Raw genomic sequence first — 71,694 nt, 5'->3', positions numbered from 1 at the left:
CCCCTCATTATCAAAACACATCTGTTACTGAACACCTCCACGTACAAGGTTCTGGGCTGTATGCTGTGAGGTATGGAAAGGTGAGAAATGCAGGATCAGCGCTTTCTGTGGGCTCATAAGTTAGCTTGATAATGTGCATCCATGAAGAAAAACGCTCAGAAGGCGGAGTGCCCGATTCCTGACATACATCATCCGTGCGCTTGTTTCCTCAGCTAAATCTTACTGTGTTTAATCCTCATACCGGGCTAAGCACTAGGGATGAAGAGATGAATGATACAATGCACCATCCCTGGGAGATGCCTAGAAATCACTTCCGGCTGAGGAAATGTCTCCCAGAGCTGGACCTAGATGGGCTGGTAGGATGTGATAGGTGTCTGAGGAGGAAGCGGGTACACCTGTGGCAAGATCGGCACCTGGGACTGATGGCCTGTGGAACACCCAGGTGAGCGGGGGGCGGGGGCCGGGGGTAGGGGAGGTGGGCAGAGAGCGGGCCAGTCTGAAAAGAAGATGCAAGTGAGGGCAGAGAGGCAGATGAGGCTGGACAGGACAGCTGGGTGCAGATGACAGAGTGTTCTGCACTCTGGACTTTGGACTGTGGGAACCCGGAGTTAGTGAGGATTTCTGATCTGCTGTGAGGCCCTACTGTGCCCACCAAGCTCCTGCCACCTCCAAAGTGAGTGGTAGATGGGGCTGAGCAGGGCTGGGGTTTTTTATAAATTTATTTATTTATTTATTTATTTATTTATTTATTTTTGGCTGTGTTGGGTCTTCGTTTCTGTGCCAGGGCTTTCTCTAGTTGCAGCAAGCGGGGGCCACTCTTCATCGGTGCACGGGTCTCTCACTATCGCGGCCTCTCTTGTTGCGGAGCACAGGCTCCAGACGCGCAGGCTCAGTAGTTGTGGCTCACGGGCCTAGTTGCTCCAGTGCATGTGGGATCTTCCCAGACCAGGGCTTGAACCCGTGTCCCCTGCATTGGCAGGCGGATTCTCAACCACTGTGCCACCAGGGAAGCCCAGGGCTGGGTTTTTTAACATGAGGAATGTGCCCAGCAAAGATCATCTGTGGCCCACTTAGCTAGTGCCCATCCCCGAGTAACTTCTCTCCCGGGGCGCCTGCCAGCCCCGGACATTCCCCAGAACCCACGGGAGCCCTCAGCCTCTCCAGCCTGACCCGGAGGCCTGGAGGGCCCACGTGCTCTTGAGGAGCTGAGCTCCAGCCTTCCTTGTTCCTCCCACTCAGACAGCAGGGAGTCCCTGTCGCATCAACCTCTGCCCCCCATCGCCAGCTCAAAGGGGAGGGGGAGGAAGCCCTGAGGCTTACAGCAAAACCTCAGGGTGCCCCTGAGTCCCAGGAGTGCTCAGATGGAGTCTGGGCCAGCCAAGCCTGCTGGGCCATCAACTTGGACGCAGGATACACAGAATGTACCTTCGCCTCCTCCGGCAGGTAAGGGTGTGTGTGTGTGTGTGTGTGTGAGTGTGCACCCGCGCGTGCACGTGAGCGCACGCACATGAGCGCACGTGGGGCTCCCGGGCACAGGGTGTTGGGTAACCTACACCTAATGTCCCAGCCCAACACGCAGCCAAAGGACTGGGACAGGCTTTGCCTTTGAGGATGCCGACAAGCGAATCTCCTTGTGAGAAGATCATTGTCCCCGCGAACCCTGACATCACAAACCCATTGCACCATGTCCTCCCTCTTCTCATGGATAGTTGTGTCCAGTGGAAAGCAAGCACCAAGGAACCCTCAACTTTAAGCTGTGTGCCTAAGTTTTCACCAACACCTAGGGATGCAATAAGTGTGTGCTGATTTGATGGTAAAGGGGTCACAGAAAGACCAACCCCGTGGGGTTTTAGCATATGGAAGTGAAGAGGGCTTTTCTATCCCTTTCCTTTAGGGTGGTGGGGATGGAGACAGAGGTGATGGGATTGATGGGGAAGGAGAGAAGCTACGGATTTGCTACAGCAGAATCTCTGGGGCATTAGTAATCATGCATTAATATTTCCTAAAGCTCCCCAGATGAAGAAAAAGATTGAGAACCACCTGCCCCAAGGAGAGAGGTATGAAGAGGAGCCTTCTTTCAGATTGAATCGTGTGCCCAGAATAAATCAGTCCACCACTGCTGTCGAATCTACCTGCTGGGCCCTCACTGTGACCCAGATTCTTGTCTCATTCCATCAGCCCCCTTCCACGTCTCCCCCGCCCCCACCCCCAGCCTTATTCCAGTTCAGCCCCTTTAATATCCCTGCTACCCATTGACTGCCATTCCCTTAGGACTTCCTTCCAGCCCCAGTTAAGAAAGACATATGATCACCAGCTTCCAGACCCCACCGCTTCCATTCTGCACACTCCAGGACCCTCTCCCAGACTGGAAGAAGTAAGAAGAGTTTGGGGTCTTTTCTCCCCCCAAGCAAGTGGGCATCCAGATATGGGCAAAATCAGAGCGTACTCAGCATGTGACCTCCGGGTGTTGGGATGAACGTGCAGGCCAGGCTGCAGCCCTGCCAGGGTGCCCGGCACTTGGAATCTTTAAATGCAAATTTCCCTTGTGGCAGCCCTGGCCTCTTCTGCAGGGGTGGCAGCTGCCCTGGGAGGAAAGACGAGATTTAAATTGGTAATCAAGCACTGTACCAAACCAGACTTTGACCTTGTTCAGAATTCCACTGGCCCGTGTTCCCTGACCCGCCACCACCCTTTCTGCCCAGTTGTTCCCTTGAGTAGCTGCCTGCTATCTAAGGCAGTAAGGCAGGCTGTCACCAGCTGCTGCTTCCCCGGCTGCCTTCCACCTGGCTGGATCGGAAGGCCTTGGAAATCAAAGAGCTTTGCCTTTCCAGCCACTGTGCTACCTCTGCTCCTGGAGCGAGACAAGAGTGGTCTGGATGAGGTCTCTGGTCCTGGCTGTGCCTGCTGGTAGGGCATGGGAGAGGTGAAGGCAGCCCCGGCAAGCTTCTTTTATGCACTCTTGGTTACCAAAGCGATTCCCAGACAAGGCCTGGAATGGCCAGTGTGGGCCCACACGCCTGCTATGTTCACAGAAGCAGCATGGATCCAGCTTCCATCCTCTCCAGCTCCTTCCACTGCCCCAGAACACCCTCTGCTTGCTGCAAAACACCACGTGTTTGCTCATTTCTTCTGCCGAGAAGGTCTTCCACATTCTCTTCTACGTGTCTGAATTCTGCCCTTCCTTCCATGGCCTGGGGAGCTACTCTCCACCGTAGAGTGCCTACTCACTCCCCTGCAACCCCACCATGCTTTTTCTCTGACCTCCTCAATTCATGACTCAAACCAAATATCTGGGGCATTTAGTCACTTGCTGATTTGCTGTGTTGTCTCATTGTTTCAAGTGTTATCTCCCCAACAAGATGGTAGGCTCCCAGGGACTATGCATTACCTAGAATTGGCACTTAGTAGGTCTACTGGGAATCAGTGAATGTGAAAGGACAAATGAATGGATATAGGCATTGCTTTATTCAGAGCTCTGTTTCCTTTACACACCTAGAATTCTTCCCAACAAGAGAGCTCTTCTTTCCATTGGCTGTCGTCACAACGAAGCTGCTGGTGGAAACTTTGCTTCCCATGCCTCCCAGAGCACAGGGAAACCAGGAATGTTTCACCAGGAGGAGTCAGTTGCCAGAACAGTTGGATTTCCACCAGCGTGCAGGGCACTAGTGGCTGCTGGGAGCAGATGTCCTGCCCTCTTTGATCTAATTGGGATGCTAGAATGTGCCCACACGAAGCTTTGTTTGCGTTAATGCACACAGTATGTAAGGGCTAAGAATGACCGGGTGCAGAAAGCACCCAGTCTAGGCTGTCCTAATCAGAGAGCATGTGAAGGTGGCAGAAAATAGGGCCATTGAATGGAGGCAGGGGGGAGGCTGGGTGTCCAAGGGAGGCGTGAAAGAGTGCCCCTACTCCCTCTTCCCCGGCCAGACTCCATCTATCCGTGTCTGCTCCCCCACCCAGGTGAGCAAGAGCCAAAGATGGGGCCAGGACAAGGGACAAGATTGGGAGTGGGGTGGAGGATGGGTAGTTAACTCAGGGGGTTCATCTGAGAGGCAACACCTTGGGAATGCAAGGCAGCTCCCACACATGCGCTATCCATCCGAAGGGGACACATAGAGGGAGGCTCAAAAAGCCAGCAGAAGACCAGACAGGAAAGAAAGAAGATCTAGAAAGACAGGTGAAGTGTGAGATGTCACATCTTTGTACACAGAGGGCCCAAGGGTTGGGGTAGCGGGTCGTTGATGAGCTCTGTCCATGGGGCTTCCACCTACTGTCTCAGGAGGAAGTCAGGAGCCGAGGGCCAAGCATGGAGCAGCCTATGTGTGGCTCCTGTGTGCCATCGTGCTCCTGTGTCCTTCGCTGTGGTTAGGGCAGAGAGACTCTCTGACAAAAAGACATAGCGTGCTTGTCTTCTGGGCAGAGGAGAGGCTCAGAGACAAGCACATGAGTGAAGGGGAGATGGCAGCATCCGACCTACAGGCAAGCGGACCGAGTGTGGTGGGGTGAGCCTGGGTGTCGAGGAGACATTCTGGGGCTCCCCAAGGAGCGGAAATGCCCACACGAGGTTTCCCAGCAGCGCCCTCCCCCAGGCCCTTCCCCTCTGGCCTCGGGCCTCTTGCCCGTCTGTGCATGCAGTCCCATCACCGATGACAGTGAGCAGAGTTTGCCAATTCCATTCCTCTTATTACTCATGCCTTTCCCAGGGAAAGGAACAGCCTCGAAGGAGAAGGCAGCTGCCATGGACTGGCACTTGCTGACGTACCTCTCAGCTAACTCGGCCCCTTTCTTTCAAGAGGAATTTTACACAGCCCATTTTATGGGTACCTACTGACATCAAAACTGTTAGTCACGGGGCAGACATCCAGGTCAGAGAACGCCCCACTCCTGGGGCGTATTTCCTCCTTCTGCTCCACAATGTCCCCCAGGACCATGGGAGGAAAGGCAGGCAAAAAAGGAGAAGATTTCAAACGCCCAGGTGTGTGTGCAGGGGAACTTTCTCTCCCACTCTAACCAGAGGCATAGAATTTAATAAATCCTCAGAACTGGGGAGGCAGGGGTGTGTGAGAATGTCTTTCATTGTGGGGAGGGTGGGTCAAACACCTAGAGCGTCTGATAACCACGTGCTCTTGAGAGCATGCCCACACACATGGTGTACTGCTGAGGCCCAGAAACAGAGGGAAGAGAAAGGGGGCCAATCTGGAAGCCAGTGCTCCATCTCCAGTCACTCCACACTGGTTAGGACTCTGGTTCCCATACCTGGATGGATGGCAAGCTCACCTGGCAAGCTCAGTGAACGTGCAGATTCTTGGGGCCCCACTGCAGTCCCACCAAGTCAGAACCACGTCGGGTGGGGAAATTGGGGTATGCGTGTGTACAACAAGCTCCCCTGGGATTCTCATACCACATCCCCCTTCCTGAGTTTAGAGTTGCCGGATCCACATGGGGTTCCTTGCAAATTGGTGCTGCTCTTGTTCAAGGCCACAGGCAGACCTCCAAAGACAGACCCCGGACCCAGCACATGGAATGGGAGAGCCAGATCTACTCCCAGAGAAGCACCTTGCAGCCTGAGTATCCTGCTGGCACACTCAGCCGCTGCAGGTGATCACCTGGGACGCATTGATTTCCGTTATCCCATAGGACCTCTTTTGTAGCATTTTGTTGTTTGTTTTCACAAAATCAGCTATTACAGATATTTGATGATGGATTTGAATGCTATTCTTCTCCCTGTTTAACATGTTTGCCAACCAACGTTACCTGCCAAAGGTAATGTGGAAACCCATCACCCACTGGCTTGTTCAAGATGAGCTCAGGGTCACTAAACCATTATCCTATTTTCTTTGGAGCTTCCGTTTGCCTGAACAACAGGCTGCAAAGTGATTTGGAAAATCAAGGTTAGACCCATACCCCTGGGCAAAATGCCTGAGAAGAAAAGACAGTTTCTTATCTTTTTTTTTTACCTACTTTTTTTTTCCGACCTAAGGTATATATAAGGTCACAGAAAAAAGAGCGTTGATTCCACGTGGCTGGAGCTGAACCCTTGCAATTTAACAATGACGTCTTGCTCACTCATGAGTTTTCCTGGGTCTGAGTCACACACAGTGAGGCTTTTCAGCAGAGCAAGAAAATTCCTGAAATGAATGAGTTACATTCTGGCCCGGGAGGCAATACCACAGAAGCACTCACTCTCTCCCACACAATGGGCCTGAGAGCTGATGGAAATTTGTGGGAAAGGTTGTGAAGTTGGGGATTACAGAAACAAAGTCTAAGGCAGTGGAAGGAATTCTCCTGGCAGACTGCCTTTGAACTTGAACTCTTCCTTGTGTTACCAGCCTGCTGGCCTGCCCTGCAGATTTTGGACTCGCCAGTCTCTGCGATCACATGAGCCAACTCCTTAAAATAAATCTCTCTTTATATGTGCACATCCTATTGACAAATGCACAGTCCAAGAGACAAGAACTCCCACACACACCCACAACCAGCCCAGCAGGGAGATCTTTAGTCCCTACAATGGGCCAGACTGTTACAATAACAAAATCAACACTGACGTAGACTGCAGTTTCTACGTGGCTTCTGTCAAGGACACAAAGGTGTATATGGGACAGAGTCCCTGTCCTCCAGTGACTTTCCAACTCGTCACCAAGTTAAAGAACCTCAACACTGAAAGGGGCCCCAGTAAACCTCACCTAGTCCAACCCCTCTGTTTTATGGACAGGGAAACTGAGATTCTGAGAGGGGACAGGACCTGGCCCAGGCAGCACAGCCTGACGGTGGAAAAATCAGGACGAGATCCCAAGGGAAACATTCCAGACAAGAAGAGCGTGAGTATGAGTGATTGTGTGTGCGTGTGACACACACACTGAAGAAGGTGGGAAGGTGCGCAGCTGGAGCAGGGTAATTATGGGCTGCAGACAAGGTGGAAATGGGGGAAGGTGACCGTGGAGAGTGTCAGACACCTGAGTGTGAAGTTTAGAATGGGTCCACTGGATTGGAGAAGCTTCCAAACACTTTGGGTGTGGGGAGTGACATGATGAAAGAGTTCTTACAAGAGTGCTGCTGTTACAGGAATATTGTAAAAGAGAAAAAGGTTGAAGAAAACCTTCTTCTTTTTTTTTTTTTTTTTTTGCTGCACCACACGTCTTGTGGGATCTTAGTTCTCTGACCAGGGATTGAACCTGTGTCCCCCGCAGTGGAAGCACAGAGTCCTAACAACTGGACCGCCAGGGAATTCCCGAAGAAAACCTCCTTAAAGCCAAACCTTATGACAGATATCTGTCTCTTGAGAGATTAGGAGGCCCGATACAGGTTAGAACTGGAGTAGAAGAATTACCCAGTTAGAAGAATGTCAAGGGAAAAGCAGAAGGAGACAGAATGAACTAGAAGGGACTTCCCTGGTGATGCAGTGGTTAAGAATCCACCTGCTAATGCAGGGGACACGGGTTCGATCCCTGGTCCGGGAAGATCCCACATGCTGTGGAGCAGCTAAGCCCGTGCACCACAACTACTGAGCCTGCACTCTAGAGCCCACGAGCCACAACTACTGAACCCACGTGCCACAACTACTGATGCCCACATGCCTAGAGCCCGTGCTCCACAACAAGAGAAGCCACCGCAATGAGAAGCCCACGCACCGCAACGAAGAGTAGCCCCCACTCGCTGCAACTAGAGAAAGCCCGTGCGCAGCAATGAAGACCCAACACAGCCAAAAATAAATAAAAATTAAATAAATAAAATTTAAAAAAAGAATGAACCAGAAGAGTAGAGCTCATGAGCCAATCTTCCAAGGAGCTATCCTGGCTGTTCAAAACCAAGAACAGCAGGGAGATGTTGGGCTTTTTGCTCAGAGCCTGTGAGGAGGTACAAGAACCTCTCCACCAAAAGCTGGACGGTTGAGCCCCACCAAAGGCTCATGCACACCCTTGGCCTCTGGTCTCCCCACCGGAGGTGAGGAGGGCTGGCTCGTATCATCTTCGGAGCCTCCCTGCTGTCTCTTCCTCCCATAATGGGCCCCCCACCCTCCCAGGCCTCCAGGGTCTGTTTGCCTGAAGCTGAGTCCCTGGGAGATGGTGGGCATCCCATCTTCCCTCCAGTGACGCCGGGCTCCTTCACCAGCGCTCAGCAGCCCCTCCCTGGTTGTAACGTCAGGAGGGTGGCACCGTCTGCACGTCCAGCCTTTCCTCCCTACCCCCCACCAGCCCTCTCTTAGTCACCGCTTCTTGTCTGGGGACTTCAGCTTTTGGATCAATGCTCTGCTGAGGTGCCTGACCCAGACCTAAGCTCAAGGAAAGAGCAGGACTATTTTCTTGTTTGGGTTCATCCTCAAGGGCATTCTCTGAGGTGTCCTCTGATGAGGAATCTGCCAGAATCCTGCATTGACAACTTTTCACCATTAACATGCTGTAAACATGGATAAAACATGTCACAGATGCTCAGCCTTAGAAAAGAGATCATACGCTATCTCCTGCCTCTATCTCTCTCTCTCACCATCTCCTCCATCCCCACCTTCTCTCTCTCTCTCCTTCCAGAACCTACTTTCCTGGGGTGGTGGGAGAAACTGTGGGCTCAAGGGAAATGTTCATGTACTCACCATTCACCCCACACCTTACTCACAAAGCCAGGTTTCTGACTGAGTAACAGAGTTACTAACCATGTTGCTCGCTGAAGCACAGCACAGGGGGGGAGCCGGCTCACGTACTCACTGTGGGTGTCCAGAGACATCAAAGCAGCGCTCAGGAAATCTGTCTAGGCCGGAATCTGAGACAGGTGGTGGATTTTGCCTTGTATAACCGGATGAAATAGGTGAGGGTGAGTGTAAAAAGAGAGAAAGAGAAGAGAGCTCAGGACACAAGAACAGAAACTGGTGAGAGGAGATGGAGCAGGAGAAAGTGGAGACCCAGGAAAAGCAGGAACGTGTGTGGTGTCAGAGAATTTAAGGGAAGAGTGGGGGTTTTTCTCTTGCTAGGAAAAAAAAGGTCAAAAGAATCAAATCTGCTGAGAAAATGCACACTGGCTCTACAGATGGGCCTTTGGTACCACACTGAGAGCAGTGTTGGCCCAGTGGTAGATGGACAAGCCAGAGAGCAGTGAGTTCAGGCGTGAACACGAGGCGGGAAAGTGGTGGAGAGGGCAAGTATAGAAAACACCTTCCAGACGGTGTGAGAAACAGAGTGGCAGGGCATGTGAAGACAGGAGGGAGGCTTTTATTTTTTTGAATGAATGAGACTTGATTGTGTTAAATGCAGGTGGAAGGCAGACTAGCCCAGGGAGAAGGGATAAAGACCTGGGAGAGAGGAGACATTTAAGGAGATCAGTACGTTGTGAAATTGGGGGTGCTGGTGTAGGAGGTGGACAAGAGGAGATCACAGACACAACTTCCACTGTGACCCAGAGAAGGATCAAAGGGTGCAAACAAATAAAGGAAAGTTTGGTGACCAGGAAGGGGAAGAGGCTGCTTCTGATGGTTTCTATTTTTCTTTTCTTTTTTTTTTATAAATTTATTTATTTTTGGCTGTGCTGGGTCTTCGTTTCTGTGCGAGGGCTTTCTCTACTTGCAGTGAGCGGGGGCCACTCTTCATCTCAATGCGCGGGCCTCTCACTATCGCGGCCTCTCTTGTTGTGGAGCACAGGCTCCAGACGCGCAGGCTCAGTAGTTGTGGCTCACGGGCCTAGTTGCTCCGCAGCATGTGGGATCTTCCCAGACCAGGGCTCGAACCCGTGTCCCCTGCATTGGCAGGCAGATTCTCAACCACTGCGCCACCAGGGAAGCCCTATTTTTCTTTTCTTTTTCTAAATAGGAGGGCCCTCATCTTTGGGACACAGGCTAGTTCAAGTCAGAGGAGGTATCGTAGGGTGACAGGCTTAGAGTCCCTGGGCAACTGTCTTCCAGGGCAGGTAGTCATCCCTGGGCACGCATCTGATATGGCCTATGAAATAGCTACTTGTTTGCCTCAGAAGAGACTGGCTTCAAACCCAGACTGATGAAATGATGCTCTCAGGCTACCAGCTCATGGTGGCCAAAATGTGAGGCTCTGTGGAGACACATGGCCATGGGTGTGGTTGTGCGGCTACCCACCAACCATCAGACTCCTGGGACTCTCCCGACAATACCTGTCTTGGTCCATTTGGACTGCTATAGTGCAATGCCAGAGACTGGATAGCTTATAAACAACAGACATTTATTTCTCAAGGTTCTGAAGGCTGAACGTCCAAATCAGGGTGCCAGCATGGTCGGGTGAGGGCCCTTTTCTGGTTTTCTCATTGTATCCTCGCATAGTAGAAGGGGCTGGGGAGCTCTCTGAGATCTCTTTTATAAGGGCACTAATCTCGTTCATGAGGGCTCCACCCTCATGACATTAGGGGCCACCTCCCAAAGGCCCCATCTACTAGTACCATCACATTGAGGATTAGGCTTCAACATAGGAATTTTGGGGGACACACATTAAGACTATAGCAAAACTCTAAATCCCTCTTCACACAGGGTTGGTACCTCCCTAGTAGTGGTCGTCACAGTCCCCCCGGGTCATAACCGTATGTGCCTATATTCAATATCCTTTCCTGTAGGTTCCTGAAGAGTCGGAATCCTAAGTTATTGATCCTTGCTTCCCTATTCAAAATTGCTCTCTGCATGAAACTGATCTGTTTCTGGCTAAATTCCACAGTCCTGATGCCGACATTTTGGCTCAGCCACCACTCAGAGATGGTCCCCAGAAAGCCCCTCTTCTGGCACTGGCCTGCTTCATATAAGAGAGTTTTAACAAGATGATGCCCAGAGACTTACAAGCCCCCTGCCCCACTCCCAGCAGCCAGATCAGAAAGAATTCCAGATCTTCAACCCTTCCTAGCACAGCTGCCTCCCGACAAAAGGAGAATTGCTGGGAGTGTGTAAAGTCCCAGGCTCACAGCTTTCATTGTCCAGCACATGATTCCTTCTCCTTCCCCCTTATTAATTTGACACCGGCGAGTACTACAAAGACATGGGCTGAATTCCAACCATGTTATCACTGGGGAAACAATAAAATGCCTGACTGACTATAAAGGGTCTAACTGTCACAGAGATAAACACCAGTCTCCGATCTTCTCCAGCAAGGCGGGGCTCGAAGTACAGCCCGGGAAAGCTTGGTTTGCTCGTGGCAGAAACCGTAAAAACATTTCCTGCTTTGAAGCCCTCACTGGCTCTTCTGTAGGACAAAATGAGCAAGAGACACAAGGCAGCAGACTGTGCTGCCAGCTGGAGGACCCCGAATTGGGCTGAAAGAGCCCCACATCCACATATACCCATGTGGACCACACCCTGTGGGCCCATGTGTTCTGATTTAGCGAATATCTGGAGGAGGGAAAGTCCAGCTGATTTGTAAGCAAAAGTACCATCCCTTACCGCAAGGGCTCTTTCACATTTTTAGCTCATTTGATCCTCAAAACTAGCCCGTGAGGGCCTAAGACAGGTACTCTTATTCCCAATTTAGAGACGAGAAAACTGACACCCAGGTTGTGAAGGGTTCTTGGCTCTTAAGTGGCAGAATCACTCAGGTCTTCTGACTCCTAGTTCACGTTTTTTTCCTGTGAAAGCGCGCTACCTCCCCTTTTTAGAGAGTGGTTATGGCACTGAAAGTTAAAAACAGACTCTGAAGATCCTGTAATTTCTTCATCCTCTCAAGCCCACTTGGCAACAAAGCATCAGGGATGGTCTCCTCAATTTCAGATGTAATAACCACTCCTTAGAGCGAGCTCTGACCGACTCACAGCATACGCTCTCACTGCCTGATCAGAACCAGAGGGTAAAGAAAGCTCTCACAGAATCTCTGCTGTGTCCACCAACTGAGACTCCAAATCAGGTCTTCGTCGGGTAACATCTTCATGGCATCAAGGGCAGACAGAGGTTCCTTCAGTGCTTTCTCTCTAGAACAGGGAGATTGCCTTTCCTCCCAATGGGCTGGGTCTGCTCTGGCCCTGGATTACCTTGAGAGGTTGGTTACAGCACAGGACAGAATTAGAGGCTGTCCAGGCCAGAGCAGATCCAATGAGCAGATCCCAGAAAGAATGGTCCCAGGAGTTCTGAGACCACCTCATGGGCCTTTGGGTTACTTTCAGGGCAGGTCTGAACAGATATGGTCTGAATTTCCACTTCCCATTGGAGCCCACGTATATGACTTCACATGAACTTGCCATCACCAAGAACATGCTCTGATTGTTAGGCTATCTCATGGCTGTGGTCATCCTGACTCCTCAGTTGCATGGGAAGTGACGTGAGGGCAGAGAGGTGGGCAAGTGTTTCCCAGAGCCGTAACCTCCCATTTCTCAGTCCCTCACCCTCCACAGAAGCCCTTCTTCCCTCTCAGGTATGTAACATCCTTCCAGGCTCTTCCTATCAAAACCTAATCTCAAGAAAGGATCTAAAAATTAAGCAGAATCCAAGCCAACTGGAGCTGGAATGATGCCTTGACTTTCCAGATGAGGAGAGTGAGGTTACGGCAGCACTTAAGGTACAGCTCACACCCTCAGAGACCAAGAGAATTCCAGGATCAGTGAGGAGGGAACATCATCTGAGAGTGGTCAGAGCCTTTCTGTTTTTGTAAACAGAGCCCCTGTTTACAAAATCATCACTGATGACTCTGCTTCCTTTGAAGACTGCGTGACCTAGTAGGGATAAGACTTAGCACACCCTTGGCACCCACAGACTACAGTTCCAGGAACACAGGTGAGCCACTCTGGGTCCACATACCTGATATGCACATGCTTGAACTTGTACTTAGACATTTATTCCCAAGGCATTGGCTCCGGGTTGACAAGCAGGGACATCTCAGAGCCCTCAGCTCTTCACCATTTTTCTCGATCACACGAGAGTCACCAGATGCTTTGTGGCTCCAACACCAGGACGATCACAGTTCACTCCACTTGGGTCTCCCTAGGTAGGCAGTGGCTGGAAGGAAGAGCCCTCATCCGCCATCTCATTCACACAAGCTGGTTCAAGGCACATTTTTTGAGCACCTACTTTGTGCCAGGCACTGGGATAGGTGCTGGGAACCCCTACCTACATGGGCTCAGTTCTTGTGCTCCTCAGGGTCAAGAGGAGGACACGGGGCTTCCCTGGTGGTGCAGTGATTTAGAATCCGCCTGCCAATGCAGGGGACACAGGTTTGAGCCCTGGTCCGGGAAGATCCCACATGCTGTGAAGCAACTAAGCCCGTGCGCCACAACTACTGAGCCTGCGCTCTAGAGCCTGTGAGCCACAACTACTGAGCCTACATGCCACAACTACTGAAGCCCGCATGCCTAGAGCCCGTGCTCCGCAACAAGAGAAGCCACCGCAATGAGAAGCCTGCTCACCCCAACAAAGAATGGCCCCCGCTCGCGAAACTAGAGAAAGCCCGCACGCAGCAACAAAGACCCAACGCAGCCAAAAATAAATAAAATAAATTTATAAAAAAAAAAAAGAGGAAGACATGTAAGAAACTGACAACCCAGTTCACCTCCTGTGTGCTTTGCCAGAGCTCTTCACAGGGCTGGGGCTCTGGGAGAGGAGCAGCCCCTAACCCAGGCTGGGATGCATGGGATGCTGGGGTGGTCAGAGAGGCAGGCATCCACCTGCACAGATAATTTCAGTAAAACTGGGAAAGTGAAAGGGTAGAGATACATACAAAATCTGTCTTAAAAAGAAGTCTTGCCTACCCCTGCTCCCCTTTTGCTTCATTTTATTTCCCACCCTTCAAAGCAAAGTTTTTTGAAAGTATCTTCCACTCATTCCCCGCTCCACTGAAACTGCTCTAAAATCACCAGTAACCTCATGATTGATAATCCAACACGCCCATCTTCATCTCATAAACCCCTGTGGTATCTGGTCTCTCGGTCCCTGCCTCCTCCTTTCTCAGTCTCCCTGATCCCACCCTCCTGATGTCTCCCTAGTCCCCCATTCCAGGTCATTCCCCCCCAAGTCTGCCCTCTGCACTGTGGTCCTCTCTTTCTAAAACTCTGACCACACTACCCTTTTATTCAAATCCTTCACTGGTTGCACAGTGCCCTCAAGTCAACCTCCAAACTCTTTGGCTTGGAAGGTAAAACCTTTGAGGACCCAGCCACCTGCCTCTCCAGTTTGCCTCTGCCCCTCTCACAGGTGGTCCACGGCCGAGCCACCTCAGCCACCCATGACCCCAGAAAAGCCCAAAACTCTGTCCCACCAGGTGACTTTGTACATGCTTTTTCCTCTGTCTGTAACCCCTATGTGGTAAACCCTACTCATCCTTAATCTTGTTCAAATGTCACCTCTTCCAGGAAGCCCTCCATTGCTCCTCCTTTCACTCCTTCCCAGGCACATTTCTGTACCCCCTCTTCAATCTTCCCAGAGCATCCTCTATTCACCACTGGCGTGTAACTGATCACTTGGCTATGTACCCCTGCACCCCTAACTAAGTTGCACAGGCCTCATTGCAGATGGTGCCTTACTAATCTTTGCACGGTGCTTGGCAAAAAAGGTTTCTTTAACAAACATTGATTAATTGCTTGGTTGATTCATTAATTAAGTATAAAACAAGGTCCCCTGTGAAGAAACCACAGTCCAGATGGGAAGGAAAGCCAATCATGGGTGAGGTGATGGAAGATACTCATGCCAAGAGTAAGCGTATTTTCCTGACCACAGAGGACTGTGGAAACTTGGAGGAGGAAGATACTGAGAGAGCTTGAAGGACTGGAGCAGCAGGAGGTTTCCTGGATGGGAAGCAGGTTAATCAATGCACAAGCCTGGGCTGTGGCTTCACTTACACCTGGTTCATTTCCAGCGGCAGCAACATTGCAGCAAGGATCTGAATGGGCACCCAGGGTGCCGTCCACGTAATTAACATGTCTCTGGGGGAGGCCTGAATCCCACAGTCTGGAATGTAGACAAAGAGGATCTGTTCCAGTTATGCTAATTGCTGCCTCTCTCCCACAGAGGATGGGGCGGTGAGAGATTCCAGGAGGCAGCTGAGCAGAGGGGGAATTCCTCAGCTCCTGCAGCCTGGCCCAAACCCAGGGAAGGGCCCCGCCAGCCCTCATAGGGGAAAGCTGGAGGCAGAGCCGCATTCATCTGCCCCATAGGCTGTCTCTGAGAGGTGTGATTTGAAGACCAGGCAGCTTCCTAGCCAGGCACCCTAAACCTTAAAACTGCACTTAAGAAACATTGCTTTCCCCTGAAAGCCACTTTTTAAATGCAAATGACCCAGGAAGAAGTAGCACATTAAGTTCCTAACACCTTCCATATAAATGGGTGGGTGTGCAGCTTTCCCAAGGGGTCTGGGGACCTGGGAAGGCAGGTGCCTGAGCTGTAGAAGGGACACAGTGAAGACAGGAGGCCCTGGGTCACAGATTCATTTCTGCCACGAATGTACCCCCCACCCCTGACCGTTGTTCCCCCACGGCCGGGCTCTGTGTTGGCCTTTCCTTCTGCCACCATCCTGGGCTGAAGACCTCATTAGTCCTCAGGGGTGCCCACCACCCCACTCCAACACCTCCTTCTCTACGGCTTCTTTTGCTCAGAATCAGTGGCCCCCTGAGGCCACTGGCACCTCTGAGTTTACAGCCCTCAGCTCCCTTATTGGGACGCTGGTCCAGGCTTTTGTGCGAGGCATTTCTGGGGGGTAAGAGCACTTGCTGTGCACCTGCAGTGGTTCTCTGACCCCAGCCTGCAGCAGAATTACTGCGAGGGCTTGTTGAAACAGATCAGCTACAGAGCTTCTGTACGTCTGAGGTAGAGCCTGAGAATCTGCATCTCTAGTGAGTTCCCAGGTGATGCTAATGCCGGTCCAGAGAACCCACTCTGAGAACCACAGCTTTATAACCTTGCGACTCAAACTGTGGTCTGCAGACCAGGATCCCTGGCATCATCTGAGAGCTGGTTAGAAACGCTGAACCAGAAGCTGCATTTTAACAAGGTCCTGGGTGACTTGTGTGCACATTAACTTGTGAGATCCCTTCCCCAAAGCAGTGTTTCTCAAAGTGTGGTGCAGACCACCTGCCTCAGCATCACCAGGGAGCTTGTTAATAACAAAGACTCCCCTATGTTCATAGCAGCACTATTTACAATAGCCAAGACATGGATACTACCTAAATGTCCATTGACAGACGAATGGGTAAAGAAGATGGAATACTACTCAGCCATAAAAAAGAATGAAATAATGCCATTTGCAGCAACATGGATGGACCTGGAGATGATCATACTAAGTGAAGTCAGAAGAGAAAGACAAATACCATATGATATCACTTATATGTGGAATCTAAAATATGACACAAATGAACTTTTCTATGAAACAAAAACAGACTCACAGACATAGAGAACAGACTTGCGGTTGCCAAGGGGAAGAAGAGGTGGAGGAGGGAGGGATTGGGAGTCTGGGATTAGCAGATGCAAACTATTATATAGAGAATGGATAAACAAGATCCTACTGTATAGCACAGGGAAATATGTTCAATATCCTGTGATAAACCATGATGGAAAAGAGTATAAAAAAGAATGTATATATATGTATAACTGAATAACTTTGCTGTACAGCAGAAATTAACACATTATAAATGAACTATACTTCAATAAAATAAATTTTTTTAAGAAGTTCCCAGAGTCCCCTTCCTCCTCCAGGCCTTCCAGTGATCACTGTGACCCTAATGTTTAGGAACTTGTGCTTCACAGTCTCCACTTGGGCTGCCTGTTAGAATTCCCTGAGGAGCTTGTCCAAGCTGCACCCCCAGAACAATCAAATCAGGTTTGGGGAGTGGGGACCCAGACATGGGCATTTTTAAAGTTCCCCAGGTCATGGCAATGTGCATTTAAAGCTGAGAACTTCAGTTTAACACCATCCTCTTCTCGATAGCAAATGTTGGAGCACGTACCCCAGGTTACCTTACACCGAGGTTCTCAAACTTGGCTGCAAATCAGAATCCCCAGAAAGCTTTTAACCTTTTATTTTTGAGATGAAAGTCACATAACATAAAATACATCATTTGACCATTTTCAAGTGGACAATTCAATGGCTTTTAGAACATTTTAGAACATTTTTCACAATGTTGTGCAACTATCACTACCGTCTAGTTCCAAAACATTACCATCACCCTGAAAAGAAAGCCCATGCCTCCCAATTCCTCCCTTCCCTAGCCCCTAGCAATCACTAGTCTACTTTCTGTCTCTATGGATTTGCCCATTCTGGACATTTTATGTAAATGGAATCATACAATATGTGGCCTTTACCTTTTTTCACTTAGCACAATGTTTTTGAAGTTCATCTATGCATGTATCAGTACTTCATTCCTCTTTATGGCAAATGATATTTCATTGTATGGATATACCACATTTTATTTATTTATTCATCCATTGATGGACATTTGGGTCATTTCCACTTTGGGGCTAATGTGAATAATGCTGTTAGGTCCATTAATGTACAAGTTTTTGTGAGAACATATGTCTTCAGTTCTCTTGGGGACATACCTGGGAATGAAATTGCTGGATCATATGGTAACTCCATATTTAACTTTTTGAGGAACTGCCAAACTGTTTTCCAAAGCAACTGCACCATTTTAGATTCCCATCAGCAGTGTATACATGTTCTGATTTCTCCACATCCTCACCAACACTTCTTTTCTTTTTTTCTTTTTTACTTTTTATTATAGCTACCTTATCAGGTGTGAAGTTGTATCTTGAGGCTTTGATTTGCCTTTCCCTAATGACTAATGATTTTGCACATCTCTTCATGTACATATTGGCCATTTGTATGTCTTCTTTGGAGAAATATCTCTCCAAATCTTTTGCCCATTTTTCAGTTGGTTTATTTGTCTTTTTATTGTTGAGTTGTAAGACCCTGGAAGGCTTCTAAAATCATCCCTACATAAGCCCCAGAATAGCTCAATTGAATCAAAGCACTGGAGTGTACCTGGGCATTGATTATTTCTTAAATTCCCCTAATCTGCAGTTAGAGTTGAAAAACACTGGTTTACACCACATGGCCAAGCAGGAACAGAGATACCATGTAAGAGCTCTCAGAGTTCATGACCTTATCTGACCACCTTCAGGGCTGTGTCTGCTCATCAAGATGAAAATGGAGGTGAGTAAGACACAGCTACTGCTGTGTGAGAGCTCTCAGTGTAACAGAGATGCTGGCCCCTAAACAAATAATTACAACACAATGTCTTAAGTGCTCTAATGAAAGGATGTACAACTTGTCAAGGGGACTCCAAGAAAGAGTAGCTCAACTCCTTCCTGCGTGCATTTATTGCTGAATGTAGGGTGGTGGTCACTAAGGACCCTCAAAACGTGGTCCCTGCTAGCCATGTCAGCACCCCATGGGAGCTTGATAGAAATGCAGACTCTCAGGCCCCATCCCAGATCTACTGAGTTAGAGTCAAGTTTAGCAAGAGTCTCAGGTGGTTCATGTGTCCATTAAAGTTGGAGATACTCTGATCTGAGGTCAATTAAGAAGCATCCAGAAAGCCCACCCACCTAAAACAAAATAGAACAAAACAAAAAATTCTACTGCTATGAGGTATGGGTTCATTAAATTGTTCCTTAAGGTAACTGATTTCCTTTCTTAAACTGCAACACATTAAATAACTCTTAGTCACACATATCTTAGCATGAATTTGTTTATCAGAAGGTTTTAGCCTAAGCCATTCTCTTCCTGAAGCTTGTCTACCAGCCAGCTTAGTAAGAGACAGGGGGAGGGGCTAGATTGGGGTAACACTGGCACTTGGGCAGCCGCACAGTTGAATTGAAGTACAGGGGTGATGGGGAAAGCAGAGAATGGCTTCACCATTTCTTTCAAAACCAGTCCTTGCTCAGAGTTTTATACCAGATTTGTAGACGCAAGTGTCTTGCCCTAGCATAACACAATAAATTAATGTAGCAAGAGCCGGTTTAAAACTTGAGTGAAATGACCCATTTGACTGTGTTCATCCCACTAGACCACACCTGAACTTGATCCCTCAGCAGGTGAAATTGCAGCCTCCATTGACCGTGGGCTTTCCAGAGGCCGAATAATCCACGTCCCAGTCTCATAATGGGTTGTATCTAATTCCCATGTGTCCTCATACATAAAGGTTTCCACATCTTCCCAGAGATGACTCATTTCAGTGTTTGGTGAGCTTTGCTGCTGGAGAAATCTTCACGTTTAACTTATAATGCCACATGCTACAATGGGAGATGACATTTCACAGGGCAGCTGGTTTCCTGTTCCAGGTTTCCATGTTGGGTACCAAATGAAGGCCTCCCCCTCTCAACCCCTCAGCACCAAGACCTTGAATGAGGCCCCAGATGCAGTACTCTCTGAGGAGTAAGAGATGTGTGAATATACAGTAGTGCTGGTTCTATTAAAACCTTATTTCAAAATTGCTTTGGGCCACCCTCAGAAATGCTTCCCAGCTCCAAATCCTAAGACTTAAGCCAAACTCTTTTCTCTTCCTCCTCACTGATTGGGCATTAACAAAGAGGCAGGAATTGCAATACTTGTTCATTCAGTTATTGAATGCCTACTGGCTTCAGCCTCCAGTGTGTCCAGTCCAGGCTCCCTCCTTCACCCCTTGCACTGGCACTCAGCTCTGGTCCCAGGACTATGCCAAGAAGTCCAAAAAAAACTGAGACTTCCCATTGACAACACTCCAAATCTTACTAATGGTCTCTCCTTACTCGTTTTAAACCATTTTATTGAGATATAGTTAACATACAATTCACCCACTGAAAGTGTACAATTCAATGATTTTTAGTATTTTCACAGAGTTGCAAAACCATCAGCACAGTCAATTTTAGAACATTTTCATCATTTCAGAAAGAAATCCTGGGGACTTCCCTGTGGCACAGTGGTTAAGAGTCCACCTGCCAATGCAGGGGACATGGGTTCGAGCCCTGATCCGGGAAGATCCCACATGCCACGGAGCAACTAAGCCCATGCGCCGCAACTACTGAGCCTGCGCTCTAGAGCCCGCAAGCCACAACTACTGAGCCCGTGTGCCACAACTACTGAAGCCCGCGTGCCTAGAGTCCGTGCTCCGCAACAAGAGAAGCCGCCGCAATGAGAAGCTGGCGCACCGCAACGAAGAGTAGCCCCAGCTCGCCGCAACTAGAGAAAGCTCGCATGCAGCAACGAAGACCCAACACAGCCAAAAATAAATAAATTAATTTTTAAAAAAAGTAACCCTGTATCACCTCCTCACCCCTAAGTTCCTCAGCCCAAGGCAACCAATAATCAACTTTCTGTTTCTATAGATTTGCCTATTCTGGACATTTCCATATAGATTCTACTCTATTCCATACAGATGGATTCATACAAATGTGGTCTTTTGGATTGACTTCTTTATCTTAGCATAATGTTTTCAAAATTCATCCATATTGTAGTATGTATCAGACCTTAATTCATTTTTATGACTGAATGATATTCCATTGTATAGATATCCTCTTTTTGTTCAACTATCCTTCAGTTGACAGACATTTAGATTGTTTCCACTTTGGGCTATTACGTATAATGCTACTATGAACATTTGTGTACAAAAAATTGCCCTTTGCTTTCTTAAAGGACCAGAAAAAAAACAAGAATCCTGCTGGTCACCCCAACATTTTGAGTGGAAAGAAGCTGATACAAGGAGAGAAGACATCAGGGTACATTCCTTTGGTCCATTTACTAAGTCAAAAACCTCAAGTTAGGTGTCACTGAGCTGTGAGATCTTGGCTAATCCACTTGCTTTTTCTTTCCTTCATTTTCCCACTTTAACTAATTTAATTTCTCTTTCCTAAGGAAATTGGAAGACCATTAATTAAATCATTATTAGAATATCGACTTATTATGCATGAGAGACTTATTCCAGAACAAGGTAAGGGAAAATCGACGTCATGATGGATAACACAGTAGAACTCAGATGTTACATTCACAGCCAGAGGTTCCAAACCTTCCTGCCTGCCCCTGTGGTGGCCAGACCCACTGCACCAGCATCTTCCCCTGGCCTTCATGACACTCCTTTATAGTGTTAGCTGATTTATATCTTCATGGAATTTGTTCATACCCACCAGTAGGCATTGGGAAGTTATGTACACATCTGCAGGCTGGGCTGGTCCAACTTCCACCAGGAAGTTCAAACTCTGCCAGCACCAGCTGAGTGTTCTACCAGAGTCTCTCATTCATGGAATAACCTGCACATCTTTAGAGCTCAGGTGAATCTTGTGAATACCAGGTGATCACCCTTCCTGCTTTACATAGATTAGGACAGGCTGCTCAACACTTCTAGGCTGGCTTACCTCCTAGACAGAATATTCATCTTTTGTGTTTCCTTTCTTCCAATAATTACCAGCCTTCTGATAAGCACATCATAGCAGATGCAGGCTTTTCCTGAGTCTTCCTTCCTTGCCAGTCACCTCTGGTCATCTTTTCCCATTTCTCTTCTTTATTCCCACACACCCACATCACCTGTGCACAATCTTTTAGCTTATCTTTTCCTAAATGTTGAAATTGGCTTGGGCCAAGTAAGATTTGCACCATTTTGAACTGAATTCTGGTAGAATACTAATTCCTTGACGGAAAACTGTCTGAATGACTGTATAAAATTATAGTTTTAAAAAATATTCAGTTCAAGGAATTCCCTGGCAGTCCAGTGGTTAAGACTCAGCGCTTTCACTGAGGGTCCAGGTTCAATCCCTGGTCAGGGAACTAAGATCCTGCAAGCTGCATGGCGAAGCCAAAAATAAATAAACAAATAATATAAAATAAAAAAGTATTCAGTTCAATTCCTATTCAACAAAATTCCATGGACTTCAGCCTCAATAAAATATGTAGATGATTACAGACAGTAAATCAAATGAAGAGAATAGGCCATTGGTTATTTACCATATTGTGCAAATCCTGGGGCACACTTCCTGGAAGATGGTCCTCCTATAATCCAAACTTCTTACAGATTAAGGTGGATAGATGCAGGATGTCCTCTGATCTCCTGGGGCTCTTGGCATTCTGAGGAGAAGCAGGGGACGTCTCCTGGGAGGAAGCCACCCAAGAAGGTAGCAATCACCAGGTCCCCTCAGCTCCTGTTCTCCTGGCAGAGAGGAGGGTTCCTGCACCCCTGCCGTGGAACAGGAGTGGCCCGGCCAGATGGAGGAGGACCAGGTGGAGCAGCACTCCCAGGCAGGCTGCCAGCCCTGAGCAGAGCCTAGGAGCAGGCCGTAAAGAACGAAGCCAGGAGACAGAATGTGAGACTTCCCCAGAGTGTCCACGGATGTGGTCTGTGGTGACCACACGGGGAACAGCGGCAGCGTCTGGGATCCAGCCTTCAGCACTGCCACGTCCCTGGCGATGCTGTTTATGAGGCCGCCACTCAGGCACTGAACTGCTTGTTGTTGTTGTTGTTGTTGTTTTTAACTTTGGGTTTATTTTATTTATTTATTTATTTATTTATGGCTGTGTTGGGTCTTCGTTTCTGTGCGAGGGCTCTCCCCAGCTGCTGCAAGCGGGGGCCACTCCTCATCGTGGTGCGCGGGCCTCTAACTATCACGGCCTCTCTTGTTGCGGAGCACAGGCTCCAGACGCGCGGGCTCAGCAGTTGTGGCTCACGGGCCCAGCTGTTCGCTGCATGTGGGATCTTCCCAGACCAGAGCTTGAACCCATGTCCCCTGCATTGGCAGGCAGATTCTCAACCACTGCACCACCAGGGAAGCCCGAACTGCTTGTTTTTATAAGGGATACTCTGATGGGCTAATTAGGATGGGGAAGACATACCTCCCGACTCAGGGGAGCTCAGGGGAGCTCAGGGGAGCACAGCGCTGCCCCCGACTGCCTCACAAGGAGGGAGGGGATGCGGCCTGCAGGGATGTGTCTGCGGAGGGAAGTGTCCACGCTGGATGCTGCTGCCTCATCAACCTGTCCCCCTCAGCCTGGACCTTTCCACTGAGTAAATGTTGGAGAAATATTTTAAATATGCAGTGCAGGGGCTTCCCTGGTGGCGCCGTGGTTGAGAATCTGCCTGCCAATGCAGGGGACACGGGTTCGAGCCCTGGTCTGGGAAGATCCCACATGCCGCGGAGCAACTAGGCCCGTGAACCACAACTACTGAGCCTGCGCGTCTGGAGCCTGTGCTCCGCAACAAGAGAGGCCGCGATAGTGAGGGGCCCGCGCACCGCGATGAAGAGTGGCCCCCACTTGCCGCAGCTAGAGGAAGCCCTCGCACAGAAACGAAGACCCAACACAGCCAAATAAATAAATAATAATTTTTTTAAAAATAAATAAATAAATAAATAAATAAATAAATAAATATGCAGTGCAGTTCCTTATCCTTCCTACCTCCAGACTCAATAGAACCGAGTGATTAAAAACAGCAAATTTGGAGTCAGAGACCTGGGCTCAAATCCCACTTATTGTTCTGACCTGTGACAACTCAGCCTCTCCAAGTCTCGGGTTCCATATTTGAAACAAAAGGAAAACTCATCTCATAGCAGCGAGTGAGGATTGAATGAAGTGGGACTGGGAGGCCTGGTTTCACACTGGCTCCTCGATTCTTCCAGAACCCTCTGGGCCTGCCTCACTGAGTAATAGCTGGAGTGTCCAGGCCTCCTTGCAGCCCCTCCTCTACGGCAGCTCCTGTCCCCCAGCTGCTCCTCTCCTCGGGGAGCGTCCCCTCCCACCATCTGAGTTGGTTCTGCAGTAAAACATCTCTAGGACATTCTTCAGGAATGTGCGCAATTCTGGTGTCCCACAGCAAGCCAGTTAGGCAAGTTAGGAAATCTCAGTGAATGCCAATCTCCCACTCACCTGAGCGCCACAGAGATTGTTTCTTCATTGTTCATTTTCTTATGAGAAAGTTTTGAAATGGGTGTTCCTTCAGAGAAAGCAGGTGGCCCCCGCCTCGTAATAGATGAACATCCAGATTTATACAGAGAACACACAGACTCATAGAGGAGTCTTCTGGAAGGTAAATTCTTCTAGTGCCGTTTTAAGGGAAGGAAATAACACAGGCTTAGTGTCTGTAGACCCAAGTTTAAGTACAAGTTCATCCACTTACTGAGAGGCCCGGTACCACCCACTGACGTCTTTGAACTTCAGTTTTCTCCCCTGCCATATATTGTTGTAAAGGGTAAATGAGGGAACATCGGGGAAAGGACTTTATAATGCCTTTAATTAGTCATAATTACATAACTAAATTTACATAAATATATCTGTTGTGCAATGTGAAACTCATTTACATGGGCTAACCCAAGGTTGTTTTTAAAGGCCCTATTCTAACTTTTTTTTAAAATGTGGGGTGATCCTGTGAGGAATCGGAGTAGGACAGGATTTATGTCAAAATGGAAGGCTGAATGCTGGCTAATATCTGTAGCAAAGAGCAATGAGGAAATCCATTCCTGGTTGCCCACCTTTCAGTTCTGATTGCTCTGGGTTTCATTAGCATCAATAAGTGACTAAAAATACATTTGAGTATCACGATGCTTAATTTTATAGTTGTTTTTGGTGCTATTTCCTCCTACTTCCCATCTCACACTCATGCTCCCATCGAACAAGAGTTGAGAAAAGTTATAAAGTGAGTCTTCACCTTCCATCAGCTCCCCTCCAGCTGTGATACCCTGTTCCCAGAGGCCGAGTTTCTCCATTCAGTTTCACTTGGCCTCCTGCTTTCAAGGGACAAAAAGTCTTCTTTCCCTCTCTCTCCCATGTGTCATCCGTGTCCCTGCCACACTGAGGAGGCAGAAGCCTGCCAAGTGCTTTCTCCTCCTCCCAAAGTCAGGGTGATGTGTGAAGGGGAAGCCCTTCTTAGTGAGAGACGTGACTTTGACCATAAGCCAACAGGCATAAGAGGCCAGTGATTATTGGCTTCCTGTTTTCTCCATATCTCACCTCTGGGCCCCACGGGCTGACCCTGAGTCTCTGTCTCCACTCCTTGAAGCTCTTGCATCAGTTGCAAGCTGATTAGGAAATTCTCATCTGTCTTCACTTGGATTCCCTGGGAGACAGACTGTCTGAGACGGAGGTTTGAGGGCAGGACTTCTACTGCGCAGGGGAGAGGTGAGCTATGATGTCACAGAGGCCCTGGCTGATCCCACCAGGAGCTTTGCAGCTCCTACAGTCCTCCAGAGTTGTCCTGTCTTCAGGCAAGGAGGTCACTGGTGGTGCACTGCCTCTGGGGAGGGGCTGTGACCATAAGCCCCTTTGTTGACTGAGGGTAATTCCTGGAGACAAACTCAGACAAGAGCCCTCAACTGCTGACGCTCCCAGCAGCCAGGGGGGTGAGTGCCTCAGTTCTGAAGGGAGCTTCTCGTTGGCCCTCCACACATCCACTACACCATGTGAGCGGTATCTTGGCATTTTTTAATGTTCAAAATTTTGTGTAAAAATAAAAATGCCATTGTAAATAAGTAATTGTGTGTTTGCTTAAAGTTGTTCTATCCAAAAAATAAGTTTGGGGAGTTCCCTGGTGGTCTAGTGGTTGGGATTCAGCGCTTTCACTGCCGTGGCCTGAGTGCAAGCCCTGGCTGAGGAACTGAGATCCCATACGCTGTGTGGGGTGGCCAAAATGATAAAAAAAAAAAAAAAAAAAAAAGAAGTTTTGTGTATTTGGAAAGAGCAAGCTATAGCTCCCTGAAGAAATAATTTTGTTAGCAGAAAACTAAGCTATAAAATACCCAATTTCATGTAAAAAGCATTACAGTTCAAATGAAGAACTGATGAAGATAGGTTGAAAGATCCAACATCAAGAATTCAATTATCCTCAGACACATCTGTAAATACAATGCAATTCCTACCAGAATCTCAGCAGATTGTTGCAGAAATTGACATTCATATGAAAATACAAATGACCTAGAATGGCTAAAACAATTTCAGAAAGAATCAAAATTGGAAAACTATCAGTGCCCAAGTTCAGGACATCATAAAGCCACAGTAATCAAGGAAGAGTGTTATTGACATCAAAATAGACAAATAGATCAATGAAACAGAGAGTCTAGAAATAAAGCCACACATATATTGTAAAAAATGGATTTTTGACAAAGGTCCTAAGGCAATTCTGTGGAGAAAGGATAGTCTTTTCAACAAATGCTGAAGGAACAATTAAACGTCTGTGTGAAAAAGAAACATTGATCAATAACTCACATAATGTACAAAAAATTAATTTAAAATGTCCATAGACATAAATATAAAACCTAAAATTATAAAACTTCCAGAGAAGACATAAAAGAACATCTTTGTAACCTTGGGTTAGGTAAATATTTCTTACAGATGATACTAAAACCAACAACCATAAAAAACAAATTGATAAATTGTACTTTATCAAAATTTTAAACATCTGCTCTTCAAAAGACACTGTTCGGAGAATGAAAAGACAAACCATAGACTGGAAGAAAATATTTGCAGATCATATATCTGGTTACTTATATCCAGAATACATAAAGAACCCACAAAACTCAGTAATAAGAAAACAAACAACGTCTCCTAAAATGGAGAAAAGATTGGAACAGATATTTCATCAAAGAAGATATATGATATATGAATGGCAAGTGACCATATAAAAAGATGCTCAACATCATTAGTCATTAAGTCAATGCAAATTAAAACACAATGAAATACCACCACACACCTGTTAGAATGACTAAAAATCAAAAGACTGACCATAATAAGTATTGATGAGGACTTAGAACAGCTGGAATTCTCATACATTTCTGCCGGGAACGCAAAATGCTACAACTCCTTTGAAAAAAGGTTTGGCAGTTTCTTAAAAAGCTGAACATGCATCTGTCATATTATCCAGCCATTTTACTCCTAGATATAAACCCAAGAAAAATGGGAGCAGATGTCCTTCCAAAGATAGGTACACAAATGTTCATGGCAGCTTTATTTGCAAGACAACTCCAAGTCCATCAACAGGTGCGTGGATACAGGGATGGTGGTACATCCACACAATGAGGTGCTACTCAGCAATAAAAAGGAAGGGACTATTAATCCATGCAGAAACATGGATTAATCTTAAAATAATTATGCTGTGTGAGAGAAGGCGAACAAAAAAGAGAACATACTCTACCTACGTTCCGCTTACAAAATATTCTAAACTAACCTAGAGGGACAGAAAGCAGATCAGTGATTAGCTGAAGAGAGGGCAGTGGGAAGGATTACAAAGGGGCATGAGGAAACTCTTGGAGGTGATTGCCGTGTTCACTATCTTGATTGTGGTGATAAGGTCACAGTTTCATGATGGCTTCACTTATCAGAACATCAAATTATATGATTTACATATGTGCCAAGTATTGTGTGTCCATTAACCCTCAATGTGTAAAACTGTTTAACGAAGAAGAGGAGGAGGGCAAGGGGGAGGAGGAGGAGGCGGGGAAGGAGATGTACTAATTGTTGACTAAAAAAAAAATACACAAGCTAAAAGTTGAGAATGATGTTTTATTTGGTGGACTTTCTGAGGACTTAAGCCCAGCAGACAGCCTCTCAGGTAGCTCAGGACTGCTCCAAAGAGGTAAGAGAGGAGCCAGGATATATAGGAGTTATGCAACAAAACCCAGGCAGTCAGAACATCAAAAGATTACTGTTAATTAAAGAAAACCAGACATCTCAAGTTAATGAATTTAGTGTTTTTCTAGGTATGAGAAGATGCAAGACTCTTGGCTCATTGAAATCATTACTTCAATATATACCTTAACTATCTAGGGCCAGTATCCTGTTCTTTCCCATCCTGAGTCCCCTCAGGGTGCACCACTGGGGGTGACTGCAGTGGCTGAGGGCTTGACAGTGGGCAGCCCCATTCTGTCTCTATCCTGAGTTCCCTCTGGACTCTCCATAGGGGCAGCAGTAGCGGCTGCTGGCCTGATGGCCACAGCACCCTTTGTTTGCTGATCTAGCAGGCAACTTTCTTTTTCTTTTATTCTTCTAATTCATCTTTAATTCTTCAGTTTAAAATCAGTGTGAATTTTTAAACTTTTATTGAAATATAGTTGATTTACAATGTTGTGTTTAATTTCTGCTGTACAGCAAAGTGACTCAGTTATACATACATATTCTTTTCCTTTATGGTTTATCACAGGATATTAAATATAGTTCCCTGTGCTATACAGTAGGACCTTGTTGTTTATCCATCCTATATATATATATACTAGTTCAGGCAACATTTTTCATTTACATAATGAAGAAGCTTGCCTTGAGGGAGGCAGACAGAGCAGCAGTGCAGTTGGGTCACCAGGGAAACGAACTTCAGGGTCTGTGAAGTCACATTGCTGAGGGTTTCTTTTTGATTGGCCAAAAAGAAGCCTGTGTAGAGAGTTTGGGGCAGCCTAATTAGAAAGAAGGAAGATGTGTGTGTGTCTTAAAAAAGGACACAGGACCCACAGTAGGACTGATATCTCTGACAGAATACAGAAAATGAGTTGAGGTCATGATGGAATATGCTCCTTCGCAGTGACCGGTTGAGGCTGTGGCTTCACAACAATCCCACTGAAGTTGTCCTGGGATAACGACCAGGGCAGAAGCAAAAATATGTTCACTTTTAAAGTGTACTCTTAGTTTCTCCATTCCGGGGAGATAATCCCACCCTCTGCTCCCGGCCTCAACGCTTTCAAGTTTGTGTGTGACATCTGACTATGATCACCCACTTCCTGTGAAATGATAAACAAAATTGAGTGTGAATACCTCTGGGCTGAGATAATTAGTGCTGGTCCAGAAAACTCTGCTCCTTGCTGCTACAGCTGACCTCTGGACCTAAACCCTCGCCTGCTTAGACCTGTCCTAGCTTCCAGACTCTTCCCACTGTTACCAACCAGAGTTCTTGGCCTTCCCCAATCAACAGAGGGGAAGACAATTTCTTGTCTCTAGAGGCCAGACAAGAAATTTAGGCGAGGCTTTATTGGGTCCCCTGCTGCAGCGGGGGGAGCGAGAACAAACAACAGGTTCCATTGCTTGCTCACTCCCCGCTCCCCGAGGGGGGCGAGCTTGTTCTTTATAGGGGGTGAAGGTAGGGATGTGTCCAGGGGTTGGGCCGGAGGCGTAGCTTAGGTGGTTTGCCCACCCCTTAGGTAGTGGTGTGCACAGGGGGCATGCTCAGTACCCTGCTTTTGCTCCCAACACCCTGTTTTTGCTCCAGGCTCTTCGAAAGTGGCAGTTGGGTTTTTTGGTCTCTTTGTATATTTTGGGTCCAGAATTTGCCCCACCTGCTCATGCACGCAGTTATTTTTAGTCCCATATAGTTTCTTTATGTTTTGTTGCTCAAGGAGAGGTGTGTCCAGGTGCAAGCACTGCAAGCACTGCAGCAAATGGTCCCAGGTCCCAGCCCGTCTCACCACCACAATACATACATGCGCTGATATTACATAAGGAAAGTCAAAGTTACACTCTATTGCTAACCACAGACATTTAGGAAAGCAAATGACTTGAACCCTAGTTTATAGTTGTTTTACTCTTATTCCTTTTATTTGCTTATTAAGCTTTTGTTAGGAAAAACCACTCCCAATTTATAGATAAACCCAGAGTTAGAAAAGACAGCTTTGACACCTCTCTCCCCCCTCTCAAGGCAACTACTGCTGCCATGGAAATCATTGGGTAGGAGGGGGATGGAAAAACAAACGCTGGTGCTTAGAGAATCTGCAGCATCAGGAGTGGAGGAATGAAATCAACTGTGGAAACCCAGCAATATTTTAGGGGACTTGATTAGAGGAAAGATTCCCAAAGAGGACTAGCCTATTTGTAAGGTGACCACCCTGACCCAGTGATTTCCTACCCTAACAGGAAATCTTCCTTTTGATGTGCTTGGCTGCCTCAAGGCAAAGATTAATTTGGATTAACAAGCATCTTCTTTTAACAATGTTTATAACTCTGAACTGGTTAGAGGTCTACTAGACATTGATACACGAGCAGGACTGAGTTCATTTCAAAGCTTCCAACGGATCCCTTGCAGATGTCAGCTACTCTGAATAAACAAGAGCCTGGGTTGAAGGCGTAGAAAGTCAAGTAAGTTTGGAAAATGGAGTGCTTGAGGGGTATGGGAGGGGAAGTGCGCAGAGCAACAAGAGAACGTATAATAAGAGCCAGGAAAGGAGGCACCAGAGGAAAAAAGTGGGCAGAAAAGGAATGTGGACCTGACAGCAATAGAGAAACCACTAAGTAAACGATGACGTCCACCCATTGTATGGAAATGTCTGCTGTCATTTAAAAAAATGATCATTAAGCTCTATTGCAACAAGAAAAATACTCCTGTTATAATATGCAGTGAAGAAAGCAAGAGACATAAGATAGAAACTTCAGACTAACAAATACAAACGTCATCTGGTCCAATATTTTAACTAGGGTTGGCCTTGAGAGAGTTGGTCTTCTTTTCCTTCTCCTCCTTCTCACATCCTGATTCCCAAGACTCAGAACCCAAGTGAGTTCCATTACTGTCTTATTTCAGCTACGTGGTGCATGTGGTCTAGCAAATACTGGGAATACAACTACGGTTTATAGCATTGTTCCTACAGAGGAAAGCTTGAACATTCTCAACATTCAATTTTAAAATGAATGTTTATTCATAAATTGGAGACTGCCTATACCTCTTATAGCATTTTGCTAATTTATATTGTTCTTTTAATAACGACTCTCTTCTTTTAAACAAGGCAGAGTTGACCAGATTGTCTGCTTTGTCTCACCACCCCATCTACTCCTGGAGGGGACCCCATCCCCAGCCCCCTCCAGGGCCCTCCCATTCCCCTCTAGCAACCATGGCACCCGTGTTCAGCCTCTGCATGACCTGCGCTGCAAATCCAAGAGCCTTTCTAAGAAATCTGCCTTGAGAAAAGAAACCATTGAAACGGTTTGTACAGTAAATTAGGACTTGCCCTGCTCATGCCTAAAATCATTCCAGATCATTGACAGGAAAACAAGCAAGGAAAGGGCTGTGTCAAATAATTTAGTTTCTATTTTAATTATTTCAATTTATTTTATTTTGGACCTCAGCTTCAAGGATTTCAGTTATCCGTTCTCCTCAGTTCACGGCCTTCCATCATCATGAAAATCTCTCTTGTTTTATTTTTCCCCACCCTCCACTTCATCCCAACTTTCATTTCCTTCCTCCCACCCTGGGCACCTACACATTTGATACATAAGCTTACAAAATATATAGTGTTATTCTGAGTGTCTGCATTTTCATTTATATAACATTTTTGTACTATAAACATCATTTTATTGCTTACTTTTTTTTTTTTTTTTGGCCGTGCTGTGCAGCTTGTGGGATTTTAGTTCCCTGACCAGGGATTGAACCCCAGGCCCTATGGCAGTGAGAATGTGGAGCCCTACCCACTGGACCACCAGGGAATTCCCCATATCTGCCATCTGTCTATTAATTTTGTCTGATTCTTCTAGTAGAAGATTAAGGACACAGAATTTGGAACCAGACTAACTGGTCAAACACTGATTCTGCCACTTACTAGCTGTGTAACCCCAGGCAAGACTATAATACATTGCTTTTCAGTATTTGTTAGATTCGGTAGCTGTGTTAGTCTTCTAGAGCTGTCATAACAAGATACCAGAGACTGGGGGGGCTTAAACAACAACAACTTATTTTCTCACAATTCTGGAGTCTAAAAGTTCAAGATCAAGGTGGCAGGTTTGGTGTCTCCTGATGTCTCTCTCCTTGGCTTGTAGATGACCACCGTCTCTCTGTGTCCTCACATGGTCTTTTCTCTGTGTGCAAGCAACCCTGATGTCTTTTTGTCCGACTTTGCTCTTCTTATAAGGACACTAGTCATATTCAATTAGGGTCCACACATATGACCTCAGACTTCCCAGGAAAACCTCTGTGACTAGGGAGTTTTCTGAGTATACGAGGTAAAGGAGAATCTTTTATTAGCCTGTCAGTTTCTTTGAATTTGTTGATTTATTCAAATTGTCTACTTCTTTTTGTCCCAATTATGACATTTTATATTTTCTCAGGTTTTACCCAGATTTCAACTTTATTTTTCTTAACATCTATTAGCTTTATACTTTTCTTTTATGTTTATACCTTTCATTCAAATGGAATTAATCTTTGTAAATGATGTAAGATAGGGATCTAATCTTATGTTTCCCCTTTAATGAGCCTACTTTCCCAGGCATCATCTATCTAACCATCCATTCCCTGCCCAATGATTAATAGAGCTCGCTTTATCATATATAAATTTCCACATTTACATTAGAAGGATTTTCTTTTTATTTTATCTTGGTCCTTTCCCAATTCAAATGTTTACAAAACAGAGAAAGTTTTTTTGTTTGTTTGTTTTTTAGTTTTTAAAATTATTAATTTTTAATGAAGTTTTTTTTTCCACTAAGAGAATTTTTTTATTCAAACAGAAAGTCACAAAAATTATAATCATCCTCATCAGTTCACTCAGTCCCATGTAATTAATTCTTTTTTTCATCTTGATCTTTTGTTAGCACTTTTATGAATTCATCAGTTTTCCATTAGAGTTCTGAAAATGCTTATTCATTCAGTTCAGCAGTATAGTCAGTTACCAGAAACCTGTACTTGTCAGAGTCTTTTCCATGAATTCCTTGAAGATGAAACCCTTTTATAGCAACATTTTTGCAAAAGCATCAGAGTACACCCAGAACTGTCTGTAAATGACAAAAGACTTAAAAATGACCACGGTTAAAGATTTCATGAAAGTTCATAATAATGCAATTGACAAGGAAATTTAGTTATTTCTGAGATATACATTTTAAAATAATAACTAGAATTATGACCTATAACATTATACCAGAACATATAAGATTTTTAGGAATTTCATATAATGTCTGAAACATTCATATTAACATATTTCCATAGAAATAACCCAAAGAAAGTTTAGTATTAGTTTTTTTTTGAATTTTTGAATTTTATTTTATTTATTTTTTTATACAGTAGGTTCTTATTAGTCATCAATTTTATACACATCAGTGTATACATGTCAATCCCAATCGCCCAATTCAGCACACCACCATCCCCAACCCCCTGCGACTTCCCCCCCTTGGTGTCCACACGTTTGTTCTCTACATCTGTGTCTCAACTTCTGCCCTGCAAACCAGTTCATCTGTACCATTTTTCTAGGGTCCACATACATGCGTTAATATACGATATTTGTTTTTCTCTTTCTGACTTACTTCACTCTGTATGACAGACTCTAGATCCATCCACGTCTCAACAAATGACTCAATTTCGTTCCTTTTTATGGCTGAGTAATATTCCATTGTATATATGTACCACATCTTCTTTATCCATTTGTCTGTTGATGGGCATTTAGGTTGCTTCCATGACCTGGCTACTGTAAAGAGTGCTGCAATGAACATTGGGGTGCATGTGTCTTTTTGAATTGTGGTTTTCTCTGGGTATATGCCCAGTAGTGGGATTGCTGGATCATAGGGCAATTCTATTTTTAGTTTTTTAAGGAACCTCCATACTGTTCTCCATAGTGGTTGTATCAATTTACATTCCCACCAACAGTGCAAGAGGGTTCCCTTTTCTCCACACCCTCTTCAGCATTTGTTGTTTGTAGATTTTCTGATGATGCCCCTTTTAACTGGTGTGAGGTGATACCTCACTGCAGTTTTGATTTGCATTCCTCTAATAATTAGTGATGTTGAGCAGCTTTTCATGTGCTTCTTGGCCATCTGTATGTCTTCTTTGGAGAAATGTCTATTTAGGTCTTCTGCCCATTTTTTGATTGGGTTGTTTGTTTTTTTTGGATTCAGCTGCATGAGCTGTTTATATATTTTGGAGATTAATCCTTTGTCCGTTGATTCATTTGCAAATATTTTCTCCCATTCTGAGGGTTGTCTTTTCATCTTGTTTATGGTTTTCTTGGCTGTGCAAAAGCTTTGAAGTTTCATTAGGTCCCATTTGTTTATTTTTGTTTTTATTTCCATTACTCTAGGAGGTGGATCAAAAAAGATCTTGCTGGGGCTTCCCTGGTGGCGCAGTGGTTGGGGGTCTGCCTGCGGATGCGGGGGGCACGGGTTCGGGCCCTGGTCTGGGAGGATCCCGCGTGCCGCGGGGCGGCTGGGCCCGTGGGCCACGGCTGCTGGGCCTGCGCATCTGGAGCCTGTGCTCCGCAGCGGGGGGGGCCGCGATGGTGGGAGACCCGCGCGCCGCGGTGGGGGGTGGCCCCCGCTTGCCGCAACTGGGGAGGGCCCTCGCGCAGAGACAAAGACCCAGCGCAGCCAAAAATAAATAAATAAAAATAAAGGAATTCCTTTAAAAAAAAAAAAAAGAAAAAACACCAAAAAAAAAAAAAAAAAGATCTTGCTGTGATTGATGTCAAAGAGTGTTCTTCCTATGTTTTCCTCTAAGAGTTTTATAGTGTCTGGTCTTACATTTAGGTCTTGAATCCATTTTATTTATTTATTTTATTTATTTTATTTATGAGTTTATTTTTGTGTATGGTGTTAGGGAGTGTTCTAATTTCATTCTTTTACATGTAGCTGTCCAGTTTTCCCAGCACCACTTATTGAAGAGACTGTCTTTTCTCCATTGTATATCCTTGCCTCCTTTGTCATAGATTAGTTGACCATAGGTGCATGGGTTTATCTCTGGGCTTTCTATCTGGTTCCGTTGATCTATGTTTCTGTTTTTGTGCCAGTACCATATTGTCTTGATTACTGTAGCTTTGTAGTATAGTCTGAAGTCAGGGAGTCTGATTCCTCCAGCTCCATTTTTTTCCCTCAAGACTGCTTTGGCTATTCGGGGTCTATTGTGTCTCCATACAAATTTTAAGATTTTTTGTTCTAGTTCTGTAAAAAATGCCATTGGTAATTTGATAGGGATTGCATTGAATCTGTAGATTGCTTTGGGTAGTATAGTCATTTTCACAATATTGATTCTTCCAATACAAGAACATGGTATACCTCTCCATCTGTTGGTATCATCTTTAATTTCTTTCGTCAGTGTCTTATAGTTTTCTGCATACAGGTCTTTTGTCTCCCTAGGTAGGTTTATGCCTAGGTATTTTATTCTTTTTGTTGCAATGGTAAATGGGAGTGTTTCCATAATTTCTCTTTCGTATTTTTCATCATTAGTGTTTAGGAATGCAAGAGATTTCTGTGCATTAATTTTGTATCCTGCAACTTTACCAAATTCATTGCTTAGCTCTAGTAGTTTTCTGGTGGCATTTTTAGGATTCTCTATGTATAGGATCATGCCATCTGCAAACAGTGACAGTTTTACTTCTTTTTTTCCAATTTGTATTCCTTTTATTTCTTTTTCTTCTCTGATTGCCATGGCTTGGACTTCCAAAACTATGTTGAATAATAGTGGTGAGAGTAGACATCCTTGTCTTGTTCCTGATTTTAGAGGAAATGCTTTCACTTTTTCACCATTGAGAATGATGTTTGCTGTGGGTTTGTCATATATGGCCTTTATTATGTTGAGGTAGGTTCTCTCTATTCCCACTTTCTGGAGAGTTTTTATCATAAATGGGTGTTGAATTTTGTCAAAAGCTTTTACTGCATCAATTGAGATGATCATATGGTTTTTATTCTTCAATTTGTTAATATGGTATCACATTGATTGATTTTTGTATATTGAAGAATCCTTGCATCCCTGGGATAAATCCCACTTGATCATGGTGTATGATCCTTTTAATGTGTTGTTGGATTCTGTTTGCTAGTATTTTGCTGAGGATTTTTGCATCTATATTCATCAGTGATATTGGTCTGTAATATTCTTTTCTTGTAGTATCTTTGTCTGGTTTTGGTAACAGGGTGATGGTGGCCTCATAGAATGATTTTGGGAGTGTTCCTTCCTCTGCAATTTTTTGGAAGAGTTTGAGAAGGATGGGTGTCAGGTCTTCTCTAAATGTTTGATAGAGTTCACCTGTGAAGCCATCTGGTCCTGGACTTTTGTTTGTTGGAAGATCTTTAATCACAGTTTCAATTTCATTACTTGTGGTTGGTCTGTTCATATTTTCTATTTCTTCTTGGTTCAGTCTTGGAAGGTTATACCTTTCTAAGAATTTGTCCATTTCTTCAAGGGTGTCCATTTTATTAGCATGGAGTTGCTTGTAGTAGTCTCTTAGGATGCTTTGTATTTCTGTGGTGTCTGTTGTAACGTCTCCTTTTTCATTTCTAATTTTATTGATTTGAGTCCTCTCCCTCTTTATCTTTTCTTTTTCCATTTCAGAATATTTATTGCATTTTTCTTTGCTCAAAGAGAGTTCTGTACTATCTTTTGTTATATTTTTTTATATCCAGTAGTAATCTTTATTAGCTAACTGACATTTTCACAAAATTTTTATTTAAAAAATGAAAGCATCCAATGTCCTTCAGAGGGAAGCCTATACTTTTAGATCTCATCTAGTAATATTTCTCTAAAGAATCTGACTGCTTAGAATTTGCCAATTAGAAGACTAAGTGCTGTTTAAATCTCAGACTGAGAAAATGTCAAGAACATATCCCTTCCACATTGAAATGTTCCTTTAAAATTTGGAGTCCGACATATAGAAGTATACATCTTTTTTTTTTTTAATTAATTTATTTATTTACTTTTGGCTGTGTTGGGTCTTCGTTTCTGTGCAAGGGCTTTCTCTAGTTGCGGCGAGCGGGGGCCACTCTACATCGCGGTGCACGGACCTCTCACTGTCGCGGCCTCTCCTGTTGCAGAGCACAAGCTTCAGACGTTCAGGCTAAGTAGTTGTGGCTCACGGGCCTAGCTGCCCCGCGGCACGTGGGATCTTCCCAGACCAGGGCCTGAACCCATGTCCCCTGCATTGGCAGGCAGATTCTCAACCATTGCACCACCAGGAAAGCCCAGAAGTATACATATCTTTAATGTAAAAAGTTCCTGCTACTCAAGGTTAAAGACTGCAGTGTTCGGGGGAGTGACAGTATTTGCCCTTCAATTTGATAGACCTTAAGCACATTGTATTTCTACAGAATGCCATCTTTTTTTCTTTTCACACACACACACTGTATTTTATTTTTACAAGAGATAAATAGACTGACACCAAGCATTGTAAATGGATGACCACAACAAAAGCAACAATGATTGCAATTACCAAACACGAAACACACTCATACTATGTCATAATATTGACATTCAGTCCAGTAATCCTCCACTGTAACAGCTCCTTTACTTTGCAGTGAAAATTGATTTGTATATTCTTTGCCTCTCTCCCTCTTTTTTTTTTTTTTTTTTTAATTTTTTTTTAAATTTTTTATTTTTATTTATTTATGGCTGTGTTGGGTCTTCGTTTCTGTGCGAGGGCTTTCTCTAGTTGTGGCAAGTGGGGGCCACTCTTCATTGCGATGCGCGGGCCTCTCACTATCGCGGCCTCTCTTGTTGCGGAGCACAGGCTCCAGACGCGCAGGCTCAGTAATTGCGGCTCACGGGCCCAGCCGCTCCGCGGCATGTGGGATCTTCCCAGACCAGGGAACGAACCCGTGTCCCCCGCATCGGCAGGCAGACTCTCAACCACTGCGCCACCAGGGAAGCCCCTCTCTCCCTCTTTATCTTGATGAGTATGGCTAATGGTTTTTTTTGTTTATCTTTATTTTGTTTATCTTCTCAAAGAACTAGCTTTTAGTTTTATTGATCTTTGCTATTGTTTTCTTTGTTTCTATTTCATTTATTTCTGCTCTGATCTTTATGATTTCTTTCCTTCTGCTAACTTTGGGTTTTGTTAGTTCTTCTTTCTCTAGTTCCTTTAGGTGTAAGGTTAGATTGTTTATTTGAGATTTTTCTTGTTTCTTGAGGTAAGCTTGTATAGCTATAAACTTCCCTCTTAGAACTGCTTTTGCTGCATCCCATAGGTTTTGGATCGTCGTGTTTTCATTGTCATTTGTCTCTAGGTATTTTTTGATTTCCTCTTTGATTTCTTCAGTGATCTCTGTTATTTAGTAGCGTTTTGTTTAGCCTCCATCTGTTTGTATTTTTTACAGTTTTTTTCCTGTAATTGATATCTAGTCTCATAGCGTTGTGGTTGGAAAAGATACTTGATATGATTTCAATTTTCATAAATTCACTGAAGCTTGATTTGTGACCCAAGATATGATCTATCCTGGAGAACGTTCCATGAACACTTGAGAAAAACGTGTATTCTGTTGTTTTTGGATGGCGTGTCCTATAAATATCAATTAAGTCTATCTGGTCTAATGTGTCTTTTAAAGCTTTTGTTTCCTTATTTATTTTCATTTTGGATGATCTGTCCATTGGTGAAAGTGGAGTGTTAAATTCCCCTACTATTATTGTGTTACTGTCAGTTTTCCCTTTTATGGCTGTTAGCATTTGCCTTATGTATTGAGGTGCTCTTATGTTGGGTGCATATATATTTATAATTGTTATATCTTCTTCTTGGATTGATCCCTTGATCATTATGTAGTGTCCTTCCTTGTCTCTTGTAACATTCTTTATTTTAAAATCTATTTTATCTGATATGAGTATTGTTATTCCAGCTTTCTTTTGATTTCCATTTGCATGGAGTATCTTTTTCCATCCCCTCACTTTCAGTCTATATATGTCCCTAGGTTTGAAGTGAGTCTCTTGTAGACAGCATATATACAGATCTTGTTTTTGTATCCATTCAGCCAGTCTGTGTCTTTTGGTTGGAGCATTTAATCCAGTTACATTTAAGGTAATTATCGGTATGTATGTCCCTATTACCATTTTCTTAATTGTTTTGGGTTTGTTATTGTAGGTCTTTTCCTTCTCTTGTGTTTCCTGCCTAGAGAAGTTCCTTTAGCATTTGTTATAAAGCTGGTTTGGTGGTGCTGAATTCTCTTAGCTTTTGCTTGTCTGTAAAGCTTTTAATTTCTCCATCAAGTCTGAATGAGATCCTTGCTAGGTAGAGTAACCTTTGTTGTAGGTTTTTCCCTTTTATCACTTTAAATATGTCCTGCCACTGCCTTCTGGACTGCAGTGTTTCTGCTGAAAAATCAGCTGTTAACCTTATGGGAATTCCCTTGTATGTTATTTGTTGCTTTTCCCTTGCTGCTGTTAATATTTTTGTTTGTATTTAATTTTTGATAGTCTGATTAACATGTGTCTTGGCGTGTTTCTCCTTGGATTTATCCTGTATGGGACTCTCTGTGCTTCCTGGACTTTATTGACTATTTCCTTTCCCATGTTAGGAAAGTGGTCACCTATAATCTCTTCAAATATTTTCTCAGACTCTTTCCATTTCTCTTCTTCTTCTGGGACCCTATAATTCGAATGTTGGTGCATTTAATGTTGTCCCAGAGGTCTCTGAGACTGTCCTCAATTCTTTTCATTCTTTTTTCTTTATTCTGCTCTGTGGTAGTTATTTCCACTATTTTACCTTCCAGGTCACTTATCCGTTCTTCTGCCTCAGTTATTCTGCTATTGATTCCTTCTAAAAATTTTTAAATTTCATTTATTGTGTTGTTCATCATTGTTTATTTGCTCTTTAGTTCTTCTAGGTCCTTGTTAAACGTTTCTTTTATTTTCTCCATTCAATTTCTGAGATTTTGGATCATCTTTACTATCATTACTCTGAATTCTTTTTCAGGTAGACTGCCTATTTCCTCTTCATTTGTTTGGTCTGGTGAGTTTTTACCTTGCTCCTTCATCTGTTGCATATTTCTCTGTCTTCTCATTTTGTTTAACTTACTGTGTTTGGGGTCTCCTTTTTGCAGGCTGAAGGTTCATAGTTACCATTATTTTTGGTGTCTCTCCCCAGTGGGTGAGTTTGGTTCAGTGGCTTGTGTAGGCTTCCTGGTGTAGGGGACTGGTGCCTGTGTTCTGGTGGGTGGGCTGGAACTTGTCTTTCTGGTGGGCAGGACTATATCCAGTGGTGTGTTTTGGAGTGTCTGTGAACCTAGTATGACTTTAGGCAGCTTCTCTGCTAATGGATGGGGTTGTGTTCCTATCTTGCTAGTTGTTTGGCATGGGGTGTCCAGCACTGGAGCTTGCTGGCCATTGGGTGGAGCTGGGTCTTAGTGTTGATTCGAAGATCTCTGGGAGAGCTCTTACTAATTGATATTACTTGGGGCCAGGAGGTTTCTGGTGGTCCAGTGTCCTGGACTTGGCCCTCCCACCTCGGAGACTCAGACCCAACACCCAGCTGGAGCACCAAGACCCTGCCATCCACATGGCTCAGAAGAAAAGGAAGAGAGAGAGAGGAAAAAAAAGGAACAGACAGAACCTTAGGACAAATGGTAAAAGCAAACTGATACAGACAAAATCAGACAAAGTACCATACACATACACACAAAAAAGAGAAAAACAAAATATATATATATATAAAAAGGAAGAGAGCAACCAAACCAATAAACAAATCCACCAATGATAATAAACACTAGATACTAAACTAAGATAAACATGAAACCAGAAACAAATTAGACACAGAAAGCAAACCGCAAGTCTACAGTTGCTCCCAAAGTCCACTGCCTCAAATTTGGGAACATTTGTTGTCTATTCAGGTATTCCACAGATGCAGTGTTCATCAAGTTGATTGTGGGGATTTAATCTGCTACTCCTGCGTCTGCTGGGAGAAATTTCCCTTTCTCTTCTTTGTCCGCACAGCTCCTGGGGTTCAGCTTTGGTTTTGGCCCCGCCTCTGCATGTAGGCCACCCTCAGGTGTCTGTTCGCCACCAGACAGGAGGGGGTTAAAGTAGCAGCTGATTAGGGCTCTCTTGCTCTCTCATGCTGGGGAGAGTGAGGGGTACGGTGGTCATAATTGGAATGAGGGACGTGCCTGCAGTGGCAGAGGCCGGCGTGACATTGCAACAGCCTGAGGCATGCCATGTGTTCTCCCAGGGAACTTGTCCCTTGATCATGGGCCCCTGCCAGTGACGGGCTGCACAGGCTCCTGGGGGGTGTGGATAGTGACCTGTGCTTGCACACAGGATTCTTGGTGCCAGTGGCAGCAGCGTTAGCAGTTCATGCCCATCTCTGCGGATAGCCATGACTCGCACCCATCTCTGGAGCTCACTTAGGCAGTGCTCTGCCTTCTGTGGGCACACTGGGAAGGAATCCCCTCTCCTTGTGCACTGTGAAACAAAGGTCTCTTGCCTCTTCGGCAGGTCCAGACTTTTTCCCGGACTCCCTGCTGGCCAGCTGTGGCGCACTAACCCCCTTCAGGCTGTCTTCACGCTTCCAACCCCAGTCCTCTCCCTGGGGTCTGACCTCCGAAGCCCAAGCCTCAGCTCCCATCCCCCACCCACCCCAGTGGGTGAGCAGACAATCGTCTCAGGCTGGTGGGTGCTGGTCAGCACCTATCCTTTGCACGGGAATCTCTCTGCTTTGCCCTCTGCACCACTGTTGCTGCACTCTCCCTGTTTTGTTTTGGGTTTTTTTACTGTATATTTTTAATAATCACAACAGCCCTGCAAGGTATTGTCTCTGTTTCTCAGATGAGTAAATAGAGGTTGAGAAAGATTGTATTTAGCCTAAAGTTCAAATAATACTGAGTGACATACGAGGACTTCTGACTCCAAATTAATTGCACTTTTCCCAGTCCCCCTCCTGCCTGTTTAAGCAGCAGGTTTCTCGTACCTAATATTATTAATTCATTTACATATCTACTGAACACCTAATATGTTCCAGACACTATCCTAGGTTCTAAGACTGCAATAGAAAACAAGCCAGATAAAAATCTCAGCCCTCTTAGAACTAACATGGCTAAAGGCCCAGGGTAGTGCTGAAAACAGAGGTGAAAACTGAGAAAAGTACATTTGGTAACAGTGGCTGTTCTAGTACCTACTTGGCATCCATCCTTCCAAGGAGTTCAGTGTTTCAGTTTGTTCATATAGTCAAAGGAGGCCCCATGGAAGCACCTTGACTCTAATTTGTAGAGGGGGCACCACTGAACCCCCAAGTCAGACAAGACACAATGGAGGCACCCAGACTATACTTCTACCTTTTGGCAATTTCAAAAAGTTCCTTTAGTCGGCCAGAAACAAGGCTTCAGCCCTTTCCTCTGTCACCTGAATTAGGTTAAGAATATATTTCTTACTCTCTAACCCAGTCCCTGCCATGTGCATGATTAAGCCTGGTATTTCAGAATGTCTTGGGTGGAAGTGAAGAACAGCCACTTCCCAACATCATGAAGGCCCCCTGCAGAGAGTTTTCTTCTCATTTTAAAATGTTTTAGCATTTAAGACTAGAAATAAAGTCAAATGTATGTACTTCATCAAACTTCATAGTGATAGATCAGTTTAAATTTACTAAAAGTTGACTACAAGATGGAATGATTTAAAGGACAACTTAAAGGGAATAAAAATGAATTCCTGGGACTTCCCTGGTGGTCCAGAGGTTAAGAATCCGCCTTCCAATGCAGGGGACGCGGGTTCAATCCCTGATCAGGGAACTAAGATCCCACGTTCCTCGGGGCAACTAAGCCTGCGCACCACAGCTAGAGAGAAGCCCGGGCGCCACAAGGAAAAGCCCGCATGCCACAACTAAGACCCGACACAGCCAAATAAATAAATAAATATTTAATTGCATTTTCAGCTGGGTCCCTGGGCACCCTGAAGAAAGACAGTATTTTTCAGCTTCTGGTGTGATCATCCGACTGATTTCTGGCCATAGAATGTGGGCAACTCCTCATTGATGCTCTTAAAAGGGAACATTTCCCCCCCTTTCCACCCTCCCATGGGCTAGAAGGGGACCTAATGGGGGACACTTTGGACTGCGAGGGTGAGGGGAACATCTTAGGAATGACAGAGCAAAATCTAAGAGCCTGGCTTTATGGAACAGAACCTCAATACCAGTCGAGACTTTAACACAATAGAGAATTCATCTTCTATCTGGTTTAAGTCACTGTTATCTAGATCCCATGGGACCAAACCTATATCCTCACCAACGTTCCCCAATACCTAGCCCTCCTCCCCAGTCCTTCCAAACATCCACCTTCAGGACTTTCTATTGCGATTCGAATAATTTCTCCTCTTGTTCTTCAGTGAAAGGAGTTGTTGTCTGCTTCTTACCAACAATTAGTATCAAATAGAGAATATATCCTATATTAAAGTAACTTTTTGTCAAAACCTAGGCTTAGGCAGGCATAATTCTTTCAAATTTTAAGAACTGAGTTGCTAGACCATGAAGAATTTTGTAGAATTTTATTATTTTACTATTAAAATTTTTAATCTTGAAATTGGTTAATCATAAAGTAAAAACTAACCATATATTTATTTTTATACATTATATACACTTGAGAAATAAATAGTATTCTAAGCATTTAAAAAAGCATCATTATATACAAATAAGGCTTCAAGCCAAATGTATAAATACAGGACCCACTGAGGATTCGATTCCCAAGGCTTCCATTACAAAAGCAGAAGTAACCAGGATGCACAGTCAATAATACAAGCTCTACTTTGGCTAGAATGCAATCACAGAAGCAACAGAAAAGGCACACAATTGGATTGAGAAAATACCTTGAATTAATGTATTTGACCGGTTATGTCTTCAGAGGTTTGGCACAGAACGATGACACAACTTTGGCACAATAGAGATGAAAACAATGTCCTTTAAAAACCTAAGTACAGAGAAAATTGCTCTCCCCCTTTCCCACTTGACATCACATCTCCTTCCAAATCAATCTCATCCATAAAAATCCCAACCCCTGGCCCAGTTGTTCTCCCAGTTATATATTAATAAAAGAGTTTCGGGTTTCATGGATGGCTCTGAAAAAAATTCCTTGTTTGTTACATCTGGGGCATATTGGTGGGAAGTGGCTATATGAGTCCTGATGAAGTTGCGGAGATGAGCATACCATGGGCATTGCCTCCAGGAAGTCTAGGTCCTCACCTGGTTCCTCTACCAACTTGGTATATAATTCTAGGCCCGTGCTGAACCTCACTAAGCTTCGGTTTTGTAAAATAGAGATAATAGTAACTGCCCTGCTCACCTCCTGTTGTGAGTCTCTAATTAAGTGATGCATGTTCAAATCTTTTGAAAATTATAAAAGGGTTCCTCAGATATCATGTATATTAATTCAAACCAAGATCTAGAATTAGGGGCTTTTTGAAGAAGTTCGGCACAGAAAGGGCACTGGTATTGGAAGAAGATATTTCAAGGAAAAAGCATGGCATTAATTCAATCTTGGCACCAGCTGTGTGTGACAGGTGCTGGTTTCTATATGAACAGACATGTGTAACATATGTAATAGCTTCCAGCTTCCTACACAGGAGAGATTTTGCCAATCATATTCAGCAATTGGCACCATTCTGTCCCTAACACGTATAACACTCCGCTTGCCACTCTGCTGGTGATCAAAAATATAACTCTTAAGGGAAATGCACTTTAACTAAGAAGAAATAGGTAGAAATCACTTAAAGCCTCAGGTCCCCAACTCTTACATCCTGTAGCCCTCCCAGTGCCTCTCATGCCTTTCATATCACGTGCATATTCATGAATCATCTAAGGGAGCCTAGACATCCCAACGCCATTAGGTTTCAAATGAGAAGATGGTCTGCAAAGATTTACTAAGGTATCTACTGCCACGTGATAATTAAGTTTCAGTGCTTAATAAACATTTGTCCAATCAAAAAATGAGCAATGGAAAAATAAGAAAGACAATGATGTGTGCTTTAGAGAAGGAGTTGGGGAGCAGGACCGAATAAAATGTAACCAGTCCACATTACCAGTTACCCATCGAACCCCAAGAGCGAGGGTTCTCCACACCTCCCCAGATCTACTCTCCCTCCCCCGGTGAACAAGGTCCCAGGTCTGCCATCCTGACACGAGTCAGCTCCCAGCAGCAAGACCCCTCATTATGACTCAAGTCAGGTCAGGCAGCTGACAGCCTTCCATGCAGAGTCACTCAGAGCCTGTGTTCCTTGTTGGGTGAAGCACAAGCTCATCCAGTCACTGAGAAACCAGCCCGGTGTGCATAGAGGCCAGGGCATCGGCTGTTTGCACACAGATCTGGAGTTAGAGCTATCCTAGAGCAGCAGCGGGAACAGCAGTATGTGGTCTCCTCTGGAGAAAAGTCCCAGCCATCACAGGAGGCACGGTGCTGGGCCCAGCAAGCGGGCTCCTCCCATTGCTCCAGGGTCAAGGCCAAGAAGGGTCTTTCCATCAGGTGGGTCCTCAGCAGTAACGTTCCTCCATGTGCTTGGAAATCAGGGAGTGGGGGGACTTGCAGGCACCTTCAAGGATGCTCCAGGGTTGGACTGAAAGGAACCACGTGGGAGTGGTGTTCATTAGCTGGCTTTGCAAACATGCAACTCTGTTTACCACAAGACCAAGCTTTCTTCCCTACCTATCAGCCTCTTTTATTTGCTTCCCTTCAGAACAAATGGAGAAAGTCCTGAATGCTCCTTCCTCCCCCTCCCCCAACAAGCCACAGATTCACTTTGAGAAACACCACACCGGAGCCTGCTCTGGGTTCCCAGTTCCATACACTGTAGTGTTGACATCTGCATATTTAGCAGAATACTCACCCACAGCACGCACATGTGCACACAAGCACACACACACACAAACACAACTTCGGGAAGAACTATAAAGTGCTCCTTTGCTTTGATCTAGAAACACAAGAGAGCCTGCAGTATGGCAGGAAGGGGGCAAGGCAAAGTCAGGACATCTTGATTCTAGTCTCAGCTACACTAACGCACTATTGAGCCTCTTGGAACCTCAGTCTCCTTCTCTGTGAACAGGTGAACGGTCTCCATGGCAGGAGAGAGAGTACTGAAGGTGTAATATATGTCCAGGGATTCACCACTTCTTGGTGTTAATTTATTACTCGGGCTCCTATTGTTTTCTGTTCCTTTGAGGGCAAAGGAAAGAACTTGTTTTCTCAAAGAGGTATTCTGAGGCGAAGTATAATGTTCTCAACTGTTACAAAGTTCTGGAGCAGAAAAGAAGTATATAAGAATAACAATTAGAATAGCAATCCTTCCTGGGTGTGTCCAATTTACATGGCTGTTCTGAGGATCAATGAAGTTAATACATGTGGAAGCACTTGGAAAGGTATAAATTTGAATACAAACATAAAGAATTAAAATTAGGGGCTTCCCTGGTGGCGCAGTGGTTGAGAATCCGCCTGCCAATGCAGAGGACACGGGTTCGAGCCCTGGTCTGGGAAGATCCCACATGCCGCGGAGCGACTGGGGCCGTGTGCCACAACTACTGAGCCTGCGCGTCTGGAGCCTGTGCTCCGCAATAAGAGAGGCCGCGATAGTGAGAGGCCCGCGCACCGTGATGAAGAGTGGCCCCCACTTGCCACAACTAGAGAAAGCCCTCGCACAGAAGCGAAGACCCAACACAGCCAAAAATTAATTAATTAATTAATTAATTAAGAAAAAAAATGTACTTAAAAAAAAATTTTTTTAAAAAAGAGAATTAAAATTATTACTATAGCAGAAAATCATATCCAGACTAGACTGAGTCACTTAATTAGACGGGCAGTTTTCAGAATCCCACAAGTCCTGTGATCACCGAGCTTGTGGTCACGTTGATGCTCCTGAACAGGAGACAGAGTAGCCCGGCCCTCCGGGTTGGCAGACAGTTAATCACAGGGGATCCCAGCATGGGCAAGGCTGCTTGATAATTGATACCCAGATTGAGGAGAGGTGACTTATCTGCGCAAGTGGAACCTCCATGCGTGAGAAAGAGCACAGGCTTTAGAGTAAACCAACCTGCTTCAAATCCTTACTCTGCCATCACCAAGTGGGGGACCTGGAGAGAGTGACCAAACCTCCCTGAGTCTCGGGTTCCCCAACTGTTCACAGGGTTACGACACCAGCACCATGAGCTTGATGATCAAAGTAAATGAGATGATGTATGGAAGGCACTAACACAGGGTGGGCGCACACTCCGTGCTCGGTGTAAGGCAGCAGCATTATCATCTAGTACCTCTGGTGGAACCAGGGGTAGGGGCTGGTGGGGGCCATCTCCCTCCTCCTCAGCAGGCATTTAGACTCAGAGGGTGTGTGACGGAGTCCCCTTTTGGATGCACCCACTGCCTCATACCACGAGATCATCCTTCCTCAATTCTGAGATAATGAGACTTGCACGGGGCAAGGAGGACACTGAAGCAAGAGCACATGAGCATTCCTGCTTCTCAAAAAGGGGGAGAGTCGCCCACTAATATCCACTCACACCAACCTGGGTTCCAAAAAACCTTAAAGGGGGGCTATGCCTTGTGCTTCTCCCTTACCTCCCACCCAACTCCCCACTCCAACCTGGTGCCCAGAAGGAAGCTGGGAGCCCTGGAACTTCCCACGGCCCCAGTCACTACAGAGAAGTTCCATCTAAGATGAGGACATGGGTACCAAGCTTGGGGACTTAGTCACTGAAAGACCTCATTCCAGCAGGACCACGGCTGTGACACCTACAGGATGAAGCAGAGCAAGAGGCAAAGGGACATTCACACCATCCAACATCCTATCACACTGATTTGTCTATCTCCTTCCAGCAGAAGGTCATCTTCATAAAGGAAGGGACTTTTATCTGTTTTTGTTGACTTCTATGCCCTAAGTGCCAGACGCATCTCCAGCCTACACTAGGGGACCCATCAACATGCATTGCATGAACCTCTGAGAATGTCCTGCTTACCTGGTTTCATTTTTCATTCTCCAGCCATCCCGACACTTGTGAAACCAGAGCTCTTGGCCAGGGGATATGCGGGTGTTCTCAAGATCTTCTGCACAAAAAGTCAATCTAGGAGGAAAAAGAAACCACCGATGTAGCCAAAACTCTAGGGGTAGGTACATGGCTGTGCATCAGCCATATGGTGCTTTCTGGACCTGAGGCAGATGGAATAAGGAGAAAAGAGAAGTTTTTATCATGTGACCCCTGACTCAAGACCCTTCAGAACTCCCCACTGCTGCTACAAGCACACTAAGTGTCTCACTTTGATGTCTCCCATGATTCAGCTCATGCAGACTTTAATCACACCCCTTCCACCTTCTTCCTTCTGTCTATCCAAAAGCCTGCCTGCCTACCAAGGCATATCCTCTCTGAAGCCTCCCTGATTGCCCGAGACCTTATTAATCTAACCCTCCATTGACCTTCCAATTTAATAAATAGGCACATCCTTATATAAATGTTGCTTTTGTTATTGTCATTACTTCTTATGACATGGAGTTAATAATGAAAGCTTTAGCTAATTTTGACACATTATATCCTGCCTTGAATAGCTTGTGGATTCTTGCATCCATGGTGCACTATAAACTCCTTGAACGGAGGAACTCCAGGTCCCTCCAGCATGGTGTCCAGAAATACCCATTGACAAGCGTAACTGGAACTCGGCTGTGAGTTAACATCAAAGATTCAAGAAGTAGACAACCAAGATCACAGGAAGAATCAGTGGTCTAATAACCGTTTCAACTGTAACTTACAGCCCAACCATGTGGGCTGCCCCAGCCTCAGTGGTGTGTGGACAGCATGACCTCATGACCAATAGACATGTGGGACACCTGACCGTGACGTTTACCAGCAGGACAAAAGCCACATTCCGAACAGCTTTCAGAGCCTTCGCCAGGAAGCCCAAACAGCCCATAAACACCCGCAACACTCACAATCAGGAAATACAAATGAAAACAACAGTCGGGGACCAATTCATACTCAACGGAATAGCAAGAATGTCCACCAAAGGTAGGTGAGGAGGAGGGGAATAGGAAGCTCTTACTGTGTGGATAAGATTAAAAATTGGTCCAACCACTTTGGAGAGGGATTTAATAATATCCAGTCCAGGTGGAGAATACATATACTATAACCCAGTGATTCAACATGTCCCAAAGAAGCCCTCACACACGTACACAAGGAAAATGTCCCAGGATGTTCATCTCGGCACTATTTGTAACTGCAAAAAAGTAGCAACAACTTAAATATTCAGCAGAACAATGGTGAAACTACTGTTTGCGCAATGGCAGGTTACATACAGGAGTTGAATGTGAATAGACCAGATCTGTATGCATTGGATAAATCTCATAAACTATGTTGAATTGAGAAAAACAACTTTTAAAGGAATATGTCCACTCATGTAAACTTCAGAAGCAACCAAAACAATTCTATAGGTTGTTTATGGATACAAACAGAAGTAGTGAAAGTATAAAAATCATGAAGAGGAAAACACACTAACATTAGTTAATGTTGGAAGATCAGTACATTTGGTTTGAAAGGGGAGGAGTCGGACAGGGGAGGGGCACAAGGGGGTTTCAGCTTTATCTGTAATGTTTTACTGTTTAAAATCTTATATCTGAAACCAATATGAAAATGGTTTACATTTATTAAGTCTCAGTGGTTTATTAAATTTGAAATATTTTATAAAAATGATCATCTTTCTGCTACCACACATCTTTCTGGTACAGGCTGCACTTATAAGCACCGAGAGAACAAAAAAGACACGCAATTATCTAGACCACAGCCTTCATGCTAACAGCTCCCCTCAGCTGGCACCCACCCCTGCCACATACACACCAGTGCACAGATCTTTAGACCAGAATCACTCAGACAAGGAACCTAAGCCTCCACCCCCTGCATGGCCAAGCTGCACCCTAAGTGGTGGATGGAAACGAGATGCATGAAGGACTGTAATGGAGAAAATGCCAGAAGAGACAGAAAGAGGGTGGAGGCTTCTTCCCACCATTCCAAGGCTGGCAGTGACCTCCCGGAGGTCTGCTGAAGGATTTGGCCAAGGAAACCCTCCTCTCTTGACAAAGGTCTTCCGGGCTTCCTGGCTCCCACTTAGAAGCTGCTCCAAGAGTCAAGGCACGTTTTAGTGGCTGATTTAGGGGTGGATTTTTCGTGTTGGGCTTGGTTAACAGACGTGGGGAAACTGCCAGCTGGCATGGCACAGAGGAATCTCTGTTACTTGACGTTAGCGCCCCACCCATGTCCTTGAGTCAGAGCCTCCCAAGGAGAGGTATAATGCTCTGAAAATTGGATGCAAGGGAAGCCAGGACTCCCACAGACCTCATCCATGCAGGCTCCCTAAACTGGATAGTCCGGTTTGCTCTGGACAGGAGCAAGCAAAGGCTTTTGGTTGCACGGACCCCAGAGCAAACAAATTAACAAGGCAGCACTCCTAAAGAGCCCTGTCCAGGAGAAGCCCCCTTCCTCCGGGCCAGCACAGGGCTTGGCAAATGCAACAAGGGCTGGATTCCAGCCCCCGCTTGCCCACCCCTCTCAGCCCAGGGCCTGTGATCAGGGCACAAGCTGCACAACAGTTGACAGAGGCCTTGATCTGGAATTCAGTTTTCCTCGCAAAGGGTTTGCGGTTTTGCCCACGTACTCTGGATATGGAAAGATGGAAGGTGTACGCTTAGCAAAGGAAAGGACGCTGCAGAGACACACGCCTTCTGCTGACCATGGACACAGAACACAGAAAGGGTCATGAGGCACTTACTTCCTCTGGGTTTCCCCGGACTTGACCCGAATGCGTCTGATATTCAGCTCTTGCTCGGACCTGCGGGGCTGAGACAGGTAGCTGCGAAGCTCTTTCCACAGGTTGTACCAGGACTGAGAAGTCCTCTCCCAGGTGAGTTTGATCTTCAGGAGGTCTCCCAAGTCCTCTTCGGTGTAGACCAGGAAGGTGTTGGTGGCGTTCAGCCCGATCTGCTCCACTCTGCAAGGGGAGAGGGAAGCTGGTCTCAGTCCCCCCACCACCTGGAAAACTGCAGCACCGTGGAGGTAGACGCAGTGGCAGCACCTGCCCCACTCGGATTGGAGAGAAATGCACAAGAGGTCCCCCCTATGTCCTCCACGTCCCACCAGCAGGGCCGGGATGAAAACTCAGCTGTGCTCCACACGGGCAGAGAGATAATGTTGCCCACGGCACCCCAAACCATTCCTGAGCATCTCCCCATTTATGCTACTTCCTGGGGGTGGGGGGACAAGACCAGGAAAGAACAGAAATGAGAAAGCGCAAAGAAGCCACATCCCCACTCAACAGTGCCTCTTCCTCTCAGCCCACAGGCATCCGTCTCCCTCGGAACTCCCAGCCCCTCCTGCCTGTCCCTCTCACGTGGCACTTGGGAGAGCCTGTCTCACCACATCTGTGTGCATGAGTGTGTGCGTACAAGCCTGTTCCTCCTGCTAGACCCACAGCCCTGAGAGCGAGTATTCTGATGACGTTACTTTACTCTGTTACTTTACTTTGCAAGCCCAGCATTACTCAGTGTGGCGCTTTGCACCTTACAAGTGCTCAATGTATACAGATCGCTGTGTGCCCCTCCCACAGATAATTAGAAACATGCCAGGGATGATCCTAAAGCCTCAGGAATCAGGCGTTCTCTGAAATGAAACAGTAGTTTCTGCCCAGCTGATCCAGCAGATTCTCACGCTGCTGATTCATCCCAGGAGCTGCCCTCCCAGAAACGTTCTGAGTCAAGGGCTAGGTGGAGAGCGTGAAGCAGGAGAGGAACCACCCAGCTCCTCCCTGGCACGCAGACTAGCTCCCCTGCACTTGTTCACCTGGCACACAGAGAGCTCCTGCGCTCTCTCTCCTTCTCAAACCAACTCGTTCTCTGTCCTGAACTCAGCAAAGGAAACCCATGACTTACATTTCCAAAGGCAGAATCTGGGAGTCTGCATTGGTGCCATAAAGGGTGACATAAAAGGTGGGCTCGATTTCTCCCATGTTCTTGTAGCTGAAGACATGGATTTTCATCTGATAATGGTAAACTGCAGAGACAGCAGAACAAAGACATTTGTGAGCCTTGCTTGTCATCTTAGGGCACCCTGACCCAAACTGAGTCACCCAGCACAGTGAGTTTTTAGGGACTCTCATCTTTTTGGTCCAGCCCAGCCTCTAAACTCCCTTTGATCTCATTCTGTCCAATGGCCTAAGAGGTCACTGCAGTATAGAAGAAGGAGCCCTGAACTTGGGGGTTGGGGGACCTTTGGGGGATGTTGACCTAGACACTTTCTAGCTGTGTGACCTTGAATTAAGGACCAAGGTATTAACTTCTTGAGCCTCAACTTCCATCCACAATACCCACAAAACCTTACGGTTTTATAACATGCTATAAAAATGCGAGATATCATTTTGATCCCCTGTTAGTCCTATCACAGATTATTTTGATGATCAAATGAGAAAATAAATATGAAACAGCTTTGAAAAGCTAAATGCAAGATAGATATTTAAGATAGCGATATTGTGATCATAGAGTGATGATTCACATCACAAAAGGAGTCCCCATCATTTATTTTTAAAGATTTACTTTCCTAGGGCATACACAGTTTAATGTGTTGTGCAGTTATTTGATTTAACTGCAGGAATGTGCCCGTCTACAATGTGGTATTTAGAAGGAGGAAAAATGTCCTTCCCCAGGGCAATGCAGGTTTGGATGAAGGTTACCTCTGAAAGGCATGCCTGCCCGGGTTTTTAGGTACATTTTGCTGTTCCTCTTGTTCCTCATTTTCTTGGCATTGTAGCCAATGCTATTACAACGGTTCTTCCGGCAACTGAGGCAGATCCCCTTTTTGAAGCGGTTGGAGTCCGTGCACTGGAATGCGAAGCTCGGCTTGTCCTGATTCACCAGGGAGTCGACAAAGAGGTGTACTGCCCGCTCGTGCTCGCATCTCACCACCTCTGCAATTGCTGGGGGAGAGAGAGATGGAGACCATCAAGGTGAGCTGCTTCTCGGTGATCCGCCCACTCCATCAGTAAGTACTGTACACTTCATCAGAAATAACTGCTTTTCATGTCGCTGTTAGTAAGCTTGTTTGTGTCATCCTTAATGCATGCCCAGTGATATGCTGTCTTTAGAACTGAAAGCCAGTCCTGCCACCGAACTGCTCGCCCTCCGGGTGGGAAGACAGCACTGATATACATGAAGCGATAAAGAGCAAGAGAGTGCATCGGACAGGCACTAAACAGGGTAATGGAGACCAGTTGTGCAGTAAGAGTCACTAAGTCCCGACAGAGTCGTGCGGTCACAAAATGCTGGAAATGGATCAGATGCTAAACATCATCTAGTCCAGGGCTCAGCAAACTGCACCTTGCAGGCTGGCCCCATTTTAGTAAAGTTTTATTGGAACATAGCCACACACATTCATTTACCTGTTGTCTCCGGCTGCCTCCACGCTACGGTAGCAGAGTGGAGTTGTTGAAACAGAGACTGTATGGCTTGCAAAGCTGGAAATATTTACTAGCTGACTCTTTAAGAAAATGTTTGCCAGGCTTCCCTGGTGGCGCAGTGGTTGAGAATCCGCCTGCAAATGCAGGGGACACGGGTTCGATCCCTGGTCCGGGAAGATCCCACATGCCACGGATCAACAGAGCCCATGCGCCACAATTACTGAGCCTGTGCTCTAGAGCCAGCGCGCCACAACTACCGAGCCTGCGTGCTGCAACTAGAGAAAGCTCACAAGAGCAGCAACGAAGACCCAAAACAGCCAAAAATAAATAAACAAAATACATAAATTTATTTTTTAAAAAAACCTTAAAAAGAAAAAGGAAAGAAAATGTTTGCCAACCTCATTCTAGTCCAATACTTTCAGTTGTAGATTATGGACCCAAATGCCCTTAGAGGTGAAGTCATTTGCTCAGGGTCACAGAGTCAGTTTGTTGCAAAGTTAGGAGTATAATTTGGATTTTTTTGACCCGTAGTAATCATTATTTCTTGTAACCAGAGGCTAAAGCCAATAGTTCCAGTAAATCCTTGGAACTTAAGAAAAATTTGGCAAAGCTCCCCTTCCCCTTCCGCATTAACATCACCAGCCTTAAGAAATGCCATCATCTGATCCCCCTGAGGCAGGGCTGAACTCCCCTTGCATGAACCCCCAAGCCCCGCAGGGGCTCCTTGGATGTTATCACCTTGGAAGAGGGCAACTTAAGACTGAGTGACAGAGTGGACATCCCAAGAGCAGAGCATCACAGTGGAGAGAGCCAACTGGGGCCAAGACTTAGAAATGCTGCCGGGATGCAAGGCGGTGAGCAAACGAGAAACCAAGCACAACAGTTTCAGCAGCAAACTCACTTCAGACCAAGACTGCTGGGAATAGGCTTAGGCATTCAGGAAGACAGATTATAAGTGAATGGAGGAAGAATCTTGATTTTACTTCTTTAAAATGTTACAAAAAATTAAATTATAGTACATCCATGCTAAAGAATATTATACAGCCTTTTACAAGAATAATGTAAGTAGATATGTGTACTCTGATGTCTAAGAATGCCCATAATATATATTAGGACTGAAAAAGCAAAGTTGCAGAACAATGTGATTTTGAAAAATATCACACACACACACACACACACACACAAATAAATTTGCAAAGCAATAAGAGTGGAAGGATACACACAACATGTTCATATTGGCTACATCTGGAGAGTGAAAGTAGGAGTAGGTGTGGGAGATGAGGGGGTACTTTTACTTCTTGCTTTAGGCAATTTTGTAATGCTTGATTATTTTCCCAACAAATATGTATTCCTTTTGTTATAAAAAGAAATTAATCAATAATAACTGTGACCTCAAAGCACAAGAAAGCAGAGCAGAGACCACGGGAAGGCTGTTAATAGGCTTGCAGGATGATGAACTGTGGAATGAACAGTGTTGAAGGGCCACTGGGAGGTAGTGGGAATAATGAAATGGGTGCTGTCGGGAGCACTAACAGCTCTGGCTGATTTAGGAGGAGACGCTATAACTGAGTCAAAACAAAAAATAAGGAACTCACTTCCATATGCAATTGACCCCAAGACATCGTTGAGTCCACAGCCCGGCTGGAAGTCACCTCCGTTGGGGTAGATGTCAATGTGACCCACGGGCATCTGAATCCCGATGCTCAAGCCAAAGGAGCGCGTGTAGGTGTGCAGGACATCCACGAAGTCTGCATCGTCAGGGGACAGCCTCTTGTGGATGTCAACCCCTTCAAACATGGGCCCAGCAGGATCCAAACCTACAGCAGAAGGGGGAGCCAAGACCAGCTGTGTCAGGTGCGCTAAGGCAGCGAGTCCTGATGGATAGCTAAGTCGGCGAGTGTAAAATGAAGACATCCCCACCCTGGGAATCCTAAAGGGTATGGTGCCTGCTGCAGAGGAACGTATGCTTTCTCCTGACGCCTTCACCTGTCCTGACAACTCAGCTGACTCAGTAAACTGGCCACGAGGTTCAACTGACACGTGGATCTGAGGAACCGCGCACTGTCAGAACTGCAGCAGTTCTAGAGGCTTCCCTGGTGGCGCAGTGGTTAAGAATCCGCCTGCGAGTGCAAGGAACACGAGTTCGACCCCTGGGCTGAGAAGATCCCACGTGCCACAGAGCAACTAAGCCCGTGCGCCACAACTACTGAGCCTGCGCTCTAGAGCCCACGTTCCACAACTACCGAGCCTGTGCACCGCAACTACTGAAGCCCACGCGCCTAGAGCCTGTGCTCCGAAACAAGAGAAGCCACCGCAATGAGAAGCCTGCGCACCGCAATGAAGAGCAGCCCCCGCTCGCAAAACTAGAGAAAGCCCGCACGCAGCAACGAAGACCCAATGCAGCCAAAAATAAATAAATTAAATTAATTAATTTAAAAAAAAAAAAGAACTGAAGCAGTTCTAGAAAGAACTTGGGCTGGCTGAAGCTAAGCCATTCATTCCATTTATTCTGCCACTGGGAGCCCTCCACAGTCTTAATTTTAGCAGAATTTTGACGGAATAACTAAGCTACCTACATCTTCAAGAGGGAAGACTCAGTCTCCCCAAACTGAGCTATTTGTATTTGGACTTACACTTCCCCTTCCTTTAGTTATGAATCAGGCCCAGGAGTGGAATGGCAAGAGGCGGGTACACCAGGCACACTGAGCAGCCGTATCTCAGGCCTCCAGAATTCCTCTCCTTTGCAGCCACAAGGAGAAAACCTTTTGTCTGCAAACTTTCTGTATCAAACAAACAAACAGCACTGCAGAGAGCACTGGTTCTCACATTTGAAACAGCACAAATGTCTCTGGGGAGCTTCTTACAAATTTGGATTCCACCGTGTAGCTATGAAAAACTCTGGGAGGACGCACAAGCCCCAGGTCACCTGTGTGTATGTGTGTCGGGGGAGAAGGCAGGGAAGGCAACTGCAAAGATAGTGGCAGCAACAGAGACACTTTCACCATCTTGTATAATTGTTTGGGAACCACATGAGTGTAAAACCATTCAAAATAGAATTTGCAAAGCATAAAATGCAGATTCCCTGACCCCCAAGAGATTCTGATTGGTAGGTCTGGTGTAGAGCCCAGAAATAGAGGTTTATTCCCCAGCTGATCCTAAAAATAAGTGGTCTGTGGACCAGATTTTGGAAAAACTTCTCCATGGTTCGGTAGCATTTCGAACACGAAATCTGAATGTCTTGATTCATACAGTTCTTGTGCGATATTAAGGAGTAAGGGCTTGTCAAAGTAATACTAGCTACTATTACCAAGCTTAAGTAATTATGGGAGCCGGATTCATCCCAATCTAGAGCCCTACAGACACAGAGAGAGGACCTGGAGAAAGTTAAGAAAAGATTATGTGCAGCAGAGGAAGGGGGTTTGTTTAGTCTAGAACAGTGGTTCTCAACTAGGAGGGATTTTGCTCCCAAGGGGACACTTGGCAACGTCTGGAGGCATTTTTGGTTGTCACAATTGGGGAAGAGGGAGAAAAGAAGCTGCTAGCATCTAGGGAGTAGAGGCCAGGGACGCTGAAAAACATCCTGCAATGCACAGGTCAGCTCCCACACAAGCCTTATCTGGCCCCAAATATGAATAGTTGCTGAGGTTGAGAAACCTGGACCTAGAAACACCAAGGTAGGGAGGAGGTATGACCAGGAACAGAGCTGTGAAAGCAGGAGATGAGTAATAGAACAGTGTTTCCCAGACCCCAGCGCAGTGGAACAAGGGAGCACATCGTGAGGCTTGAGGGGGGTCATTTTAGGATAAACAAAAGGTAGAACTGTTGTCCAGAGTGGACAGTAAACTTGTGGAACTCACTACTCGTGAGAATTGGTAATGATTAAAACTCTGAAGTTGAGAAAAATGTATGAATGACAGAGGCAGAAAGGGAGCCCAGGCTGCCTGGGGTCTCATCTCTAGCCCAGGACCCCAAACAAAGAAAGATGGCACAAAAACAGTGGCTTCCCGGAATAGCCCTCAATGACTCTTTCTAGGGACTGAACGGACACAGTACTGACACAGGTGGCCTCTCCCTGCCTCTCACCATGTCTTCTGGAGAAAAAAAAAAGAAAGAAAGAAGAGGAACATTCTGCTTTGCAGCCAATAAGAGAGGGGCTCTTGTATCGGTGAACAAAAGTCTCCACCAGACAGTCAGTGCCATGGAAACCAAGCTGGGCTGGAGGAATGCAAGCGGCTGACGGGGCTTCTGGAAAGGCCGGCTGGCAGGCAGGCTGAGCCTTCACCTCTCCAGACTGACCCCGCCTGACACATAGCTAGGGCCCACCGACTCTGGGGAAAAGTTTCACAATTTACTTTTTAACTGGGAATGGGAGGGTGACCGCATCCCCTCCAAAAAAAGAGACGATGGAGAACCACCTCTTCTTCCATTCAGTCAGACTCCCCCCAGAGTGTTCTGTCCAGCAAATGGAATATACACGTGCATGCACACGCACACACACACTCTTGTGCACACGCATACACACAGGAAAACCTCCACCTTCTGGCCTGGCAGGGCAGAGGCTGCTGCGCTGTAACAGCTACTGCATCTCTCCCAGCGGGAGAGCGGCAGCACTGCGCCGTGGTGAGGTGCAGGCTCTGGAATCTGATGGCCTGGGTTTGAATCCCAGCTCTGCTACTCAGAGTGTGAGATATCATTAAAGTACATACTGAGTCCTATTTTCCCCAGCTGTAAAATGAAGCCCAAGGACCCTTTTGCCTGGATGCTATGTGGCTTACATATGGCATAAAATACCTGTCACACACTGACTACTTGACATTAGGTAGCATCTAGCCCACAGCCTGCAGGGTGGACACTTCGTTCATACTTCTTGAATGAATGAACAGATCTGCTTGCTTATTTATTTATAACTAACAAGACACAAGTTCAATTAGAAATATATGACCTCGTCCCTAGTATGTCACGGAATTCCCTCAGAAGCCTCAGAGGATAAAACTTTAGCAAACCTCAGTCCACAGCTCTCTGGTCCAAGCAAGACTGGGGTTCAGGCACCTCCTGCGGGTTCAGGCACCTCCTGCAGGTCCAGGCTAAGGACCCCTGCTGGCCTCTGTACAGCGGCATCACTGGCCTCTGTCCCGCACAAGCTGTAGTCTCTGGTCCTCTTACCAGTCAGGACCACCTGGTTCCCAGACCCATGGGAAGTCTGAGGGGAGAGGAGAGAGCACAGGCCTCTCCCATCAGACATGCACAGCAGCGTGCGTCAGGTCAGCCAGATACCCTCTGAGGTGCTGCCTGGCAACTGGACAGAGGCCACTCCTTCCTGTACGTTCACCCCGGTCCCCTGCTCCACAGAGAGAGGCAGCAGAGAAGGGGCTGTGCTCAGGACATGCAGGCCCCAATGCTCTACGCAGACAGCACAGAGCACTGATTAGCATTCTGCCGGCGAAGCCCACATCTCAGCAGCTCCCACCCAGACGGGCAGGGGGAAAGAACTGGAACTCTCCTACTAGCCCCATCTCATTTCAGATTTAGAAAGAGGGAGAGGGAGGATCTGCAGCTTGTCTTTGTTGCCAAGGACACTGGCCCTGGTGCTCTGGCAGGGGCCTTGTGTGTGCTGCAATTTGAGCACAGCTGGCCCAGCTCTGCAACATCTTGCCTCTTGTTGGGGGCTAGGAGGAGGTGCTCAGCCAATAGAACCCTGAGGGGCTTGAGGCCCAACGGCTTTGCTCCAGCAGTGGGTTAATGAGCAGTCATGTGTGGCCACATTGCGCATTAGACAGTTCAGGCCCCGCATCTTGATAACCAAAAGTAAAGCTCTCAAGCTATGCTGAATCAAACAGTTGCATCTAAAGGAGTGTGTGTGTGTGCTCATTAGACTTAAGCCCAGGGACAATGATTTAAGGAGGGCTACTAAACCTCACAAATGTATGTATTTTTAAATCTGCCCCACTGGCTTGTTGCTGAAACCAGAAACTCTACCTTTACTGAATCATTCTCTAGCTAAGGACTCCCTTCTACCTGAACCTTGTTTTCAAACGAAAACATTGCCAGGAAGGAAATGATTAACTCTTTCCTTCTGGGTGGCCAGTTAGGCCCTTAGTATGTTGGAGGTGAGGAGAAGCTGGGAGGGAAAACAAATAAAAGAATGCTAGCAGGAGGATAAAAATTCAGGGCAACAAATTTGCCATTAGGGACTTCTCTGGTGGCACAGTGGTTGAGAATCCGCCTGTCAATGCAGGGGACACAGGTTTGATCCCTGGTCCGGGAAGATTCCACGTGCCGCAGAGCAACCAAGCCCGTGCGCCACAACTACTGGGCCTGCACTCTAGAGCCCATGAGCCACAACTACTGAGCCCGCGTGCTGCAACTACTGAAGCCCGCGCACCTAGAGCCTGTGCTCCGCAACAAGAGAAGCCACCGCAATGAGAAGCCCGTGCACCGCAACGAAGAGTAGCCCCCGCTCACCTCAACTAGAGAAAGCCCGCGTGCAGCAACGAAGACCCAAGGCAGACAAAAATTAATTAATTAATTAATTAAAAATATACATATATAATCTTTTTTTTTCACACACACACAGTGTATTTTATTTTTACAAGAGATAAATAGACTGACACCAAGCATTGTACATGGATGACCACAACAAAAGCAACAATGATTGCAATTACCAAACCTAAAACACACTCATACTATGTCATAATATTGACATTCAGTCCAGTAATCCTCCACTGTAACAGCTCCTTTACTTTGCAGTGAAAATTGATTTGTATATTCTTTGCCTCTGAGTCCTTGTGGGATTTTTTTTTTGAAATTCAGACAGAAAGTCACAAAAATTATACTCATCCTCATCAGTTCACTCAGTCGCATGTAATTAAATTAAAATATATATATATAATCTTAAAAAAAAAAAAAATTTGCCATTAATTTTCTCCTAGAGGAGAGTATGTTTTTTGAGAGGGCCCCCAAATGGGGAACAGAATCCTTTCCACTTTTCACAATCATTCAATGATTTAAATCAAACTGTCATATCAAAAGGTCACCAATTATTTGCCAAGGGGAAGGGGGGGAGGGAAGGATTGGGAATTTGGGATTAGCAATTGCAAATTATTATATATAGGATGGATAAAAACAAGGTCCTACTGTATAGCACAGTGAACTGTATTCAATATCCCGTGATAAACCACAATGGAAAAGAATATGAAAAGAATATATATATGTATAACTGAATCACTTTGCTGTATAGCAGAAATTAACAAAACATTATAAATCAACTGCACTTCAATAAAATTTTTTTAAAAAAGGTCACCAATTCTGCCTATGGAACGTGTATCTCTCCAAATAAACTCGCTTTCACTTAAAAAAAAAAAAGCTCACTAAGATGGAAAATTCAAATTTCTATCGACTACCTGGGTACCAATATCAGACAGAAAGGTCTCTTTAATGACAACATTTAACCACTCATTCTAAACAGGTAATTATCACTAATAAATATGCCAACTAAACATGGGAAAGAGGCTGTTAGTGGATGAAATAGAAACCAGAGGCAGAATTCAAACCACAACTCATCTCTCATTCCTTTCCCTTGAGGTCCTGGCATTATCATGGGCAGAGACTAGAAGTGAGTATCAGAAGCTTGCAGGCCTGGGCTCCACCCCAGTTCTGCCCTTGGGTCTTAGCTCTTTGCCCCTGGGTGTTTCCTCACCTGTTGCATTAGACCTGGTTTTCAAACTGTGCTCCCTGATGCTCTGGGACCCGGAAATTCCTCCAGAGAAGGGGGAGGCTCAAATAACAAGGTTAACATTACTTGCAAATACCCAGCTTTGACCAGAACACAACTTCTATCTGTTTCATACATTGGGGACCTGCATAAGTTCAATTTGAAAAAGGGCTCTGAGACTTTTTGGACATTTGAAAAGCCCTGGATTAGATGTTCTCCAGGTTTCTTCCAAGGCTAACCCTCTACGGCTCACTCCTGCTGCCTCTTAGGGAGTACTCTGGTTCAGGAAAGCCTGGTGGGCAGAGCAGCTGAGGGAGCCCCAGGATCAGCCATGAGTGAAGGGAGCAGCACTTACCCGTGATTCTGCCCACCGTGCCTTTCACGAAGTTGCCAGCGTACCCGGCCACGTGAGCTCCAAGGCTGTAGCCAATCAAGTGAACATCCCCGAGAGAAAAATCCTCCTTCCCCTGCAGGAAGTCACAGAGGCGTGTGAGTGAAGAGCGGGGTCCTGAGTCCCCAGGCCACCAACAATTCAACAAGTCAATCACGTTGGGGAGACGCGGGGGTGGGGGGTGGCAGTGTGGAGCTCAAAGCCACCGGGCTCACCGGAGATTAAGTGCCAGCCACAGCCTGCAGCAGGGTACTCCCTGCCCACCCTCTTAGGCCCACGAGCTGCCAACCTCCTCATCCCAAACCTGCCTGGGACCCCAGAGTTGAAGCTTCAGACCCTGACAGGGCACTCAGCAGTGGGGGTGAGGAGGTGGCGATTTGACCCCATGGCTTAGGAATCAAGCTCGACAAAACAACCCAGGTAGAGGACTGAGGACTGTTCAAGAATCCCGACCAGAATTCTGCCAAAATTATTCAGATTCCATGGGCTTCTAAAAGGAAGCTCAGGCTGGAATTGCCCAGATAATAGGGTCACTTAGCCAGTGTACCCCTGCCTCCCATTACGTCCACTGATCTCAGGTAAATCATGAACCTATAAAAAGTAAATTTAAGACCTCAAGATCTGTTTTCCACATTTGATGCAAGGCACTAAGCTACATTGGTTTGAACCAACCCTTCGTACCCTCAGCCCAGCCACCCTTCAGAAGCCAGAGCAGACTTCAGTACGTATTTAAGATTACAAGCTGGTCCTGGCTTCTGAGGGCATCAGCAATTAATGAACCGAAAGGCAAATTTTCTTCCCGCAAGTAAGGTAAAAGGAAAAATCCAGAAATGTGTCAATAATTAGAAAGCTTTCTAAAAGTCCCAACTTCCAAATATTTCAAGCAATACTTAATTCCGTAAAAATTGGAATCTCAAAGATATTCTCAGACTCCTGAAGTTCACTGTAACTGACCTGTCTGACCTGTATTTCTTTTTTTTTTTTTTTACAGTCTAAGATTTTTTTAATAAATTTAATTATTTTATTTTTATTTATTTTTGGCTTTGTTGGGTCTTTGTGTGCGGGCTTTCTCTAGTTGCGGTGAGATGGGGCTACACTTCGTTGCAGTGCGCGGGCTTCTCATTGCGGTGGCTTCTCTTGTTGCGGAGCACAGGTTCTAGGCGCATGGGCTTCAGTAGTTGTGTCTCACGGGCTCTAGAGTGCAGGCTCAGTAGTTGTGGCCCACGGGCTTAATTGCTCCATGGCATGTGGGATCTTCCCAGACCAGGGCTCAAACCTGTGTCCCCTGAATTGGCAGGCAGATTCTTAACCACTGTGCCACCAGGGAAGCCCCTGACCTATATTTCTTAAAAGGGTTCCGGTTCAAGGTCCTGCTCGTAAATGGAGATGACTCCCTTTGGTCCCGTTACCTGCAACCAGTTGAGCATCCTGGCAACGCTGTGTCCCACCTCCCTTGTATTATTGACCGCGTCTGTGTAAAGCTGGTGAGCCAGCGGGAGCCAGTCCACCACCACGACGTTGGCTCCTTTCTCTCTTGTCTGCAGGGCTGACACGAGTTTGTACAGCCAGCTTTCAAACATGCCGCTCATCTGCAGAGAAAACAGGACTTTTAAAAAAATTCTTCTTCTGGGTTTCAGAAATCCTAATGGATATGGAATTCAGTTCCATGACCTTCTCCCCAGCCACTTCCGGAACCTTCACATTGGCTACCCAGGCACCAAACACTTGCACATGAGCCGGGCCAGCCACAGGCAGGATTGCTACATGGGTGATTGTCTTCCATTGTGCTTGACATCTCCAGTTTTTCCCATCAAAGATGTCAGAGCTGGTGTCCTCTGCTGCTGCCCCACTGACCAATAGGCCCCCTATGAGATATAAGTTGGTGGCGATGCTGGCCTGAGGTTAGCCCAAGTCCCTGTCACAATCAGGCAAGTAAGTGGCCTGGTCCATCATTCAAAGGCAGCTGAGAAGGGTTGCCCTGGAGAATTAGTTTCTTTCTCAGAGATGCAGGGAGATTCTGTCTCTTAGGCAAATGCAGAGTTAACAAGTGACCCCTTCCCACAAGCCATCTCTGCCATCCCTCTTGACCCCAGGGTAGGGAAGATCTGTCCCTGGAATCCCAAATTAGAACTCAGAACACACTTTCCCACAGAAACAAAGTATAAATGGTGACTAGGTCCAGTTGTAAACCCATCCACAAGTACATTATTAGATAAACAGATATTCTGTGCCTGGCCTGGGAACCCTAACGCCATTTACAATCTTGCTTCTATGGGAAACTGCTGTTCCAAGTTCCAAACAGATTATAAAGGAACTTTCTGGAATGCAACCCATTTGTAAGTTGCAGGCAGTTTGTATTTGCATTTTGACAGGGGGCCTTATAAAGGTTCAAGTGCATGATTCTAATCATAGGCTGTGGGGTGAGGATGGATGGCAGGCCCTTAATCATCCCTTCAATTACATTAGGTAGGTAGGTGCCTACATACCACCCACCCCCACCAGGCCTGACCCCAACAGTTGGTGATAGACCTAAAGACCCAGAAAGCATGTAACGGATATGAATTTCCCATCATTAAGAGGGGGAATGCCCCCTCCCAATTAGCCCAGGCAGAAACCTGCTCACTTAATAGTGCCATTTTCCTACAGACTGCCATTAGATGAATGAATAAATCCCTCGCTGGTCAAAAGCTTCTGAGGCTGAGTGTTAAAGCCCTTTTTTGTTGAAGTTCGTCATGGGCTTTTCAATGTGAATTGCTCAGCTAGGTCATATAAAGACTCAGTGCCTTTAAGCGGAGCCATCTCTATGCAAACAGGAGGGCACCATGCCAACCAGGGCCAGCCAGCCAGGCCAGCTGCCTCCTCACAGACTCTCTGAGTCAGTCAAGTTGCTTCAGTTCAGCTCAGCTCTTACGGAGGGATGGCCCCCGCGACGCAGTGGTTGACCAATGTAATTAAGCGTAATTAGAGGGCCCCTTAAGAGCCAGTGGAGCTGGGCTGCTGCCCTCAGGAGAGCCACTTTCTGAAAGCCCGCTGTGTGCCAGTGTTAAATACCACCCTGCTGGAGTCCAGATTGTCCCCTTAGCAAAGTGCCCATTACATTCTTCACAGCTGTCTGAAATACAAGCAGCCCACAAGAAAAGAGGGGGAGAGAGAGTGGAATCTGGAAGCACCAGTATTCTTTCTAATTGACCAAAACAAAGGAAACCAAATCTCCCGGAAAGCTGTAGAGCTCCCTCCCCCAGAGGCTCACCGTCCATCCATGAATGATGAAAAAGGTTTTGGCTGTCATGTTGAAGCCACAGTCTTCTAAGGGCTGGTTGTGGCCAAAGGAGAGGTAGCAACCTTCATGCTCTGGGTCCTCAGAGGTGCGGAGGTTAAATCTCACAGGGGGTTTGGCAGCAGCTGGTACAACCCTGGATTTGTTGAGCCCATCTGGGGAGAAATAACAGAGCAAGGGTATAACTAGCAGGCCTGAGAGATCTAGGGTCTAGTTCTAATTCACTCTTGAGCAAATTACTTAACCCCACTGGGTTTCAGTTTCTACATCTGCTGAATGTTTCCTCCTCACCTCCCAGAAGAGTTGCGAAGATGTTATAAAAGGGACATCTCACCAATATTTAAGAGGATTAATTAGTCACTAGGATCAATTACTGTGAATCTGAAATAAGTCTCTCTTGCTTTTCTTTCTTCTTCCCCATCCAAACGAGTTCTCTTTCCTTCCCTCAAGTTACTAGTTTCACAGTATGGGTCCTTAATTCTTTTCCTGAAATGCTTGGGACCAGTTGAGTTTCAGAATTCAGAAATTCTCAGATTTTAGAAAGGTATTATGGCATATATATATATATATATAAATATATATATAAAATATATTATTATATATATTATTATATAACACCCTCAGCAGGGTCTGGGGCATTCCCATTCATCAAACACACCAATAATATTTCTGCAGGGAAATACATAACTACTCACATTCGAGGGGAAAAAAAAAAAAGATTCTAAATACCCTCTTGTCCGTTCAGGTCAGTTTTTGCTGCCAAAAGAGTAAGAGTTCAGGTCAGGTAAGGCCAGTTCTTGCTGCCAAACAAGTCGCCAAACAAATTTTTCAATTTTCAAAGATTTTGGATTTTGGAATTGGAGGTAAGGAGCTGTTGACCTCTTATGCAATGGGCTTCCCTAATGCTCTCATCTCGATTTCAACACTTGCTCCAAAGACCTCATGCATCCTCAGTGCTCCTTGCAGTACCAGACATGTGCCAGACATTCTTCTAGTTTGTTGAATAAATTAAATAAGTTATTGAAGCCATGGAGAAGCTCATAAGAGCAGCAAAACCTCTCTTTTCAGCTCCACTGCACACACACAGTGCCGTCTAGGAGATGGCCCTACTACAAAACACAGCCCATGTCACTGATGGTCCCTATGGCCTTTTAACACTAAGTACTGTCATCACCACACTATTTCAGAAAGTCATAAATGAGCCTCATCTAGCATTCTTCCAACCATCCAGGATACCATCCCTTGATAACAGGCTAGGAAATTAGAAAATCAAACTGTCCGGTCACCCAGAAATCAAGTGAAAAGGTACCAAATGACCATCCCAGGAGCTTCATTTATCCCAGAGTTAAAAAACAAATGGAGTCATGGAAAGAGAGACCAGAGTGGTGGACAGGTTTGGTGAAGCGGACAAGGGGGAGGACAGCAATGCACCAGATGTAAAAAGGATAAGGTTCCAGAAAATGCCACTAAATATGCATGAGCAGAACTTTGTCATTAAAGTCATGAACAAAAGCCTCAACTGACAGAAATTTGAACCACGGACATAACTCATTCAATATCTCCCAATTTCCACCCAGATAGCCACTCACAGAGACCAGGTGGCGAGTCCAGGAAAAAAGGAAAGGGAGTCTGCTGGCTTCCTGGCACCGACTTGTGGATAAACACACAAACTGACATAAAAGGTTCACCTTAGCAGCTGGCTCTCTCTGACACCACAGTTCTCTAGCTCATTTCTACTACTTCCAGCCTGAGTCACTTCAGCCTCTGGGACTTCATGATCGTCCTTCATCCGGATGTCCTCAGGCTCATTCTCTTACCTCCTTCAGTTCCTTGCTCAGGGGTCAGCCCCTCAGAGATGGAAGCCTGGTCACGGACTAACACTGCACCACCTTCTCCCACCAGCCCTCTGTACTTTCCTCCTCTGCTTTATTTTTTTCCATAACACTGAGCACTATTTATATATTTTAATTAGTTGACTAGCTGTTTTCCCACCACTGAAATGTAAGACCCATGGGGGTAGGGGTTTACACCCATTTTGTTCACTGCTCTATCCCTCACTCCGAGAAGCATGCCTGGCAAATAAATACTTTTTTGAATGAATGAAATGGTCCCCAAATACTCAGAATCACAGAACATAGACTTTGGAAGGAATGTTAGCATTTTACAGGAGAGGAGCTAGAGATGCAACCTACCCTGGTTCAACTGCACTAGAGTTGGGAACATGTTAAATAAAACAAGTTTTCTCCATTCATTCCAATTAACCTCCTGCATGCACATAAGCCACATGGACCAACATCATTGGACCCAACCTCAGCAGAATAGTATAAGATGAAATAATAGTGTGTGGTTCAGAGGTTCCCCGCTCTCCTCTGCTTAGCTAATTGACTTGGTACTCCCGCTGGGTGACCCTACCCTCGCTCCTCCAGGGCAAGTTCCTCCAGTAGAAAAGACTGCCACGCAGAACTCAGAAGAAAAGCTGGCAGCTGCGAGGAGGAGGAGGAGGAGAGGTAGCAAGAGGCAGAGCGAGGGCTGGAAAGACTTCGGGAAGAGGAGGCCGGCAACCTGGGGAATAAGCCCAGCAGCTTCTCTGCACAAATGACTCACCTAGTACTCCTGGCAAGCACTACTCAAACCAGAGCCAGCTACCCTGATACCTTAACTTTCAAGACACCTACGCCGAGATTAAAAGGAAGGGCACCAGGTGATAGAGCTCTAACAACCTTCTTGCCTCGAAAGCCCCAGGTTCAAAGAGGAGGGCAAGGTTAAATAGCTGCTGGCAGCCAACTCTGCTGACTGGACAGCACCGAGAGGAGAACCATATAGCGACAGGGGGGTGGGGCGAGAGCGAGCGCTGGCGAGCGCACCGGCAGCCTGCGGCCTCTTGGATGCCTGGCTGGGGATGTCCTCGTCAGAAGCGCCGAGGAACAAGTGATCTCCAAGGCTGATTAGGAGGAGTAAATGGACAGCGCAGGGGGTAAGGAAGGAGAATGTCGCAGGATCGAGGAAGAAGGGTGGGCAAGACAGAGGGGAACTGGCACAGAAAAGAAGTTGTGGGGTGTTAATAAAAACAAGGACACGTTACCTTGCAGCCGACCCTCTGGACCAAGGGTTGCGGGACCTCCCGCGGCAAAGCAACAGTAAGCGCTCCAGAGGCAGAGCAGAAGACCGGAGTTTCTCATCCTTCCCGGCCACAGCCCCTTCCCCAAAACGGGACTTTTAGAAAGACCAAAAAAAAAAAAAAAAAAAGCCGCCTCTCGAACGATGTTTCCAGCAGTCCGAGCCCGTAAGACTCGAAGTGGGAAGGCTTCTCTCGATCAGAGAGAGTGGTGGCCTTAGACAGCTGCAGGTGGAGAAGATGGAAAATGAAAACTTGGCTAAACTGAGCCACGGGGTGGTGAGGGGAGTGCGAAGATGCTCCAACCAGAGCCAGATCTGCCCTCACCCGTGCCGCTCGCCCGGGAAGCCAGGGCTCGCCACTGTCACACCGCGAGCTCCCGGGCGAGGTAGTTTTTTAAAGTATTGGAGTCATCTGACCCATCGCCAGATGGTGATTTGCATAATTTATTCCCGTCCCCGGACTCTGATTGGTCACACCTTCGCTGACGCCCGAACCAAAGACTCCCCAAAGTATGAATGAAAGCGCCGCACACCCACCGCGTGGACACTCCGCACGCGCCGCCTTGTCTCCTCCCCAGTCAGCTTCGCGGGCAGCCGCGCTCTCGCCACCCCACTTTTTCCTAGTGTCCACTCCCGGACCCTAGATTCTCCGCTCGCCCCTTCAGCCCCAGGAGGGTCATTGCCCCAAAGCCCTGTTCCCGCCGCGCTTGCGATCGCTGGAGAAGGAAGGTTGTCCTCTCCAAGGCGCAAAGCCATCCCCGCGCCCGAAATGATCTCTCCTCGCCCCGGGCCAAGGGTACGGATGGAGGAAAGCCACCTGGTCACCCTGTGATCCTTCTTTTCTCCCTTTCCTCCTGCGCTCCTGCCTAGCGAGGCCCGCGACAGGTGCAGACGGCGTGATCAGACAATAACCCGGCAGAGCGGAGGGGCTGCGGGCTGTGGCCTGGGCGTCAGGATCGTTCAGACCCCTCTCGGAGTCCTCGCTCAGCCACTAGCTGCAAAACTCGCGGCAAGCCACCCAGCTTCTCCAAGGCCTTTCCTTCGTCCCCAGTACGCGGGTGGTAACAGTTCCTGTCGCTTAGGGATGTTGGGGAAATTTAAAAACCTACTATAGTACAGTAGGCCACGTGGTAGGCGCTCTCACACCTGCGGGTGGAGGACTAGAGGGATGCCAGGCGACACTCCCCAAAGGAAACAGTGAGCCACGCTTGGGGATCTCGGGCGCATAACCAGCGCCAAGAGTCGGCTGACGCGCGCAACTACTTACTGAGGGGAATTAGGCAGCTTCTTCCTCTCCCTCCTCATTTTGTCCTCCGCTCCTTCCCTTTATTGCGCGTGTCCCTGCTCCTCCCACGGGCGCCGGCTCCATCTCCGCCGGGGGGACCCCGGGACCGAGGGCGGCGAGCGCCCCGACCTTGGCGGAGAGCCCGGGGCTCTAGGCCGGCTGCGGCCGGGACAGCTAGGGAGCGGCTGCGCCTCAACAGCCCTCGGGAACGCCGAGGAGGCGGGAGAGATAAAAAACGCCGCGGCGGGGCCGAGCACCGCCATCCCGCCTCCTTCCAGCCAGAATTGGCTCTCCCAGATTACACCTTTGACTGCGAGTAACCCCGCCGTCGCCAGAACCGGTCCCGCTCCTGCCTGGGGAGGAAAACTGCCCGAGCAGCCCCGCTCCCCTTCCTGCCTGGTGTCGGGGGCCCCTCCTGGAAGATCTGTGTGGGAAAACCAGTCTGGAGGAGCAGGTCCTGTTCCAACCTATCCTCGTTACTTTTGTTACTCCAGCTGCCAGCAAAGCACGCTTTGTCCCTCCTGTGTGTTATAATTCATTAACAAGAGGCAGGCCGGCTTTATTTTTTCAGTGTAAAACTCAATGTATTTTATGGGATGGTAAATGGCACCCCCAGATATGTTTTTTCCCTCCTCTTACCACTCTACTTCTTCACTGGCAAACTATACAGACATAAGTCAGGTATCGTCTCCATTTTACAGATGGGAAAACTGAGTCTCGGGAACAGGCTGCCGGTCTGAAGCAAGTCTGACAACCAGATCTCTCTCTTCTGCTCTCAGTTTGATTTAGCCAGTTGACCTCTAAATATGAGCCTTTGGGAGCCATGTCTCCATCTCTTCAGTGGTTCAGTCAGTAGGTAACCTGTGAGTCAAAAATCCCCTTATCTGGGGACTTCCCTGGTAGCACAGTGGTTAAGAATCCTCCTGCCAATGCAGCGGCCCCGGGTTGGAGCCCAGTCCCGGAAGATCCCACAGTGCCCCGGAGCAACTAAGCCCTGCGTGCTACAGCTATTGAGCCTGCGCTCTAGAACCTGCAAGCCACAAGTACTGAGCCCGCGGGCCTAGAGCCCATGCTGCACAACAAGAGAAGCCACCACAATGAGAAGCCCGCACACCTCAAGGAAGAGTAGTCCCTGCTCCCTGCAGAAAGCCGGTGCACAGCAATGAAGACCCAATGCAACCAAAAAAAAAAAAAAAAAACCCTCTCTGTTCTGAGTTACTCAAATACTCAAATCACAATCCCTAGAACCTTAACTGGACAGTGTGGAGGGTGTGTCTTGGGGACCTCTGTCACAAGTGAGATCCCCTAGGAGAGCTTAGGTACTCCTACAAAGTTGGTTATCCTACCTGAAAAAAACGTAGATTCAACAAGATCAACACCCATCTTTTTTACGTTTTATTGCTGGTTGGTTAGAGTGCCCTCCTGTGTCTTTATATTAAAACATCATGTGAGAACTTCCAAAGGACATCACAAAATTATAATCACAGTATTAAAGTAATGTATAACATCAACTGTCTGTTACGCAAAGCATAACATATGTATAAAATATACAAAACATATTTTCCAGAAGAACCATGAGGAGATCTGGGGAGCCTCCAGTGTGGAGGAAGTCCCTGCCTGGGGAGTTTCAGCAGAAACTTCTGTTTGTGTCACAGTCAAAATGTCAGGGTCTCAAGTAACTCTAGCAAAGGTTCTGGTCATTCTTTTAGGCAGTTTGTCATCTGAAGACACCTGCCTATGTTAGAGGAATGAATCTCCCTCTCATGAGAGGAGCCCACTTTCCACTTCAGAAGCCTCCCTTGCAGCTAGAGTTCTTGGTTTAAACTCAGCCAATCAAACCCTGAGGTGAAAGCAAGTGAGCCTGAAAGCACACAGCCACTCCACTCTGCCAGCGGGGCAGCAGCAGCCAGCTCTAGTTTTGGGGGGCAGCAGTGGCATCACCCCCAGACCAGTCTGCAGTGGGACTTGGGCAATGCAGTCTGCCTGAGTATACTTTCCAAGCCTGGTTCTTTTGCCCTGCAGATATTCTGATTGCTACCTAATATGTTTTTAATGAGTTCCTCTTCTGCATAAATGAGCCAAAGACTGTGTTGCTTATAACTAAGAAGATGATTTAATCACCCGATGCTTATTGAATGGCTACTGGAGTAAAACACTGAGCACCCCAAGGAATGTTCAGGAGGCCATCCATACTCTCACAGACATGATGTTGAAAGTGTGGTATGTAGGAGTTATCAGACATCTGGACCAATGCTGTCCAATAGAAATATAATACAAACCACATGTCTTAGCTATAGCTGCCATAACAAAATATCATAGACTGGGTGGCTCAAACAACAAGAATTTATTTTCTCACAGTTTTCAGGGCTAAATGTCTGAGATTAGGATGCCAGCATGGTCAGGTTCTGATGAGAACCCTCTTCCTGTTTTGTAGATAGCTTCACTGTGTCCTCACATGGCGGGGAAAGGGAGAGCAAGCTCTCTGGTGTCTCTTCTTATAAAGGCACTAATCCCATCATTAGGGCCCCACCCTCAGGACCTCATCCAAACCTAATGGTCTTCCAAAGACTCCATCTCCAAATACCATCACATTTCAGGGTTGAGGCTTCAACATATGGATGGCAGTGAGGGAAGGGATTGTTGAAACACAAGTCAGTCTAAGCACCAAATATGTGATTTTACCTTTTCTAGTAGCCACATAAAAAGGTAAAAAGAAACATGTGAAACTAATTTTCTAATAGTTTTTTGTTTAATGCAATGTATCCAAAATATTATTACTTCTACATGTAATCAAAAAATTACTGAGACTATTTACATTCTTGTTTTGAAATCTGGTGTGTTTTTACACTTACAGCACATGTCAAATTGGATTAGCCACATATAAAGTGGTCAATAGCCACATGGAGCTAGTGGCTACCCTATTAGACAGCATACACAGATTTAGAGTGTTAAACCTAAAACAAATCTGAGAGATCACTTAGTACAACCATCTCACTTTACAAATCGTGAGCCTAAGACCCAACCAGATTGACTCACTTGCTCAAG

The 71,694-nt window shown here is 46.2% G+C and overlaps 1 protein-coding gene across 3 annotated transcripts; it reads right to left on the bottom strand.

The window, feature by feature from the left end:
* Positions 1-42,929: 42,929 nt before the first annotated feature.
* On the bottom strand, positions 42,930-68,705 carry LIPG (lipase G, endothelial type). Of its 3 annotated transcripts, none has more exons than XM_036823074.1 (10): positions 67,330-67,755; positions 64,221-64,402; positions 62,380-62,559; positions 60,935-61,046; positions 54,464-54,685; positions 52,146-52,388; positions 51,349-51,469; positions 50,193-50,411; positions 47,399-47,503; positions 42,930-45,012 (listed from the first exon to the last, which is right to left on the bottom strand). In XM_036823074.1, the coding sequence occupies exons 1-10, from the start codon at positions 67,424-67,426 to the stop codon at positions 44,991-44,993; spliced, it is 1,503 nt and encodes a 500-aa protein (XP_036678969.1). In that variant the 5' UTR covers positions 67,427-67,755; the 3' UTR covers positions 42,930-44,990. The 3 variants fall into 3 exon arrangements, with proteins under 3 accessions (XP_036678969.1, XP_036678971.1, XP_036678970.1); XM_036823076.1 differs by lacking the exon at positions 67,330-67,755 and adding an exon at positions 68,632-68,705 and having other exon boundaries at positions 42,939-45,012; XM_036823075.1 differs by lacking the exon at positions 42,930-45,012 and having other exon boundaries at positions 47,456-47,589; positions 67,330-67,758.
* Between the last annotated feature and the right edge of the window lie 2,989 nt (positions 68,706-71,694).

The sequence above is a fragment of the Balaenoptera musculus genome, chromosome 14 (genome assembly GCF_009873245.2).
Source record: "Balaenoptera musculus isolate JJ_BM4_2016_0621 chromosome 14, mBalMus1.pri.v3, whole genome shotgun sequence".
In the NCBI taxonomy this organism is placed as follows: domain Eukaryota; kingdom Metazoa; phylum Chordata; class Mammalia; order Artiodactyla; family Balaenopteridae; genus Balaenoptera; species Balaenoptera musculus.
Note: the sequence above shows the minus strand (reverse complement) of the source record. Positions and strands in the feature narration are given on the sequence as shown.

Bases quoted from the DNA above. Each gene is read 5' to 3' on its own strand.
- LIPG (XM_036823074.1), bottom strand. From the start codon at position 67,426: ATGAGAAACTCCGGTCTTCTGCTCTGCCTCTGGAGCGCTTACTGTTGC. The intron at 51,470-52,145 runs GTAACCTTCATC...CTGTCTCTGCAG, and splicing joins GGCAGGCATGCCTTTCAGAG to TTTACCATTATCAGATGAAA. The intron at 50,412-51,348 runs GTAAGTCATGGG...CTCCCCTTGCAG, and splicing joins CAGATTCTGCCTTTGGAAAT to AGTGGAGCAGATCGGGCTGA.